This window comes from Lactuca serriola, chromosome 1, assembly GCF_051521515.1.
Source record: "Lactuca serriola cultivar US96UC23 chromosome 1, Lser_US96UC23_V15, whole genome shotgun sequence".
NCBI classification, from domain to species: Eukaryota; Viridiplantae; Streptophyta; class Magnoliopsida; order Asterales; family Asteraceae; genus Lactuca; species Lactuca serriola.
In genome coordinates, this window is record NC_136408.1 from 52,953,862 (window position 1) to 53,025,950 (window position 72,089).

At 40.7% G+C, this 72,089-nt stretch overlaps 1 protein-coding gene across 1 annotated transcript; it reads left to right on the forward strand.

The window, feature by feature from the left end:
- The first annotated feature begins 38,925 nt into the window (after positions 1 to 38,925).
- LOC145054976 (uncharacterized) lies at positions 38,926 to 51,490 on the forward strand. The gene is made up of 10 exons (XM_079003253.1): positions 38,926 to 40,728; positions 40,840 to 40,905; positions 46,075 to 47,070; positions 47,285 to 48,178; positions 48,352 to 48,501; positions 49,261 to 49,373; positions 50,040 to 50,415; positions 50,566 to 50,676; positions 50,790 to 50,905; positions 51,082 to 51,490. Exons 1-10 carry the CDS (start codon positions 38,926 to 38,928, stop codon positions 51,488 to 51,490), a joined length of 5,034 nt encoding a protein of 1,677 aa, XP_078859379.1.
- Positions 51,491 to 72,089: the final 20,599 nt, after the last annotated feature.

Sequence of the window (72,089 nt, forward strand, 5' to 3'; positions counted from 1 at the left end):
AATCGTCATTGCGTTCGTCATCAGTCCACTTGCTCTAGAAGGCTTCAGAAGGCGTCAGAGTTCACGTCGTGAACACTGTTTTCACGTCGTGAACTCTGACACATTGTTGGGGTTCGCGCCCCGAACTTCAGAAATTCATAACTTTCGCATATGAACTCCGTTTTCGACGTTACTTATATGCACGCGTAGCTAAAAACATGATCTACAACTTTCATTTAGACTCCATTGGCTAATTTTGACTTTATTTTTATTATATTATTTTTAGTAGGCCGGGACAGGAAAACTCCATTAGAAAATCATAACTCCTTCGTCTCACGTCTGTTTTCATCTGTCTTTCCGTCGTTGCACTACTATCGATGAGATCTTCAATTATCATTTATATTGTTTTGGATAAATATCGCTCTAACATAAATTCACTATTTACGTCACGCTGTGTCGTGCCGGTTCTGTCGCGAAACTTCGACAGGTCATAACTTCTTCGTTATAACTCGGATTTCGACGTTCTTTATATATTCGGAAACCTCGTAACATAAACTACATCTTAGTTAAGATTACTCCTTCTAAATAATCTTTCCCAAAAAAGTCATTTTTGACGCTTATCGTCTCTAAATTGACTAGCCTGATCTACGGGTGTTACACACTCTAACTAAATGGTTGTGGGCTAGGGCATTCCAATCGAAAGGTTGTGGGCCGGGGGTAATCCAAACAGGAGGTTATGGACCCATTATGTATAGGGCAATCCAACCAAAAGGTTGTGGGCCAGGGCATTCCAACCAAAAGGTTATGGGCTAGGGGTAATCCAACCAGGAGGTTGTGGACCCGTTATTTGTTTGATTATATGTTTGTGTGGTGGTACTCTGGGGGATCTCACTAAGCTTTGGCTTACAATTTTAGTTTATGGTTTCAGGTATTTCAGAGGATCGTGTGAAAAGTGAAGGTGTAGTCGTACATAGCTTCCTGTTTTATGTCACTAGGTCTTGGGAAAATCCTAATTTTGAATAATGTTTTTGAAACAATGAATTATTTTGTAAACAATGTTGTTAAATGGTTTATTTTGAAAATTTTAAATTTCCTTGATTTTTGGAGTGTTAGAAGTTGGCATCAGAGCCTTGGTTTGAGAGAATTGGATGAAAATTTATGTGAATCCAGACTCCAACTAGGGAACTGCAAAAGTTTTTAAATGGTTTTCAGAATTGTTTTCAAAAACAACCAACGAAGGATGCGATGTGTACGATTAACCAGAGCAAGAAAGTATACCCCAAGTTACCCACACTATTATTTGATATCAAGTTTTTGTTAGAATAGTATGCTAGTTGTAGGATAAGGATCTTTAGGAATTTCATGATACATGATGCCTTATTTCCGATAGAGTTTTCTTGCTAATTGTTGTATGACTCTTTTGGGTGTGAACTAACTATTAATTGAAGTCACATGTTGCATGGGTTAAATAATTTTAGGGTAAAGGATTTGGTCCTACTACGCAACTCTTGTCTAAGTCCAACCGTTGTAGGTTTGAATCTTTTAATCTAAAATTATTTAAGTTATGTTGCATGTGATTGTATTGATGCAGTAGTTAAGTGGAACCAATGAGGATCGTTTGGCAGTTGATGGTAGGGTGAGGTGTGGATCCTAGGAGAGCCTAGGAAGTGCTTTAGTGCAGTTACTACGCTGTTTAGCGGGTTTTGGAAGTACTATTATGAGTAGGTAACTTAGAGGACTCAGGATGATTCTTGAGGAAAGTAAGGACATGTGTGGAAGGTAGTATTGGGCCCGTACTATGGAAGCACATGATCCATACTCAAATCAAGGAAGTCATGAGGATTCTAAGGAGCTGGTTGAGGGTAGATAGCATGGTTGGGTAACCATGACTGGTGGCAGTGGTTCTGTATCTGTCAATCTTTTGGTTATGGTTGTTCAGGTTGATGATGAGTCTGGTGATTATTGTGCTTTAGTGGCCATGTCAGTTTGGGTTTGAATGGTGCAAACCTAAGAGAGTTAGTTGATTTTGAGGTCTCTAGAGCCTTGCTCAAGTAATGCCAGTTGGGCCGTAGGACTCAAGAAGAAAGTGATTGTCAGGAGTGGAACGAGAACTTCGACTGGAGGACGTGTGATTGGTAAATGGATTGGAATACCACTATCTATGGAAAAGGTTATGACCTTCCAGTTTTCCAAGTTCGGAGAAGGAGTGGGAAGACTTGTGACTTTTAGAGTTGGGATGTAAACTCAACATTGGGCTAGTTGGCTACGGTGTTTGGCGGTTGTATGACAGTGTAGGAGTGCGTAAAAGGATTACTATCGTATGGATGCCTAGTGATGAGACCAAGGGTCTGCTTCCTGGGATATAGGCAGGTCAGGCGTTAGTTGAGGGTTTTAGGTGAATCGGGAGCGACAACTTTTCTTGTCTCTGATGTATCACGACTATGAGAATGTTGCCTGTTGGTATTTATGAACGATTTTATGAAGAATTGATGGTTGGGATTGTAGGTGAGGAGTGTATGTTTTTGGATGGCAAGTTAGTGTTTTGCTTAAGCATTTTCATGAAATACTTAATGTTAAAGGTGGTTATGATTGGAAATATCTGAGGTCTTCATCTGAGATTTAGAATCTTTTAGGGTTTGCTTGGTCCTTATCTGGAAGATCATCCTACATGTATTATACATTCCAAGAGTCAGGGATGGATTGTACATGGTTGATCCGGTTTGAGATATGGTTTGGTTGCAACACCAGTGGGTGGTAGTTTGAACCCTAAGTGGGGGAGAACTAGGCATTTTGCTTGAAGGATCATTGATCTGTTCAAGCTTGTGGTGCCCGAAGAATGGTTCATAGGGATCTGCGATGTGGGTATGCGGGATTTCTATTCGAGATTTGGTCAACTCAGGGGTGTAGAGCAAGTGGCTATCGGGTGTATGTGTTCAGGAAATACACGAGCTGTCTCGTAGAAGGAACTAGTTGGTCAAGGAGCTTTTTTTAACTCCGCATGTGTCTTGGTTCACTGGATTAGGTGTCAATTCATTCTTGATCATTGGTCATTTCATGCATCATCAAAGTGGAGATTTTTCAAAAGCTTTGAGCTATATCAGTTGAAGTCCAATGGATTCATCAACCTATCTTCAATTTCGGTTCAAGTTGGAAGATGCCCATGGTTATTGTGAGTCTAGAATTTGGGATAGTGATGCTCAGTTTTCCAGACGGGACATTAGATCTGCGTGTAATCTAATTTTGGCATGTCATGCTGGCAGAGTTAGTATTTGGATGGATCCGACTAGAGTCTTAGCAACATTTCTGGATAACCATAAAAGTTTTATCAAAATAGTTATGTATTGATGGGGTCTGTTCAGTCTCAATCAAGGTATGGGGTTTCATTGCGATCATTCATGAGGATGTATTATGTCAATGACCGAGGTTCATCATTTCGTTAGAACTTTGGTAGCTCGCCCCTTTTGGGTCAGGTTATGGGTTCCCTAAGGGTGTGTATTATGGTGAGTTCATTAGATATTTTCGTGAGGGTGTATGAGGGCTGGGCAAGATAGCAATGGAGCACTTGGTTTGAATTATATGCATATTTGGGTTATAGCCTTTGAATTGGAATAAGAGTGCGACTGTCTATCCCATTTTCAGTTCGTGTGAGACCATGTTTTCATCAGATTTTGCGTTGGTAGCGGCTTGTAAAATGAAAGGAATTATGCATGGTAAAAGAGTAAGGCATTTTTGTGCTCGGTTACCATTGTGAGGGATGTTGATCGGGTTCCTGCAAGACGGTGGATTGTGGTTGAGTATCTTTAGGCCCCGCGTCGTTGGTCGTGAGTTTTCAGGCGAGAGATGGAATGTTTATGAGACCGACATGATACTGGGAGCATTTCAGACATAGGGTGTAAACCTAGTAATCATGATTGTTTATTTCTTCTGCCTATGGTACTTTCAATGTTGGTGCATTTTTGGAAGTCGGGAGACTCACAAACCAGCTGGTTTGGATAAAGTGAGCAGTTAAAGGTTGTTGGGAGTATCAATCATGACTTAAAAGGTCTATTGCAGAGTGTTTGCAATAGAAATACCGTTTGTTTGTGAGTTGTTATTAGGGGATTGGTTACCAAGGTTAGGTATCAGTTATGGAGTCTCGAGTCATGAAGTTCACTGTGAATGCCTCCAGTGATTTTCTAGGTTGGGAGTACACCCGAACTGATAAGGTTTGGGTGCAATGTGAGAATTCTTGGATTGATTATCTTTGATTGTAGGAGCAGTGGTTGGTAATGGCATGTTAGGGAGTCAAGGGTTTATTTAAGGTTTTTGGTACATCTTTTGGACTTGGAATTGGTTGAAATTTGTGATCGATATGTTTTGAGTACTTCATTATGCGTGTTTTGTGGTGTTATTAGTCATAGAAAAGGGGTGGGTTCAACGAATGGATTAATATCAATCATGGAATATGGGTTCTGAAGTGTAGATCTGATGGGTTTCCGGTCTCGAGAAGCATATTGATAGTGTTCATTCGGTGATTGTAGTTTTAAGAGTCCCCAACTCTGTGGTTCTCGCTAGAAGTTAGGTCTTATACCAAAGAAGTTGTGGAATATGCTGGCGTTGTATGTATTTTTCTACAATGGTTATCTAGCTGAGGCTTGAGTTGGGTGTCGCCTTGTTTTCGGATGGTTCAACAACAGTGAATGGTCAGGAGTCCTGTTTCCCAGTGGCATTAGCAAGGTAATTCAGGGTCGGAAGGATTATGTATGATTCTAATTATAAATAGAAGTCATAATAACTACGTTCCGAGATAGTTTTGTCTTCTTGAGATTCAGTCGAGGTATTAGATTTCCAAAGGTTGGGAGAATTGTGATGGGTTTCTTTATTGGTGAGAGTTAGCGGCTCAAGGATTCATTATTGGTCGGGGTGCATGAGTTTCATTAAGATTGGGTTAAGGATAGTACAAGAATGTAGTAGCTTGAATGAGCCGACTTTTAGTTCAGATCAGGTTCCGGGGAGGACCGTCTGAGTGGACCGAGGTGTAGATGTGTGAACACCTTTGGGTTCGTTGCATCAGTGGACTTCGAGGACGAAGTTTGATTTAAATGGGGGAGAATTATAACACCTTGTTTCGAATCATTTCCTAATTCAGGGATGTGACCCGATGAACAATTATCATAAGGCTTAGGGCCATTGTGGATGAGAGTCTTAGACCCCCCTTTGGGTGTGGGAAATGTAGATTGGATGACCCGGGAGTTCGGTTTGTGTTTCGAAGCCCAAGGGTATATCGGTAAAGTGACAGTTCGGCCATTTTATGAATTTTGGGTTCAAGTCATGAAGTTTTAAGGCAACAGAGAGTTGGTAAAAGTGTAGAGCTTCCCATTACCTTTCCGTGGATATAAGGATCGTCGAAAACAGACTTAGAATGAAGATGTTACAACCTTCAGAATCTTGGTCGTTTACGGCTATGCCTAGTACGCGGGGCGTACTAGACAGGATGATCGTGGATGCCCTCTTGAGTACGCTGGGCATACCAGGAGTACACAGGGCGTCCAGTCAGATGCAACCCCTAATTTAGGGTCTTAGACCCTATTTAATGTCCTTAACTTAAATCCAAACCTTCCTACCTTCGTACTCCATCCCATTAAACCCTAGCCCATATTTGAGTGGTTCTTAAGTTCTTGGGGTGATTTCTTGTGTTTTGGTGCTTATTCAAGAAGAAGGAGCTTCTTCAAGGAGTATTGGATGGCTTGAAGCTTTTGGATCTAGACTTTATGCATCTTGATTTGTCCTATGGAGGTATAAAGTCTCAATCTTGGTAGCTTATTTGTATAGATCTAGTTTTGGGTGGTATTTTATCGTGTTTTGGTACCAAGGTTGTGGTTCATGTGAGTAGAAGCTACTCCAAAACCTTTAAGCCCCATATTTGGCCTTTGTTGAGGTTATTAAGTTACAAAGATGTCATCTTGAAGGTTTTTGTTGCAGCATGCTAAAGTTGGTGATTCTTAGTTTGGATAAAAACTAGTTTGGGTCCCATTAAGGCATGCAAAGGAGTAAAGCTACCAACTTTACATGTTAAGACTTTTATTAGGATCAGATTTGAGAAGTGAACTTAGTGGCTTAACCATTTAAGAACTTAATAAAGTCTATACATTGGTAAACTTTTCATTAGATCTTTATGGTTGATGTTTATGAACTTTTTCCCCCTAGATTAGACCTTTATGAGTTTGGAGCGCTCCAAGAAATTGTAGCGGTCCTTTCATGCATTTTAGGACCTATAGATTCATAAAAATGGTTGCTTGATCATTCCCTTTGGCTCATGCATGAATAAAGTAGCTTAAATTGTGTTAGAAGCTATTTTTTTTTTTTTTTTTTTTTTTGCATTGGGTTCTTCTTAGCCATGAAAAGGCTTAAAGCAAACGATTTTATTGTAACATCCATAAAATTCATGCCAAATTTAAACTTTCAAAACATTTCAAATACTCAAAGTTATTGCAAAAAGGTTTCCAAAATAGTTTATATCAGAGTATCCCAGAAATCCAAATCAAAATTTGAAGAAGCGTATGGGTACGCCTTCACCTTCCCACGATCATCAGAAGTACCTGAAACAAAGTCAACAATTGTAAGCCCGAAGCTTAGTGAGTTTCCCCCAAAATACCAACCCCATAAAATCATAATCATATCATATAAACAAACAGAACAACCATGCATCTTCATTCTACAATGTAACTGGTCCGCCCGCACTGGGCCTTCAGTCCACCTGGTGCACTCTCTGAGTCTACAGTCTGACTGGACCACCCGCGCCGGGCCTTCAGTATATCTGGCCCACTCTCCGAGCCTCAGCACGCCTGAACCGCCCTCTCAGGACCTTCAGCCTATCCGGACCACTCGCCGCGCCTTCGACCTAACTGTGTGCCCTCCCGGGTCTGCAGTCTATCCGACCCGCCCTTGGTAGGTTGGCCTACAACACAAAGCAGTACCCACCTCAACTAAACCCCAATCAACCAACCATGTACACATATAACAGATAGTCACATAATAGTCCATGGACAAACAAACCGATCTAGCAGATCATATAGCATAACAACATCCTAACCAGGATACCGACCTAACTGGTCACCAACATAGCATCATCCTATATACCAGGATACTGACCTAAACCAGGTCACTAAACATAATATCGTCCTAATTACCATGACGCCAATCTAACAGATCAATAAGCATATCAAACAAATACCAGTATACAATCCGAGAAAGGGCCGGCCTTGGTGCCTTAGACCCTGTTGATATAGTGAGGATAACTCACCTCGCAAGTAGTGTTGCTGCATCGAAACCTCTGATCTTTGTCTCATCGGAAAAACCCGAACTATCACATAATTAATGTCGAGTCAATACACAACATAACAGTCTTGGCTAAGGGTCCATTCTGTCCATCATGTCCATTCTCTTTTATTGGGCCAAGGCCCAATTCCAAGTCCATAACCTTGAAAGTCTTTATATATGTAACACCGTGATTTCCAAAAAACAAAATTTTCATTTAAATAATCAATTTAATATTAAAACACTTGTTTAAAATCTTATTCACATTCGAATTACAAAACATAGTTACATTTTCGTTATAATAGAAGACCAGGATCCTCCAAAACACAACTCTTTCCTCGGTGTGTACAATCGAACCGTTGCCATCCCACATTACTGTAAAAACCTGAAACAACATAACATAAACAACGTAAGCACGAAGCTTAGTGAGTTCCCCAATATACCTTACGCACATACGCCTTTCCAGGCCCGACCTTTCGGTCCATGTGTCTCAGGGGACTTCCGTCCCTGCTGGGTAAACCTTCCGGCCTTACCCACGCCGACCTTCCGGTCCATCACACATCATATCGCCTTCCGGCCCATAATATAATCGCCTTCCGGCCCAAAACATACATAGCACACATAACAGATAACTTACCACATATAGCATACATATCACATATCATATCCGACCTTCCGGTCACACAGTCAAACCCTTCCGGGTACAGTATAGTGAGAAGACTCACCTCGCGAACACTGGAAGATAGCAACTCCTAAAGTCCCTTGCACTTGATCCTCCGAGCTACAAGCTCCCTGAAACATCATATATCCCTTATTAATACTTCTATCTTCCACGTTAACTGACCCTAAGAAATCACACCAGTCAACTCTGGTCAACAGTCTATTGTCAGCTCGACTGGACTCGGCGAGTTCCCTGGCGACTCGGCGAGTCTGGTCGTCCTTCAATCCTCTAAGAGTCCCCTTCTACTCGTCGAGTATCCTATTTGACTCGACGAGTTACTCCTGGAGGAATCGCGGGGCCACCCCGACTCTACTCGCCGAGTCTGAAGAACCAACTCGGCGAGTCCCAGTAAATCTTCAAGCTACTCGCCGAGTCTGCTCATCCGACTCGGCGAGTCCACGCCATGCAGTCGATCGAACTGCTTCCTGAGATACATATATTCCCGAATATACAAACATGGGACCTTCTGGACCTCTAAGGGTCCTAATACAAGGTTATGAACATTGGGTAACGACACAACAATCCATCAAATCTCCAAATGGGTTTCATAAACCCTAAATTCGTGTACACATCAAAATAACAGGAATGATCCGAAACATAACCTGAAAACGTACTCTCTGCGTCTCCAAACCTCAGAACTCGATCCCCTTGATCTTCCTTTGGCCAAAATCCTTCCTCTTCTTGCACCACAATTCCTTCAAAGTCAATAATGGCCTTCAAGCTTGCTCTAGATGCCACAGTCGTCTAGGGTTCTTCCCAATCGATCCAAAGTCGTGAAATGACGGCATAATAACCCTTATATACGACCCCATACTGAACGGCTGGGGTTTTCCACTGAACAGCGTCGACTCGCCGAGTCCATACCTGGACTCGTCGAGTCCAGTCGCGAACCCGCGACCCAAGCTGCGACCCCACTCGGCGAGTCTGGCTCCAACTCGCCGAGTCTCCCCTTTAAAACACCCCAAAATGCAATTAGATAATACTTGAGATTTTGGGCTGTTACAATTCTCCCCCACTAGAATTAGACTTCGCCCTCGAAGTCTCACTCTGAAAATAGTTCTGGCTGCTGCTCCCGCATCTCACGATTCGGCTTCCCTAGACACAACCGATCTCTCCCGAGGCCGCTACTGAACCAATACCAGAGGTACCTCCTTGTTCCTCAGAACCTTGATCTTCCGATCTCCGACGGCCACTGGCCTCTCGACGTAACACATGCTCGCATCCACCTAATCGTTCTCAAGTAGAACCACTGCTGACTCATCCGCTATACACCTCTTCAATTGCGACACATACAAGTGTCATGGATCCGTCCCAATTCCGTTGACAGCTCCAACGATAGGTCACCCTTCCTACCTTCGTACCTTCACGAAAAGATCCAACATACCGGGGCCCCCCATTTACCCCTCTTCCTAAATTGAAACACCCCGACAGAAATGCGAGGTCGCCGACCGGAATCACATGCTCGTAACGGCGTCTGACTGCATAACCTTCCTGTTAACTCTAGACGATCACTAACTCTCTTTAACCTGCTGAGTCTGCTTGTCAACTAAAGTACGAACTCTAAACTGCTCATCACTCTCTGTAATCGGAAATTACCCAAGATGCACTCTGCTCCAAATCTCAACGATCACTCAACCCATAAGGGTTAGGAAATCCTGAACCACCGGATCCCCTATCCAAAGCCCACTTTGCCCATTCCGGACCGACTGAGAGATCCATTCTCCCTCTCAGATCAACTCTCACAAGTTCCCTCTTGCCATCACATACACATACTGAACTAGTCCCAACACCCGCAGGTTGAAAAACCCGGTACACTGATGATATCCTCGAACATCTCCCAAGGCGAACCACTAATATCCGTCCTATACCCTGATCAGAATCACACTGAGAATTCAAGATTCTCTATTCTCTTGCATCCTTTCTGAGTCTCGTCAGTCATCCCAACCCGGATGGTTCCTACTTCATTGCCGCATACACGATGCTCGAAACCATACTTGAAATACTCTAACCATAACCCTGCTCTGCAGATTTCACTTTCGTGAACTTGCACCCCTTCGGAGTTACACACCTTCCTCTTTTCCTTTTTCCAAGGAACCCTCTTGGCCATAATGCCACTCCAACCGGTGCCACGGTGCTCGCCCCAAGCGACACCACCCTTTTTGCATAACCGCTAACCACATACTCTGGTTCTCATTGCAGGGGCTCTCAATCTCATGCACTCCCTCCACTCATCCAGATCACTGCCTCAGCTAAACAAGATCACTAACCCGGGGCCAGACCTTCCAATGCAATCACACTGCAACATACACAATCCGCAATCTCAAACTGATCCAGCAATACCAACAGAGTCTCCAGCATGACTGGACCGACTCTCATAACACATACTAGCCACTCGAGGCTATGTCTCTGTGGGTCCGTACACCCAACTCTGCGAACCCTCAGGTTCTAACTCTGGAACCTTCCGGTTCCAGCTCTAGAAACATGCACAACATAATCTCGGTTACTTACTCAAGCTGGATCCCGGCCTGCTCTCAGGCCTCCACAATCGAATGCCCTAGGTCTGTACCCCGCCCCGCATACCCGGCACTCGCTCTCGTCGGCCTATACTCTGCGCTGACAAACACTGTTGAATCCCAACAGCTAAGCACCCTCACATACTCATCGATCTCCCGGAGAATTTTCTAATTCTCCCCCACTAAAACACTGACTAACTGCCACCGATCATCATTAACGACCTTACCGAACAATCCTGTACAAAGAGAACATTTACACACTGACTGCTTCCCACAAGCACAAGCAACCCTCGGCAAAACACACTTCCTCCCTGATCAACCCACTCACAAGAATCTAGTCCTTCAATCATCCACTCCACGACTGTAGATGCTACCCGACAATCAACCCAGTGCCGCATCTCCCCTAACAACCCCCACGGACGATAACCAAAGGAATCCGCGACAATAACCCATAACCAAACCCACAATCTGCCCAAAGGATGAACACCACATCGAAAACCGCACAAGACTACTGACACTAAAACACCAATTATAACCATACTCAACCATCAGGGAACAACGAATGCCAAAGCGAAAACCTGAAACACCAATCCATCACCATGCCAGACCCGCGAAACAACGAATACCGCATCGAAATCCATACAAGATACCAGCACAACCAATACGTCAAATCAATGCAAGACAATTAAGACATCATGAAAACATCATACCCGCAGCTGCCTCCGGCACTGCTCCGTCTCCCTCTGTCGTACGCAGATAAACACGACCCTGAGTCCTCTGGGGCTCCGCTCCATCCTGTCCTCCTCAAGTCCCGAATTGGCACTGACTGCCAACAATCCCGTGCACAGTGCCCCTCCTTTCCGCACTTGCGGCATGCACCATCGGACCCGCAAGCTCCGATGTAACCCCTTTTTACTCGATCATCGACACCTATGGTCTCATGCTTTCCTACTGCATCTCTATACTCCACTTATTACTACTCCTGACAATTCTTGCTTTCTTACATACTGCACCCGGTTCTCCCCCACTAGGGTTCAAACCAACACCAATTAGTATACAATCAACCCACGACTATCTTTCACCAGCGAAGTCGTATCTGCTCCAGAAAAAGTGCTGTGCAACACCCGATAGTCCCTCCCCTTATGGAGTCAATCAATCCCTTATACTCTGAACCTCTAGCTAATTCTCCAAGAACTTCTCATCACGGCTGCCTCTAGTCGTTCCAAATCCCATACTGGTCTAATACTAAGCACCTGCACTGCTCGATAACATATCTGGCCAGAAGAATGCACCGCAGCATCATCGTTCCTCTCATCTCAACTCATCAATCCGTATCCAACGCCGGATTTGTCCCAAGAACAGGGACTTACTCTCAACATAGACGACAACTCTCCGCACTGCAAAACTCGTCTGAACTCTTCACTGCTACCACTATAACCCAACCTATTATTCTCAATTAGGTGTGGTGTGGTTCTCGACTACCTCAGCCCCAACTGACTGTCTGTTCACGGTAAATCTCTGTCTCGCGGTACACCCGCTACCTGATGCTCTGAGGGAAGTCATTATCGATAACTACCTGCAGGGTGTACTCCCAAATCCAGAACTGAAACACCAGACCTCTCGCGTCTTGCACACGAGCAAGCATAAATGACACTACCCACCCAAAAGGTGACCTCTCCTCTGTCGTCTGATTGCTCAACTCGACTGAAATTTTCCTCTGTCTTTGACTCTTACCCAAATTACTCTGGTAAGCACTCGCCTTTCCCCTCGAGGAACGCCTCTCCGTACTCAATCATGGTCTACAGGCTTGAAACCCATAGCGTCCAATCTCCACCTCATCGGTCATAACCGGATAACAAGATAGCCACAAGCATCATCCACTACGAACCATGGTACTCATCCCATGACATCCCTCCTCAACATGCTTCGGTGTATGGTACCTGAACCATAGCACCACTCCCCAATCTGCTCCAACGTATAGCACTCGGACCACAACATCTATCTCAATCTGTTCCGATGTATGGTGCCCGGACCATAACATCACTCTGTATCCGCTCCGATGTATGGTATCCGAACCATAACATCACCCCTCAATCTGTTCCTTAGGACCTTTAGGATGCCCCCTGTATCAAGTATGGGTCCTCTGCTTTCAGTAGTACGGGCCCATACTACCTGCCACATCTACCCATACTTTCCACACGGACCATCCCAGAGTTCCTAAATAGCTGATCGACCTGCTCTTTTCCACCAATCCCATCTTGCATGCTCGCTCCCTAGCGAAATCCTCTACTCTACCCGCGCACCCATCTTGGCTAGGTTTAATCTCTAGCCCATTCCGCCGTCCTCCCACTTCTTTGCTATCAGCTGCTGAAGAGCTCCTGATGATGCCAAACATCTACCTCCTGAGTATCGTCATACTCACTTAGTAGCTGTCTCCCATCATCGAGAACTCCACAAAGCACGAAGCAAGCAGCATTCGAGCATCGAAGCATACATAGGACTCCTTAGCTGTGATAGCTCCACCTTCTCGGCTCATCCTCGGAAGTACCACTGTACCCCGTAGCTTTACCCCTTGTGTGTTCTAACTAGATACTCTCACTCATCACATACACACAAAAGCATAACGCACATATAACAGCAAACCCTAGACTAAGGCATCACAAATCAGGCCACTCTAGTCCTAAGATGTGAAATACCTAGCCTGTCTCTAGCATGCAATAATGTCTCATAAAGTACATAATAGATATTTCATAATACAAAAGTAAGGGTATTTTGGGAAATCACCGTTTGGCTCTGGCTGATTGTACACACTGCTCTTTCTTGCTTTCTCTTTGAACTCTTATTCACTTTTAGGAAACTATTTATTTGAAAACTTTTTCTTAATTCCTCAGTTTGAGTCCAGACTCACCTGTAGGCGCGTCCGAATCCCTCAAACCAAGGCTCTGATACCAATTTGTAACACCGTGATTTCCAAAAAACAAAATTTTCATTTAAATAATCAATTTAATATTAAAACACTTGTTTAAAATCTTATTCACATTCGAATTACAAAACATAGTTACATTTTCGTTATAATAGAAGACCAGGATCCTCCAAAACACAACTCTTTCCTCGGTGTGTACAATCGAACCGTTGCCATCCCACATTACTGTAAAAACCTGAAACAACATAACATAAACAACGTAAGCACGAAGCTTAGTGAGTTCCCCAATATACCTTACGCACATACGCCTTTCCAGGCCCGACCTTTCGGTCCATGTGTCTCAGGGGACTTCCGTCCCTGCTGGGTAAACCTTCCGGCCTTACCCACGCCGACCTTCCGGTCCATCACACATCATATCGCCTTCCGGCCCATAATATAATCGCCTTCCGGCCCAAAACATACATAGCACACATAACAGATAACTTACCACATATAGCATACATATCACATATCATATCCGACCTTCCGGTCACACAGTCAAACCCTTCCGGGTACAGTATAGTGAGAAGACTCACCTCGCGAACACTGGAAGATAGCAACTCCTAAAGTCCCTTGCACTTGATCCTCCGAGCTACAAGCTCCCTGAAACATCATATATCCCTTATTAATACTTCTATCTTCCACGTTAACTGACCCTAAGAAATCACACCAGTCAACTCTGGTCAACAGTCCATTGTCAGCTCGACTGGACTCGGCGAGTTCCCTGGCGACTCGGCGAGTCTGGTCGTCCTTCAATCCTCTAAGAGTCCCCTTCTACTCGTCGAGTATCCTATTTGACTCGACGAGTTACTCCTGGAGGAATCGCGGGGCCACCCCGACTCTACTCGCCGAGTCTGAAGAACCAACTCGGCGAGTCCCAGTAAATCTTCAAGCTACTCGCCGAGTCTGCTCATCCGACTCGGCGAGTCCACGCCATGCAGTCGATCGAACTGCTTCCTGAGATACATATATTCCCGAATATACAAACATGGGACCTTCTGGACCTCTAAGGGTCCTAATACAAGGTTATGAACATTGGGTAACGACACAACAATCCATCAAATCTCCAAATGGGTTTCATAAACCCTAAATTCGTGTACACATCAAAATAACAGGAATGATCCGAAACATAACCTGAAAACGTACTCTCTGCGTCCCCAAACCTCAGAACTCGATCCCCTTGATCTTCCTTTGGCCAAAATCCTTCCTCTTCTTGCACCACAATTCCTTCAAAGTCAATAATGGCCTTCAAGCTTGCTCTAGATGCCACAGTCGTCTAGGGTTCTTCCCAATCGATCCAAAGTCGTGAAATGACGGCATAATAACCCTTATATACGACCCCATACTGAACGGCTGGGGTTTTCCACTGAACAGCGTCGACTCGCCGAGTCCATACCTGGACTCGTCGAGTCCAGTCGCGAACCCGCGACCCAAGCTGCGACCCCACTCGGCGAGTCTGGCTCCAACTCGCCGAGTCTCCCCTTTAAAACACCCCAAAATGCAATTAGATAATACTTGAGATTTTGGGCTGTTACAATATAAGGCCCATTATTGGCCCAATTTACTAAATTGGGCCCAACTTTCTTATTCGGCTTAACCCCATGATCCACTATCACCAAAACTGGTTCGAAACATATCTACTCATAAAGTCCAGCAAGGCCCAAACCCTACTAACCCAAAAAGTAGCCCAAACCTAAAGCCCAAAACACCAAAAGTCCACAGAAGGCGTATGCTGAGCGTACACCAAGGCTACGCGGGGCATACACGAGTCCCACATTGACTGAAAAATGGGGTCATTGACTCAGTACGCTGGGCGTACAGAACCTTATGTTGGGCATATGCAGGGTTTCACCAAAACCCTAATAAGTGCTTAATGGCTTAAGCACTTAAGCCCAAACTCCAGATCTAGTGACCAAATGTGCCCAGGACTCATAAAGTCTCGAACTTTATCACTTTGGACATCCATAAAGCTCTTAATCGAAGGTCTTAATCCATTAAGACCCTTCTACTACATGCATGAGATATCTTAAGCCATTGGGACCTCATTTTTATCACTTAAGACCTCTTCAAGGTCCAGAAAGGACAACTTATCTCATCCAAAATGCATCATGCACCATATTGGGGTTTTTGGGACATGAAATGGTTCCATAATTCTAGAAAGGCTATATCTATGACCTACAAGTATAAAGTTTGAAGCTTTTTACCTTCTAGAGCTTCTAGGTCACGACACAACTTTAGATCTACAAGCCAATCTCCTTCTTCAGCTATTTTTTGCAATGGATTCACCTTTAAGAGCTCAAATAACCACCAACTCACTCTCACACATAAGAACTAGGGTTTGGGGACGTTTTTGGAAGATGGAGGCTGAGAAGGAGGAGAGAAAATGATCCATAAGGATGTTTATATAGCCCCCAACCCGAGATATTAGGGTTTTCCTTTTGTTATGAGTACGCCCAGCGTACACAAGTGTATGCCCATCGTACTAGGGCGCGCCCTAGTGCGCTTAGCGTACCCTTATGTACGCGCAATGTACTCCTCTTGGTCCCAAAATTACAATTTAGCCCTTAGGCTCTTCATGGCTTTACCCTTCCATCCACAGGGACTATGAATGACAAAACTTGGGATGTCACAACTCTCCCCCACTTAAATTTGATTTCGTCCTCGAAATCATTCCTTACCATCCCTGGTAACCCGACATCCTGAGGGGCACCACCACAACCATGACATCCGACGACTTTCGAAGGAGACTAAACCCAATGGGAATTTTTCCTTCCAGAGAAAACGAATCCATAAACCCATGCGGCACACAACCCACCTCCTCCTAAAATCCGCCATCTGGAAACTTGAACTCGGTCCGTCTCCCTAACAGACCACACATACCAACCCTCGCTAGTTCCCTTCCGATTACTACTAACGAACTACTCATCCCTGGGAACCTGAGATTTCTAACCATATATAGAACAATGTGTTATATTCTGCTGACCCTATGTGCCTACAACTTACCGTTTGCCCGCATCGGGTATCTTGGCCTACTGCATAGAGCAGGACCGCCTCAGCCCAATCAAGCACAACTTGCCATCTAATAGACCATCAAGATAAGATGTTCAGATTATACCGACAATAATCCACCATGCCACCCCTCGTCTCCCACCACTTCCATAGAATATAGTCCCGCAAGCGGTTACCACCAAAAACATACCTACCTTTACCGGTCAACCAATACAACACTCAAACTAGTCCATATCACCCCTTCGGGTTGGAATACCAATATGCCAAGTAAATTCAACCATCAAGTTGAAATTCTCATGGTTTGTTGGCCTACCGCCTCAACCTTACCACTCCCCTTGAGCCTCCGTGCCTACGACTTTTAGTCGGCCCACACCGGGTATCTTAGCCTACTATATAGAGCAGGACCGCCTCAACCATAACCACATGCAATGTGTCCATAGACGATCAGGAGAAAGATCTTACCCGGTTCCCAGAACCTGATTGACAGGACATTCTAATTCCAAGCCTTCCTAAAGGTGATGAATACCCATCCGAATCTACTCCCAGTCCCCAACTGGAGTATTACCTGATCTAAGAAGATGAAACCTCGGAGACACTCCGAACTGATGAGATCACCAAGATCCTTTGTACTCCATCTGATCTCTAATAACAACTTCCGATCAAACCAAAAATACACCGGAGTCTTCAGTCCACTCCAGCAGCATGCTCAATACCTGAGACAACCCTACTGATTGCTATAGCATAACAACCTACTCAATACCCGCATACCTGTGATGAAAGTACTGTCTAACCCTGGCAGCTAACAGAAACCTCAATGTCCGATGCTTCATCTAAGAATTTCCAATTATCCCCCACCTAGGACACTAGCTACTACCTGATGGCGGCGAAACCAACATAGCTTAACCATCCCTACTACGTATTATCATCCTTAACTATGGATCGATTAACCCTGGAGTGAACAACCTCCGTAGAACAACCCTTCCGTCATGGTGCAACTGAACTTCAAAAGAAACCTGAATCCCAGCTGAACACTTCTGCATCTCCGATTCACAGCTACTAGTCCTGGAACAGAGATCCTATATCCTAAATTCTGATCACCAACACCCCTAGATACTAACCGTCTACAACCCCTCGATACTAAATTCCTCAAACTCTCCTATGTCCCTATGACACATGCAGAAAGGGATGGAAAAATTAACTATATAATCATAAACAATAAGATAAAAGATAGAAACATACCAGCAGCTGCATCTGGCGCTGCCCTGACCTCCTCTGATGTAAGCTGGAAGGCACGTCCCTGAGCCCTCGGAGGCTCTGCTCTACCCTGACCCGCGACAGTAGTCCTCAAGGTAGTAAGCTGTGGAAAGTTGGCCTTCACGTGACCAACCTGATGGCAGTGATAACAAATCCTCACATCCTGAACCGGGGCCAACTGGAGGCAATCCCTCGTATAGTGCCCCTCCTTTCCGCACTTGTGGCACACACCACCAGTCTTACAAACTCTAGTATGACCCTTCCCACACTTCTCACAAGTGCGACCGCTCTGACCTCCAACCCTAGAATCAACAGTCTTGGACCGCTTCGGCGCCGGCTGCGACTACACCGGGGCCTGTCTCTAATCTCGCAACTGTAACTCAATCTCCATCTCACGCTACCTAGCGGCATCCTGTAAGTCCAGCAATGTATCACATCGTTGGGTAGCAACAAACTGTCTAATGTCAGTCTTGATCATGATCAGGTAGCACGTCATCTGAGCTTTCTCAGAAGCAAACTCCAGGTAGAACATCACCCTCTCAGTGAACATACGGGCGATCTCTGTCACCGACTCTGAATCATGCTTCAACTCCAGGAACTCCTAAGCTAGCCGCTCACGCTCGATCCACAGAATGTAGTGGGAGCAAAACATCTCCCTAAACTGATCCCAAGAAACTACAACTCTCTGCTCATCCGAATAAGACCCCATTATCAAGCTCCACCAGTCCTTCACCCCGGACCTCAGCATGTTCAGGGCACACCTGACCCGGGAAGGAACATGTGAAAAAGCATCCCTCGATGTCCGACAGCCAACTCATGGCTATGATAGGGTCCTGAATTCCATCGAAGGTCAGGGGCTTTGTATTATCGAAGTCTTGGTACTGGAAGCCTTGACTGGCTCCCAACCTTGCCGCCGATACAACTGCTGTGGCTGCGGAGGCAGCCGCCTCAGTGAGGGCTGCATAATGATCATCGAAATACTCTACCATAGCGGTCTTGATAAACCCAAACATCTCTGGAAACTGAGCCTAGAACATAACATCAACCTCATCTTCCAGGATCTCCCGGATCCTGTCATCCATCTTATCTGGCCTCATCTGGCCGATAGTCTCGGGTGCTGTCAGCGCCTCCTGTCCACCCTTTCCTGATCCTGACCCGGATCCAGTCACGAATCGTCGTGTAACCACCATGCTGAAAAACATTACGAAAATATATCAGATTCTCCTCATAACAATCCAGGAACCAACTCCCAACCAAAAACCCTAGGGGTTGTGACTTCCTTGTCACGTGTATGGGTCTTGTGCTTTTAGTAGTATGGGCCCATACTACCTTCCACACCTACCCATATTTTTCCCAAGTATCATCACAACGCCCTAGAACTATACATAAACATAGCGAGCGCTCAATCCTCACTCCTAGAGGAATGCTAAGTATCTCCTGTCTGACCTCCCAGCCTCTCATAACCCACCCTACCACCAACTGTCACACGACCTTCCATTGGTGCTAGTTAACTATATTGCATGAAAAAAAATCACATGCCACACAGCTTAAACAATCTTAGGCTAAAAGATTTAATCCCACAACGGTTGGACTCAGACAAGAGCTGCGCAGCAGGACCAAATCCCTCACCCTAAGACCATTTAACCCCTGCAGCATGTGACTTGGAGTATTCATCCAATAGTTAGTTCACACATGAAAGAGCCACATACAATCAATGAGGTACTCTACATAAGATAAGGCATCAAAGATCAGGCAATTCTATCATACGTTTCCTGAGGATCCCTATCTTAGTACTAGCATGTTGTTCTAACATATCACATAATATCAAATAACTTGTATGGTATTTTGGGTTCTACTTACTGGCTCCGACTGATCGTACACTTGCATCCTCCTTTATTATTTTGAAAACCATTTGAAAATCATTTTAAAATCTTTTCCTTGATTTGAGACTGGAGTCACACGAGTGTTCCTACAATTCACTCAAACCAAGGCTCTGATACCAACTTGTAACATCCATAAAGTTCATGCCAAATTGAAACTTTCAAATACTCAAAGTTATTACACAAAGGTTTCCAAAATAATTTATATCAAAGTATCCCAGAAATCCAAATCAAAATATGAGAAAGTGTATGGTCACGCCTTCGCCTTCCCACGATCATCAGAAGTACCTGAACCAAAGTCAACAACTGTAAGCCCGAAGCTTAGTGAGTTTCCCCCAAAATACCAACGCCATAAAATCATAATCATATCATATAAACAAACAAAACAACCATGCATCTCGAGTCTACAATGTGACTGGTCCGCCCGTACTGGGCCGTCAGTCCACCTGGTCCACTCTATGAGTTTACAGTCTGACTGGACGGCCCACGCCGGGCCTTCAATCTATCTGGCCCACTCTCCGAGCCTCGGCACATCTGGACCGCCCTCTGGGGGCCTTCAGCCTATCCGGACCGCTCGTCGGGCCTTTGGCCTGACTATGTGCCCTCCTGGGTCTGCAGTCTATCTGGTCCGCCCTGGGTATGTTGCCTACAACACAAAGCAGGACCCACCTCAACCCAATCCCAATCAACCAACCATGTACACATATTACAGATAATCACATAACAGTCCATAGACAAACAAACCAATCTAGCAGATCATATATCATAGCAACATCCTAACCAGGATACCGACCTAACTGGTCACCAACATAGCATCATCCTATATACCAGGATACCGACCTAAACCAGGTCACTAAACATAATACCGTCCTAATTACCAGGACGCCGATCTAACAGATCAATAAGCATATCAAACAAATACCAGTATACAATCCGAGAAAGGGCCGGCCTTGGTTCCTTAGACTCTGTTGATATAGTAAGGAAAACTCACCTCGAAAGTAGTGTTGCTGCACCAAAACCTCTGATCGTTGTCTCATACCAAAAAACCTGATTGATATAGTGATGAAAACTCACCTCACAAGTGTACGCCCAGCGTACTAGGGCGCGCCCTAGTGCTCTCAGCATACCCTTATGTACGCGCAACATACTTTCTCTTGGTCACAAAATTACAATTTAGCCCTTAGGCTCTCAATGGCTTTACCCTTCCATCCGCAGGGACTACGAATGAAAAAACTTGGGATGTTACATCATGCATAAATGAGCCTTCAGCCTGACTTGACCGCTTCGCAGGGCTTTCAGCCTATCTGGATTGCTTTCGAGCCTTCGGCATGACTGGACCGCCTCGAAGGGCCTACAAATTATCCAGACCGCTCGTCGGGCCTTCGGCCTAGCTAGACCGCCTTGTAGGCCTTCAGTTTATCCGAGCCACCCTGGGTTTGTTGGCCTTCAGCACAAAGCAGGATCGCCTCAACCTAACCACACCCATACATGTTGATATATACATAACTCATAAACACATAATCAATCAACAGGCAAGCACAAATCATACATATCAATAAGCATAACATCATCCTATCTACCAGGATACCGATCTAACAAATCATAAAAACATAGCAACATCTTATCTACCAGGATACTGATCTAACAGATCATAACAACATTCAATCCTATGATAACCAATATAAAAATCAAAAGGGGCCGACATTGGTGCCTTCGAACCATAAGTATAGTGAGGAAAACTCACGTCACAAGTAGCACTGAACCAATAAAATCCAACTCCGAAACTCAGCTCTAGACTCTAAAGCCTACAAACAGCATGCGACCATTTCTAGCAAAACCCCTACATACCCAAAATGCCCTCAAAGTCAAACTTGATCAACCATGGTCAAGGTCAAAGTCAACAGTCCATGTTGACCAAACTCGTTGAGTGCACATACCAACTCGTTGCGTTACTGCAGTACTCAGAGAAGTGGTAAAAACCCGAGCAAACTCGCCGAGTTGTCAGGAAAACTCGTCAAGTTCCTATAGTATCCAGAGAAATGGAAAACCCAAGCGAACTTGCCAAGTTGTCAGGAAAACTTGTCGAGTTTTCCCAGCTTAACTCATTCAGTCCTTTTTCATCCCTTCTAATGCTTAAGAATGTAGATCTAATACCCAAGAGCTGGAAAACCACGTAAAGTTGCTAACTTTACGTCCATACATGTCACCAAGAGGCTTCAAAGCTCAAAGAAGGCTTAATAAGGGACCTAAAGCATGAAGGGGGCTTAGAACTTGATAAAGCTTGAAACTTTAAGCCCAAAGAGGCCACCAAACATCCAAATCTAAAGTAATAACTTCATGAAATGCCCAAACCCAAGAATGATCCCAAAATGAGCCAAAAATGACAATGATCTTCCAAGGAAGAGATCTAAGCAATAGATGAGCAAGTTTTTGACTTTTTACCTCAAAAGAGTAGCTAAACTCAAGAAGATTTTGGATCTAAAACTCCCCCCTTCAAGCCATGCACCACCAACTTCAAGCTCATCAAAAGAACACCATGAAAACACTCTTCAAACTCACACATACACACACACACACTCAAATATGGGAGAGAAAACATGAGACTAGGGTTTCTGGACAGGGGAGACGGGTAAGGAGGCCACCTAAAGGGTATAAGGTCTTTAAATAGGGTGCAACACCCTAAAAATTAGGGTTTATTAATCAGCCACCAACTCGTCGAGTTTTCCTCTCCAACTCGTCGAGTTGGTCTAAAAAGATCCGTGACCCAAAGACTTTCAACACGTCAAGTTGAGGTCGTCAACTCGACGAGTTCCACGGAAAGTTGCCTATTTTTTTAATAAAAATTCTCATACCTAAGAATCGGGATGTTACATATACAAAAGACAACATAAAGGTAATATGATCATTTTCCATCATTCACCACCACACTAACTCAGTTAGCATCTATCAAACGACCCCTAAATTGGATTACTTAATTATTAAAATCCATTTTCTTTGCAAGCAACTAGAAGCTATAAATACCTTCTCATAGACACTCATAATTTTCTCCCATTCTATTGATTTTAGAGTTTCTCTTCTCTCTCGATTAACTCCTTAGTCGATATCTATTGTTCTGATGTGTCTTTTATACTAGTTTTATACTTATAAAAATGGACTTAATCACAACTAGGGACTACTATACTAGGAAAGTGTACATATTTGTTTGACAGTATAAAGATGGTAAGAACAAGTTGTCAAACACTTGGGGAACATATATGATTCAACTAAAAATGTCTACTACTAATTAAACTAAAAAAAATCTATAAAAATAAGGTTTTTTTTTTTCCTGATTTTAACGTTCAGAAACTTCTAACATTCACTTAAAACAACTTATAGCAAACAATTATATTAAACTAAGCAGAACAAAACAAATGACGTTTTTAAAACAATATAATAAAGTGTATTTCTGTTAAAATTTGATTCACTTCTCTCCTATGGTTGATTTCGTTAATAGTGAAATGGATTCAAGTTCGTTGGTTATAGATTTCTAATATGACTAGTATCATGATAAGTTAACTAATCCTTTGATTTTAACAGATTATTAATTGTAGTGGTCAAGTAAACTAATATTCCTGAAAATCAGTGTTCGGTTCAAATTATGCAATATTTGAATATTAAATTTACACCAATGATAATGATTACCAAGTATCTATAAATGAATGATCATCATATACATTCTCACACAATAAAGTTACTGACTTTTCTATTTTAACCATAGGTTTTTGGTCAAACCCTTGTTAAAATTTTCTATAGTTCATAAAATCATAAAGTGTATAATGCAGTATACATGAGAGTTTTCCTGTGAGGAGGTATCTCATTTACAATCTTCCTTAATTGAGGTTCAAAACCCATACACCACCCAAAAAAGGTTCTGAATCAGCTTTTTACTCATTTATCCGCTACGTCTTTGTAAAACTTTTATGACATATGCTTCTTAATTACCAAATCGAATAAATTCGGCAAAATTATTTATTTAACCATTGCCCAAAAAAAGTTTACATACGTTGTGAGTTTTCCCAATCCTAAATTTGGCTGAGATGTCTCCTCATTGTAACGCCCCAAATTCTGGTGTGTTATTTAATTATGTTTTTAGTCAGTTTTCAAGAGGAACTCGACGAGTCAGTAGTCCGACTCATCGATTAGAGACGGGTTTCCGAGCACGTGTAGTTAGGCGACTCGACGAGTCCATATTCGGGACTCAGCGAGTCCGCTAGTCTGGAAGAAACCCTAAATCCATGGGTTTGTACCCTATTTAAACAACTTTTTGGGCATTCATTAGCCCCCCTCACCCACAGAAAAGCCTCACACGAAAACCCTAGCCTCCCTTATCAGTTTGGTGTGATTTTTAACACTTTGTGAAGTTGTGATTCATTGGTGATTAGAAGAAGAGAAGAGAAGAGGAGGAATCAAGGGAGAAGCAAGTGGATCTGAGTTCTTGGTGATATCATAGTCTTCATTGAGGTATTAGCCCCAAACCCTTATCCTTCTTCAAGTAGATCCCATAAGTAGCTTGTTTTTTCCATTTTGGCTTAATAGTGTTATGGAGAGCATGTGGTGTCGAATAGCCTTCAGATCTACCAAGATTGGAGCTCTAGAAGCTCAGATCTATTGCCTTTATGGAACCATTTTGCATGAGGACCCTAGATCTACCCCTTTTAGTGCATTTTGAGCCTTTAAACCTTTATGGATGCCTATGTACACATAAAGTTGGAAACTTTACGTGTTAATCAAGCCTTAGGAACCTAGATCTATAAGTTGGATGCACAGGATTCGAACATAATCGATTGTATAGAAGTTGCATGCAACCGACTTGGCGAGTCGTTCTTCGGACTCGACAAGTCGAGTCGCAAGTCCCTGATGTTTCTCTTTGTGAGTTATGCCGAGTGGAACCAATGGATTGTAGATGGACTCAGTGAGTCGGAGACCAGACTCATTCATGGAGGGACTCGGCGAGTCAATGCCCTGACTAGGGGAGTCTAAGACAATCTTCATATCTCAAGAACAGACTCGGCGAGTTGTTCATACAACTCGACGAGTCACAGCCAGAGTGTCCATCTGATGAAGGAGAACTCGACGAGTTGTTCATACAACTCGGTGAGTCTGATGCAGATTGAATGAATGTTAGTATCGAAGAGGAACTCGTCGAGTCTATGCCCAACTCGACGAGTAGTAGCGGGCAGGATTGAGAGTAGAGAATAGGGACTCGATGAGTTGGCGGCCCAACTCGACGAGTCAGGACAACTGTATGTTGACTTAGACCAGAGGGTTGACTTTGACTAGGGGTAAAATAGTCATTTTACCCTCAGTATGGTTATCAGTAATTGATTAAGTGTACTTATGGAAATTGTAGCCGGGGTGAAACCGGAGCCGCATCAGACAGATTCCAGAGCAGTTCATTCAGCAGCTAGACTACGAGGTGAGTCTTCCTTCTAGTAGGAACGGGTCTACGGCCACAATGCCGACCCGTTTAGTTAGCAGTAGTTCCGGACCTCGGTCCGATGCAGTAGTTAGATTGCTTGATGTCTTTGTGATTCAAGCATGTTTTGTGTTATGTGTTCCGGACCCTGGTCTGATGCAGTATGCAATATATGTGTTCATGCTAGTTGATATGTTTATGCTATGTTATATGCAGTCAGCTCCGGACTTCGGTCCGATGTGTAACAGCACAAAATCCAGGTTAGCTTTATAACCTTTCTATTTTGGAGAATTGGCTAGTTAGTCCGTTAAAGTTATGATGTAATGGGTGAGTACGTTGGGCGTACTGGGGTGTACGCCGCGCGTAGTCGCACGCTTAATTTGTACGTGGGTCATCCGGGTACGTTGGGCGTACCCAAGGTTACGCTGGGCATAACCGGCCCAGATGCAAAACCCTAATTTGTGGCCTTGCGCTATAAAAGGAACATGTAGTCCTTTGCCCTAGCCACCATACACCCTTGAGAGAGCCCTTGAAGAGATGAGATTCATGCTTTAGCTTGTGTGTGAGTTTTTGAGCTTGAAGTTGTCTTTTCAAGGTGAAGAAGGAGAAGAAGGAGCCATTGTTGGAGCTAGAAGTTGAAGAACAAGTGTAGATCCGAGTTCTACAGTGGTTGGAGATCCTTCCTAAGGTAAAAAGCTCAAAGCTTTCCTTGTTCTTCATAAGTTTTGCTTGTTGGACCATTTTTAGGGTTTTTGGTTCAAAGTTGGAGACTTTATGTGCAAAGAGTCTCCATAAGCTTAGATCTGACCTTTTTCTAGTGTAATATGTGTTGAGGAGTCATAAAAATCGAGTCTTGGACATGGATCTTGTGGCATGCATCAGTTATAGTCTCATTATGGAAAGAGGAAAGGTGTTTTGAGCACAATGTGACCTTTACAGCCATGCAAAGGCTTAAAGGTTCCAAATTTATGGTTTAAGACATATTAGAGGAGTCAGATCTGAAGTTTGGATGCAAGTCTTAACCGTTTAAGAGCTGAATGTGCTGAACAAGGAAACTGGGCATTACACCGGGCGTAATCCCAGTACGCGCCGCGTAAGGGGTTGCGTACCCCGTTTCTGGAATGCAAGAGTACGCCCCGCGTACAGGAGCTGGTACGCCCCGCGTACTGCTTGCTGTTGACTTTTTTGACTTTTAGGGTTTTAGTCAACATGTGGACTATTGGGTCAGGGAGGGGTAAAAAGGTCTTTTACCCTTCTGTGGAATTTTAGAAGGAATATAGTATAGCCTTGCGAGCCGTTAATGATTTAGAATGATTATTTGATGTGATTAGGTGAGGCTAGGTCGAGGTTACGAGATTCAGAGATATCGAGAACGTGAGACTTAGACATCATACGAGGTGAGTTTTCTCACTATACTGTACCTGGAAGGGTACCTATGTGTAACTGGAAGGTCTGGTATGCTATGTGATATATGCATCGTATGAGTTGCCTTTTTCATATGCTCTATGTATGTGATTTGTATGCTATGTTGATATGGGCCGGAAGGCATTATGATGTGGACCGGATGGTCAGAGAGTTATGGACCGGAAGGTCGACACGGGTAAGACCGGAAGGTTTACCGGGTTGGGACGGAAGTCACCTGAGACACATGGACCGGAAGGTCATGGCCTGGAAGGGTGTATGTGTGTAAGTGGTATATTGGGGAACTCACTAAGCATTTATGCTTACAGTTGTTGTGTTATGTGTTTCAGGTACTAGCGAGGACCGTGGGAAGGCGCCAGAATGACTCGTACACACTCCCACAGGCGGATTTGGATTTAGTTGATCTTGGGATTTGACATGTTTTGTATCATGACTATGTTACATTGGATTTTTATGGTTGGTTTGGAATGAAATCATGTTTTAAAGAAATCAAAAATTTGTATTGAAAATTTCGTTGTTACACGATGTAGTTAGTTCCGGACTTCGGTCCGATGCAGTTTCCGGACTTCGGCCCGATGCAGAGGGCAAGTCCCTGGTTAGTTCCGGACTTTGGTCCGATGCAGTTTCCGGGCTTCGGTCCGATGCAGTGGGCAGGGCCCTAGTTAGTTTCCAGACTCCGGTCCGATGCAGTTTCCGGACTTCCGTCCGATGTACTAGGCAAGGCCCAATATGTGCTTTATATGTTATTTTATGGTATGTGGTAGTTTGGGGGAGCTCACTAAGCTTCGTGCTTACAGTTTCAGTTTTGGTGTCAGGTACTTCTGAAAGTAAAGGGAAGAGTTTAGGATGATGGCATCGCACACACCACAACTACAATTTTTGTCCTGGGAGTTGATTAGATTTCCATTGACATGATTTGATACAGTCTTGATACAGTTTTCTTGTGATACTTTGTTATGGTTTTGGATACATTGACTTATGGGTTTTATTTTATGGGATTGATCTAATGATTTTAGTAATGATTAAAGAAAATTTTTTGGGTCATATTTTGAGATGTTACAAGTTGGTATCAGAGCCTTGGTTTGAAGGATTCGGGCACACTTTCGGGTGTGTCTGAACTCAAACTAAGGAAGTGGTAAAACATTTTCAAAAGAAAAGAGTTTTAGAAAAGTGAAAAGAATTTTTTGAAAGAAAAGGAACTTTGAAACGAGAAAAGGGTGTAGTGCATGCGATCAGTCGAGCTCAAGTAAGTACTCCCAAATTACCCATACAAGTTTATGTTATCAGTTTCAGTTCAGTTTCAATTTTAGTAGAACAGCATGCTAGTATAGGACTAAGGATCTAGGAGGATGCCTTATGTGCCTGCTTTATGTGTTTCAGCTTTATGAGAATTGCATGCTATTATTAAGTAGACAGTAGTAAGATAGCCTGGGTAGGTTATGCCTGATAGTATGAGCTTAGCATTGTATGCTAGTGTAGATTAGTCAGTATGATAGCCAGAGTGGTATATGCTTGATTATGTACTCAATGCCCGAATGCTGCTTGCTTTGTGCTTTTAGGGGTTCTAGTTGTCTTTCACTAACTAGTAAATGAATATGTTAAGTTACATATTGCAAGGACTAAATAATTTTAGAAGGTTAGGTCTAGCTCTATTTCGCAGCTCTCGTTTGAGTCCAACCGTTATAGGGTAGGATCTCTCATTCGAAGAATTATCTAGTCTGAGTGATATGTAATAGTATTCGCGAGCTAGTTAGGGGAAGAAAGCAGGACTTCTTATGCAACTGATGGCGGAGAATGGGATGGTGATTACCCTAAGGCAAGCCTAGAATGAGAGTAGCAGATATCAGTAGCAGTAGAGTGACTAGGTGGAGTCAAGGTAGCTCTTGAGGAAAGTACGGATAGATGTGGAAGGTAGTATGGGCCCGTACTACGAAAAGCAGAGGATCCGTACTCGAATCAAGGAAGGATGAGATGAGACCGGGAAACTTGTAGTAGTAGTGATCCCTTGAGATGTTTCAGTGTTATGACGTTTGCCATGATGTGTTTTCAGAATGGTGGTTTTGTGACCTAGACTAGTAGCCGGCAGTTCAGGTGCCGGAGAGGGATCGGGATCAGGCTTGGGAGCCGAGCATCTAGATGAGCAGACTAGGGAGTTTCTTTCTTCAGAGATCACTCGTATCATACTTGAGCAGACTCTTGTGATCTTCGGTTCGATCAAGGAGGGGATCTTAGAGTTGATGGATGAGAGGTTGGGCACTTTCCGTGCCGAGGTGGCGGCCATGATGGGGTCGCGCACGCTTACGTTCAGGGAGTTTCGGGCATGTGGAGATCCAGATTATCACGGGGCGCGGGACCCCATAGCGAGCACTATATGGTTGGCAGACGTGGCCAACGCTTTCCGCACTAGCAGGTGCCCCGAGGGGGACAAGGTCAAATTGGCATCCTATCTCCTGAAGGTCAGGGCACGAGATTGGTGGGAGGAGGTCGGACATGTCATCGGGGATGACGTAGCTTTGGATACCATGACCTGGGCTGATTTTACTACCAGGTTCAGGGCTGAGTTTGCACCGGTTATTGAGGTGCAATAGTTAGCCAGGGAGTTTCAGGACCTCACCTAGACGACAGAGACAGTGGCGGAGATCACCGCCAAGTTCAGGGAGAGGGCACTTCTCGTTCCTCAGTACGCAGCTGATGAGGAAATAAAGAAGGCCCGTTATCATGAGATGCTGCGGAGTGATATCTGCCAGTTTATGAGCCGGTCCAGCTGTAAAACGCTGGATGACATGATTTCTAGGGCGAGAGAGAGAGAGAGAGAGAGAGAGAGAGAGAGAGATTGACCTTGAGATGGAGAGAAAGAGGAAGTTGGAGGCGGCTTTAGGTACAGGGAGTTTGGGCAAAAAGCCCAAGGTTTCAAATCATAGAGCTAGGAGTCAGCAGAGCCATTGTCAGTGTGGCAAGTGTGGGAGATTGCACGATGGGGCATGCAAGGCAGGGAGTGCCGGCTGCTACAAGTGCAGCCGGACTGGGCATATGAGTAGAGATTGTACAGCCACTAATACCGCCATTGCGACATCAGATCTGATTTGCTTCCAGTGCAATCAGATGGGACATAAAAAGTCCCGGTGTTCGGGTTTAGCTGCAGCAGGGAAGGTGGCAGCACCTCCCCCTGCTACTTTGAGGATTACAATCGGCCGTCAGGGCCGGGGTGAGACGTCGGTGGCGAAGAGTAGGGCTTTTCAGCTGACAGCAGAGGAGGCACGGGCGACTCCTAATGTGGTGACGGGTATGTATTTTTCCCTTATCTCTGCTTTTATTATTGATTGTTACTTATGGTTATATGTTTTGTATAGGGTCGTTCTCAGTGAACGGCATTTCAGCTACAGTATTGTTTGATTCGAGGGCTACCCGATCGTTTGTTTCACTTGCGCTTAGCAAGAGGTTTAGTAGAGCTCCGGGGGAGCTGGATTGTCCACTTGAGGTCGAGATAGCAGATGACAGGACCGTCAGGGTCGCGAGAGTACACAGAGGATGTTCTCTACAGTTATTCGATGAGCAGTTTTTAGTGGACTTGGTCCCTATTCCCCTGCGAGGGAATAAAGTCATAATAGGCATGGATTGGCTGAGCCCCAATGGGGCGATGATAGATTGTGAGCTGCAGTTAGTGAGGGTTCGCACTCCCAGTGGGGGAGAGTTAGTGATTCAGGGCGAGAGGCCACAGCGCGGACCAGTTCTTTGTTCAGCAGCGAGAGCGAGGCGTTACTTCCAGCATGGTTGCGCAGGTTATATAGCCTATGTTTTAGATGCCCGGGAGAAGGGCAAGACGATAGTTGATGATGTTCTGGTGGTGCGAGACTACCCGGATGTAATTCCAGAGGGTTTTCCTGGAATACCTCCCGAGAGACAGGTCGAGTTCAAGATTGACCTAATTCTTGGTGCGACTTAGATAGCCAAGACAACGTATCGGTTGGTTCCCCCAGAGATGCAGGAGTTGTCTACGCAGCTGCAGGAGCTGCTAGACAAGGGTTTTATCAGGCCAAGCAGTTTGCCCTGGGGAGCGCCGATTTTGTTTGTGAGGAAGAAGGACAGGTCGCACCGTATGTGTATAGATTACCGGGAGTTGAATAAGGTAACGGTGAAGAATCGTTACCCACTTCCGAGGATATATGATTTGTTTGATCAGCTGCAGGGAGCGTCTTGGTTTTCCAAGATCGATTTACGCTCCGGGTATCATCAGATGCGAGTCATAGATGAGGATGTGCAGAAGACTGCTTTCAGGACCCGGTATGGTCATTATGAGTTTGTGGTGATGCCGTTTGGACTCACCAACGCTCCAGCCGCGTTCATGGACCTCATGAACCGCGTATGCAGGCTGATCCTGGATTGATCTGTGATACTATTCATAGATGATATCTTGGTGTACTCCAAGACTCAGGAGCAGCACGAGGAGCACCTGAGAGAGGTGCTAGAGATTTTGAGGAGGGAGAGACTTTTCGCGAAGTTCTCCAAGTGCGAGTTCTGGTTGCGTGAGGTGCAGTTCCTTGGGCACCTCGTCAACCAGAAGGGAATTCGGGTAGATCTGGCCAAGATAGAGGCCATGATGCAGTGGGAGGTCCCGAGGTCTCCATCTGAGATTCAGAGCTTCCTAGGTTTGGCAGGGTACTAGAGGAGATTCATTCAGGATTTCTCCAAGATAGAAGTACCGCTCACTCGACTGACTAAGAAGTCGGTGGTGTTTCGCTAGGGGTCTGAGCAGCAGGTAGCATTTGAGACCCTTAGGCAGAGATTATGCGAGGCACCGATCCTTACCCTGCCAGAAGGGGTAGAGGATTTTGTAGTCTACTGTGATGCTTCGATCACATGTATGGGAGCAGTGTTGATGCAGCGAGGCCGTGTGATAGCTTACGCCTCGAGATAGTTGAAGCCTCATGAGGCTAACTATCCTACACATGATTTAGAGCTGGGGGCAGTGGTGTTTGGCCTCAAGATTTGGAGACATTACCTCTATGGGGCCGATGTACAATTTACATGGATCACAAGAGCTTGAGGTACCTCATTGATCAGCCGAATCTGAACATGAGGCAGAGGCGATGGTTAGATGTGTTGAAGGATTACGACTGTGAGATCCTTTATCATCCAGGAAAGGCCAACGTAGTGGCCGACGCCCTGAGCCGCTAGGCGGAAACGGCCCCGATCAGAGATATTTGTTTGAGGATGACAGTGATTACTCCATTGTTGGAGCAGATCAGGGAGGCATAGGTCGAAGGCCTCAAGGAGGAGAGGCAAAAGTGTGAGAGGATTGTGGGCCGAGTAGCTTCCTTTGACTATGACAGTCGAGGATTGTTGACCCTTCATGGGAGGGTTTGGGTACCGTACTGGGGCGGAGTACAACAAGTGCTGATGGACGAGGCTCATAAGTCTCGATTTTTCATCCACCTTGGGGCGAAGAAGATGTATAGAGATCTTCGACCCGATTACTGGTGGCCCTGCATGAAGCGGGATGTCGCCTGGTATGTAGAGAGATGCCTGACCTGCAGGAAGGTCAAGGCAGAGCACCAGAGGCCCCACGGCAAGATGCAGCCGTTAGACATTCCAGTGTGGAAATGGGAGGATATCACCATGGATTTCATCACTAAGCTTCCTAGGACCACACATGGAGTGGATTCTATATGGGTTATAGTGGATTGGTTGACAAAGAGTGCTCATTTTATACCGATCTAGGAGAGCATATCAGATGAGAAGCTAGCCGATATTTACGTGCGAGAGGTGGTGGCACGGCATGGAGTGCCTGTTTCAGTAGTGTCAGACCGAGATGTCCATTTTACTTCCAGATTCTGGAAGCGGTTTCATGACGAGATGGGTACTCGTCTCCATTTAAGCACCTCTTTCCACCCTCAGACAGACGGGCAAAGCGAGAGAACGATTCAGACTCTCGAGGACATGCTTCGGGCATGTGTCCTAGACTTCGGTGGCAGTTGGGATACGTATCTCCCGTTAGCGGAATTTTCGTATAACAACAGTTACCGTGTGAGTATTGATCGACCTCCCTTCGAGATGCTCTACGGGAGGAAGTGCAGGACCCCGATTTGTTGGGGTGAGGTCGGTCAGCGTGTCATTAGGAGCACCGAAGTGGTGCTCAAGACGACTGAGTTGATCCAGCAGGTTCGTAGTAGACTGCAGACTGCGTAGAGTCGGCAGAAGAGTTACGCCGACAGGAGGCGTTCAGACTTGGAGTTTCAGGTGGGCGACATGGTCCTCCTGAAGGTATCACCCTGGAAGGGTGTCATCAGGTTTCGGAAAAGGGGCAAGCTGGGCGCCAGGTTCATTGGACCTTTTAGGGTTTTGGCCCGGGTGGGTCGGGTTGCTTATCGATTGGATCTCCTGACAGAACTCAGTCAGATCCACAACACTTTCCATGTTTCTCAGTTGCGGAAGTTTTTGGTGGACGAGTCAGCAGTTGTACCCTTAGAGGACATTCAGGTTGATAACAACCTGAATTATATTGAGAGACCCATAGCGATCTTAGATTGGAAGACGAAGACCTTGAGGAACAAGGTGGTTCAGTTGGTGAAGGTGCAGTGGTAGCACCGGAAGGGGTCTGAGAGGACGTGGAAGGCAGAGGAGGAGATGAGGGAGCACTACCCAGAGTTGTTTCCAGATGCAGCAGCAGCAGTCTTCGAGGACGAAGTCTGAGACAAGTGGGGGAGAGTTGTAACGCCCCAAATTCTGATATGTTATTTAATTATGTTTTTAGTCAATTTTCAAGAGGAACTCGACGAGTCAGTAGTTTGACTCGTCGAGTAGAGACGGGTTTCCGAGCACGTGTAGTTAGGCGACTCGACGAGTCCATATTCGGGACTCGGTGAGTCCGCCAATCTGGAAGAAACCCTAAATCCACGGGTTTGTACCCTATTTAAACAACTTTTTGGGCATTCATTAGCCCCCCTCTGTGACATCACCAATTTCACGGCCAGAAAAGACCGATTTGTTTATGCTTTGTTTTTAAAATCAGAGTAATCGTTTAACGAAAACGGTTGCGGAATTTGTTCCCAAAACAAGATATGATAAAAACTTATCAAAACATTTCTCAAAGAGAATGTATTTTCATTAAATAATAAAACCTCGAGATGTGATATTCCGATACAGACACATAAACATAAACAGAACATACATTTATTTACTCTAGGGATTTACATCTCCTTTAATCTCTCAGTGCAAAGCAGCTTCGTATCGATACCTGTGATACAATTAAACTGAGTGGGTCAGGCTTCGGAGCCTGGTGAGCATATAGGGTTTTCAACCCACAATAATATAATTATTATATTTAATTATCAAACAATCAACCCAATTACCCATCCCCATTATCTTCCTTACTCTTAAGGGTCTACCCTAAGAATCATCTATTCGTTCACTCCGTATTAGGCACTAAGTCAATAGCTGCCAGGATTCTTTATTAGGCACTAAGACAATAGCTGCCAAGGTTCCTTCGTAAAGCACTAATTCCATAGCTACTATGGTTCATTCATCGGGTACTAAATCCATAGCTACCAGTGTAGGTACTAAGTCCATAGCTACCAACGTTTATCTAACAGTACTAAATCCATAGCTACTGGTATAGGTACTAAGTCCATAGCTACCAATGTTTATCTAACAGTACTAAATCTATAGCTACCATCGTCTATCTAACAATACTAAATCCATAGCTACCAACGTTTGTCTATACGGTACTAAATCCATAACTACCAAGGTTCATCTATACAGTACTAAATCCATAGCTACCAAGGTTCATCTATACAGTACTAAATCCATAGCTACCAAGGTTCATCATTCGTCTCATACTCAAACTCATCCGTCATCACACACCAACTAATTCGTCTACCCATGTTCTACCTAACATATTTGTAGACATAACATACATATACAATTTAACTCATTTAAAACCTATATAAAACATCCATTTTACACTTATCTCAAATAAACGACAATATATATACACATAACATGTATATCGTAGCAAATACTTAATATTTATGTGTTAGAAGAAAGTAACTATACACTCACACATATAAACAACACTATATGTACACATAGCACGTAGTTTATAAAATACTTCATATCTATGTGTAAGATGAAAGTGACTATACACTCACTTGATTAGAAGATGATCGGACAGCACTACGACTTGCAGAAGTAGTATTCTTCGGTAGATCTGGAAGATCTTCACAAAAACCGGGCTCCTCGCGGGCAGAGCTTCGGCTCGTGAATTGCACTTCTCGGGATCTTCGGGCTTCAGGACTCGATTCGGGTCTCGGGATGATACTAGGGCTTCAGGGTTACTTCTTTGCATGTAAATCGAGGTAATATGGGTGAGAGATGAGAGAATGAGCAACCAAACTCGGCTGGCCCTTCAAACCTATTTATAGGGCAAAATTGGCCCTTGCCATGTCGTGACACCTTTTTCCACGTCGTGGGCTTGGTCATCACTGCATGCGTCATCGCAAGTTGCATCTGGGGGACTCCCGAAGGTGTCAGAAGACTGGCCACATCATGGCACTGCTTGCCACACCGTGGTATCTGACAATTTTGGGGTTTCGCGCCCCGAACTTTAGAAATTCATAACTTTCACATACGAACTCCGTTTTCGACGTTCTTTATATCGACGCAAAGGTGAGATTATGCTCTACAACTCTCGTTTAGAATCCGTTGGCTAATTTTGACTTTATTTTTAATATATTACAAATATATTACTTATATATTATATTTAGTAAGCCAGGACAGGAAAAGTCCTTTCGAAATTCATAACTCCTTCATCTGAACTCCGTTTTCATTTGTCTTTTTATCGTTGGACTACTATCGATGAGATTTTCAATTCTCATTTAGATTCTTTCGTCTAAATATCGCTCTAACGTAAATTCACTATTTACGTCGCGCTGGGTCGTGCCGGTTCTGTCGCGAAACTTCGACAGGTCATAACTTCTTCGTTATAACTCGGATTTTGGCGTTCTTTATATGTATGGAATCCTTGTAACATATACTACAACTTAGTTAAGATTAATCCTTCTAAATAATATCCCATCAAAAAGTCATTTTTGATGCTTATCGTCTCTAAATTGACTAGCCCTGATCTACGGGCGTTACACCCTCACCCACAGAAAAGCCTCACACAAAAACCCTAGCCTCCCTTATCATTTTGGTGTGATTTTTCTCACTTTGTGAAGTTGTGATTGATTGGTGGATTATAAGAAGAGAAAAGAAGAGGAGGAATCAAGGGAGAAGCAAGTAGATCTGAGTTCTTGGTGATATCATAGTCTTCATTGAGGTATTAGCCCTAAACCCTTATCCTTCTTCAAGTAGATCCCATAAGTAGCTTGTTTTTTCCATTTTGGCTTAATAGTGTTATGGAGAGCATGTGGTGTCGAACAGCCTTCAGATCTACCCAGATTGGAGCTCTAGAAGCTCAGATCTATTGCCTTTATGGAACCATTTTGCATGAGGACCCTAGATCTACCCCTTTTAGTGCATTTTGAGCCTTTAAACCTTTATGGATGCCTATGTACACATAAAGTTGGAAACTTTACGTGTTAATCAAGCCTTAGGAACCCAGATCTATAAGTTGGATGCACAGGATTCGAACAGAATCGATTGTATAAAAGTTGCATGCAACCGACTCGGCGAGTCGTTCTTCGGACTCGGCAAGTCGAGTCGCAAGTCCCTGATGTTTCTCTTTGTGAGTTATGCCGAGTGGAACCAGTGGATTGTAGATGGACTCAGTGAGTCGGAGACCAGACTCATTCATGGAGGGACTCGGCGAGTCAATGCCCTGACTCGAGGAGTCTAAGACAATCTTCATATCTCAAGAACAGACTCGGCGAGTTGTTCATACAACTCGACGAGTCACAGCCAGAGTGTCCATCTGATGAAGGAGAACTCGACGAGTTGTTCATACAACTCGGCGAGTTGGATGCAGATTGACTGAATGTTAGTATCGAAGAGGAACTCGTCGATTCTATGCCCAACTCGACGAGTAGTAGCGGGCAGGATTAAGAGTAGAGAATAGGGACTCGACGAGTTGGCGGCCCAACTCGACGAGTCAGGACAACTGTATGTTGACTTAGACCAGAGGGTTGACTTTGACTAGGGGTAAAATAGTCATTTTACCCTCAGTATGGTTATCAGTAATTGATTAAGTGTACTTATGGAAATTGTAGCCGGGGTGAAACCGGAGCCGCATCAGACAGATTCCAGAGCAGTTCATTCAGCAGCTAGACTACGAGGTGAGTCTTCCTTCCAGTAGGAACGGGTCTACGGCCACAATGCCGACCCGTTTAGTTAGCAGTAGTTCCGGACCTCAGTCCGATGCAGTAGTTAGATTGCTTGATGTCTTTGTGATTCAAGCATGTTTTGTGTTATGTGTTCCGGACCCTGGTCCGATGCAGTATGCAGTATATGTGTTCATGCTAGTTGATATGTTTATGCTATGTTATGTGCAGTCAGCTTCGGACTTCGGTCCGATGCAGTTTCCGGACTTCGGTCCGATGCAGAGGGCAAGGCCCTGATTAGTTCCGGACTTCAGTCCGATGCAGTTTCCGGGCTTCGGTCCGATGCAGTGGGCAGGGCCCTGGTTAGTTTCCGGACTCCGGTCCGATGCAGTTTCCGGACTTCGGTCCGATGCAATGGGCAAGGCCCAGTATGTGCTTTATATGTTATTGTATGGTATGTGGTAGTTTGGGGGAGCTCACTAAGCTTCGTGCTTACAGTTTCAGTTTTGGTTTCAGGTACTTCCGCAAGTAAAGGGAAGAGCTCGGGATGATGACATTGCACACATCACAGCTACAGTTTTTGTCCTGGGAGTTGATTAGATTTCCATTGACATGATTTGATACAGTTTTCTTGTGATACTTTGTTATGGTTTTGGATACATTGACTTATGGGTTTTATTTTATGGGATTGATCTAATGATTTTAGTAATGATTAAACAAAATTTTTTGGGTCGTATTTTGAGATGTTACACTCATGATCCCTCAAAAAGCCATTAATTGAGATTAAATCAAGAAATGGAAAAGAAGCCCTAATACCAACCAATAAGTACTATTGTTCCAATGTCTCATGCCTTAAATAATCTAACGACCTAAGAACCCAAAATCCACACACAAATATTGTTAGTAACTAAATCAACAACCTTCAGAAAGCCCTAAATAGAAATAGTCATTGTTTATAGGCTTTTATGGCTAACTATTAAAAAAACTATGTTGCTGTCGGGAGAAAATTAAAATACATGTCTTCCATATTTGAAGAATAGGGTTTTTTTGGAGATGAAGATTTCATGGAATCAAGATTCAAAGGTGAACATGACTTACTTCGAATTATGAAGTTTCAAGAATTCTTTTCTTTTCTTAGACACAGTTTTGCGTGATATGGTAGTATGCATGTGGTGGCGTTGATGGCTGATGAAGATGAGAGTTGATGATAGGAGAGAGTCATGTGTTTTAAGAGAGAAAAGGATTAGGAGACCGGCCACCATTTTAAGGAAAACATGGTTATCATAAAAAGGCTGTGATTTTGCCAAGATTTATACAGATCAAATTGAATGAAATTTAAAATAATTATTTTTTCAATAACAATATTTTTTTTTTCAAATTTCATAATACATCGTGAAAATGAATATAAATATTACCCTGAGAAAAATCTGAAAGTATCTTAAAAACGGAAATGATATTTTGGAAGTGTGGAATTTCGTAAAACATTTTAGTGGGAAATGAATGGTCAACTTTATACAACCCTAGATGGAGGTCATTTTTGGGCAATAGATTTGAACATTAAGAATCAATGTTAGTTAATAGTTTATTTTTTTTAGTTAATAGTTTATTAATATTCAAAATTGTTTGTATAAGAGTATAAGTTGACGTGTCAAACTTCACATTGGTACGTAGTAGCAGCCAGCAGGTACCAGGCCATAGTCATCCTAACCTAATTCAGCATATATTTATATTTGATTCGATCTATTTAATGATTTAAAGATCGATGTATACTAATAAATAGTATAAACAACATCTAATCTAAGATGAGGGAATATAATAAAACAAAGTCTACTAAATTTGGTTTATTAACGTTTGTTATTTGTTAATAGTTGTTGACTTGTTTGTATTTGTGATAGGTAGAAGATGTCAGAGTTGAATAAGCAACTTTCAAGTATCTTAATCGCATGCCCTGCTTGCATTTATACTTTTAGTTTTTAATCTTGTTTTATAGACTGATAATTTATATTTTTTACAGTATACTGCAACTTGTGGATCTACTATTTGGACTAAAATACAAAAACTAGGGATGGATTAGGTTCGCTGGACTTAATATATATACACATCGAAAGTGGTCTTCCCCTTCACATAATGCATTTGTTGCCCTCTCTCCTTTTTACTTGATGATAACACACAAACATCATGTCTTCTTCATCTTCCAAAATAAACGGTGACTTAAAAATCCCATTTGAAGATATAGAATCCGCCACCAACAACTTTTCTGATGAAAATCTCATCAGACGAGGTGGATTCGGAAAGGCTTACAAAGGACAACTCCTTCGATCCGGTCAACCAATCGACATTGTTGCACGAAGGTTAGATCCAGAGTACAGGCAAGGAAAGAAAGAGTTTTTAATGGAGGTTACATTGCTTTCTGCTCTCAAGCATGACAATCTTGTCTCTCTCATTGGGTATTGTGATGAGAAGGGTGAGAAGATCATAATAAACAAGTATGAGACCCATGGAAGTCTCGACAGATATCTGGCAGACCCGACCTTGACATGGATGCGCAGACTGGAGATATGTGTTGGTGTTGCGTGTGCATTGAAGTACGTCCATTACGATGAGCAACGCGATTTTAGCGTGATACATCGCAATATCAAGAGTTCAAAAATCTTACTAGATGAGAACTGGAAGCCCAAGTTATCTGGTTTTGAACTATCCATGAAAAATACAACAGCTCGAAGACACCGGCTCCTCCTTGATCGTCTGAGTGGCACAATAGGGTATATCGACCCAAGATATGAAAAGACCGGAGGCGTCACACACAAGTCCGACGTCTACTCTTTAGGGGTTGTATTATTTGAAGTCCTGTGTGGGAGAAGAGCATTCAATAATCCGGAGTGGTTTTCAGCTCAATTGGAAAAACAAGATTTGCAAGAAGCATCAGCTGATGTCGTGGTGGATCATGAGAGACACTCTCCTAAATTGGCCAAACAACGTTCCAGAGAGGGCTCCCCGGATGTAGCTGGAAACATTACCGGACAAAAGGTCTCATCCTCATCAGAGGGCAGGGAGCCCACACCAAAGGACAGCTCATTTGTAAGAAAACTAAACATCAGTTCATCAACATTTGAAAAGCGGCCTCCATCAAAAAGTCAAATACAAATGCCATCAACTAGGGATTTATCGGTACCAATGCCAGCGTCACCATCCAGAAACTTGTCAGTAGCATCACACACAAAATCATCTGTCAACTTAGCTGATGGAACAGCATCTAGCAACTTCGATGATAAAATTCCGTTAAGCAACTTTTCAGGACGAATTCGAACGACATCAACCAGGAATTTATCAGGACATATACCGCCGCCGTTATATTCCGAAACATTTAAACAAACGGGGACACTGAGGCCGCTAGGAATCAAGAATTTATCAGTACCAGATGCGCCACCATCCCTGACCGACGTTATAAGGAACTTTTCAGTAGCATCACGCACCACATCATTCGTCGACTTAGCACCTGGAAACCGATCAAATACAAATGAATCATCAAACAGCTTTCCAGACCAAATGGAGTTTGCAGGAATGAGTCTGGTGGGAAAGAAGTTCAAGAAGTTTAACGACCCTGATGCATACTACCGAGAGAAAGAATCTGATTCTAACGTCCATACGCAACAACGACGTCCTTCACTAAATCCCCTTGACATGTGCATGTTTACCTTAGCTCCGTCTGCCAGATTCCATTATGAACAGAGGCTTGGGCACCTGTGTATTCCAGAAGAACATTTATTAGCTCCATTGGCCATATCTCTTTATAAACAGAAAAAACTACATGATCTCATCGATCCTGATCTACGGAAAAACATGGACCCACTATCACTTGAAGTCTTTTCAAAAATAGCATATGACTGCTTGAAGGATCAACGGTCAGATCGCCCAGATATAGATCATATTCTCATTAGACTTCGACAAGCGCTGGATCTTCAATCGAAACATGAAAATCCTGTAAGCCCATTATTCTAATTATATTCTTTCCCTTCCCCGCTTTTTGTTTTGTTTTCTTTCATCTGTCGATATAGTTATATATCGAATTCCCATTAATTGGATCGGTTGCAGGGTATACTGAATCAACACTCTCAAGCTGCTGGTGAAGTTGAAGGGACATCAACCAATCGATTGGAGGTAATTAACTGATTCATTTTCAGGTTATTTTGTTATCGTACACTAATTTTAAAACATATGATATATGATTCATGTCAAATTCTCAATGCCTTTGCTAATGAAGACCGGAAATATAAATTATTTATTACAGAAAAAGCATCTTCTCAAACTATGCGATAGTAAGAGAAAATGCATAAAACATCCATTTCAATTAATTACTTTTTTAAAAATAGCTAACATAGGATAACTTAAAAAGGATGTTGCTATAAAAAAAAAAAAAAACAAAACAAAACATTAATGATGGGATATGTGTAAATGACGCAAAACCATCCATTTTGGTTCTATATATAACCCCACACTTATATTCACACACTAGGGGTAAAATCCGTGTATTACACGAGTTTATTAAAAATAAAATTTTAATATAAATATGAAATATTTTATAATGTAATACTTTACATAACACAATGTAATAAATCTGCAAAAGAAACTAAATTGTTTGAATTATTTATGATAATTTATTACCGAATTAATAAGATGATTTTATTTCCTTATAGAACTCATTACAATTTTATGGAATTTTGTTTTTAAGAAAATGGAAATCCCTAAAAAATGACAAATGGAAAATAAAATTTCTAAAATTCTCACAAAATGACAAGTGTCAAAATGAAAAAGAAGATAATATGTGGCAAAAAAATCTTCATTTATTCATTTACTAGGTGTGAGACCCATGTATTACATGGGTTTAATTAAAAAAAAATAAATATAAAATTTTAACAATTTGAAAAGTTTGAATTTATAAGAAAAATAAGAAAAATGTGAATTATTAAAATTAATGAGACTTTAATGTATTGAATACATTACATATATAGACTTTTTCTAATAAATATTTTACATATATATTACCTTACACATTAAATGTGAAATTTTAATTTAATAAAATGAAAATTACAATAAAATGACAAGTGGAAAATAAAAAATTTAAAAATTCTAGAAAATGTCATGTGTCCAAATGAATGAAAAAAGGACATGTGGCAAAAAAGACCTTCATTTATTATAATAGATATTAAAAAGATATCCCATTAAACAGATTTTTCTTTAAAAATAGCCTTTTCAAGTTTTAAACCCCTCACGGCCTCACCTAGCCTCCAAGTTGGGTTTCTCTTTGTGGTGTTAATGGGCTGTGGTTTCGGCCCAAAGCTCATGCCAATATATATATATATATATATATATATATATATATATATATATATATATATATATATATATATATATATATATATATATATATATATATAATATTTAAAGCATTTTTTCTGAAATTTTTTTTTTATCTAAACGGTTTTTAGTTAACTGTAGATGGAGAAATGCATATACAGTTTCCTCTTCATATATAGTTTTCTGTTCAGTTTCGTTTTTTTTTAGTTTTTTAATTATTTATTTGTTTGTAGGAAACTTATATAGCAAAATGATGTTTTGAGATGGTTAAATAAATGTGTACAAAAACTACTATGACACATTTTATGATATTTAATTTTTTTTATTAAAGTTTAAATATATTTTACTTTTCGGGACATTATATTTTGAAAAAAACTTATTTGTTTTTATACCAGTAAATTAAAACTGTTTTATTTTAGGATTGCGTTAATTATAATAAATCATTCTTTCCAAATACATTCTAATGAAAATAAAACAAAGTAAAATTTATGTAATAAACAAATCATTGAATCAATAAAGGTAAATTGTACGTGTTGTTTGTTCAATTTAATACAAACAAATAAATAATTAAAAAAAAAACTTGAATTTATTTTTTATTAAATCCAAAAATTGAAGAACAAACCATAGATGAGAGAGGAAACCGTGGATATGTTTAGGGATGGCAATGGGTACGGGTATACCGGGTTTCGTGTTCCTCATCCCCATACCTGAATCCCGATCCCCATCCCATACCCGACCCCATCCCCATCAGGGATTAGAAATCTATCCCCATCCCCATCCCTAATGGGTATCGGAGATCCCCAATGGGTAATCGGGGATTTTTCTCCATTACAAATTTTTGAAATTTTATGAAAAATAACTTATAATTATATATTAACCAACAAAACAAAAACTATCAGACCTAATATAAAACGCTATAATCACTGATTGTCTTCAAACACGAATAATAACATTCAAGGTTATAAATTAAAGCATTTTTTGCAAAAAAAGACATTAAAAGTCTTCCCAAAACTATACGTTTGATTATTAAAAAAGCTTACTTTGTATACTGAACATTTGCTTATACATTATTAAAAATAAAAACATAAGTAACACTATATATATATATATATATATATATATATATATATATATATATATATAATATCGGGTACCCATCGGGGCCGGTTTCGGGTACGGGTATGGGTACCCGACATGTAGAACAATCCCCATCTCCATCCCTGCCTTTTGTATTCGGGTAATACCCATCCCCGTCCCCATCCCCGGTCAACTCGGGTTAGGGTTTTGGGTACCCATCAGGTACGGGTTTTTTTGCCATCTCTAGATATGTTTCTCGATCTACGCTTTGCTCAACAAAAAATCCGTTTAAATAAAAAGTTATAAATTTTTTTTTGACTTAAATACTTCACATTTGGCCTGGTAATTGAGCCGAAACTACATCCCATTAACACTACAAAACAAGAAACCTCTATTGGCAGGTAAGTTTCAATGATTTATCTAAAGTAGCTAAAAAACCTATGCATTACATAAGTTTATTAAAAATAAAAATTTAATATCAATATTTAAACATTAAATATTTTATAAAATAATACTTTTATATAAGATAATGTAATCTCTTGGAACATTTATAAAAGAAATCAAAAATTCTTTGAAGCATTTACGAAACTTTATTATCAAATTAATAGAATGATTCTCTTTCCTTATAAACTCTTTAGAATTTTATGGAATTTTATTTTAAAAAAATTCAAATTCCCAAAAAATGACAAGTGGAAAATAATAATTCTAAAACTCTTACAAAATGACATGTGTCAAAATAAAGAAGAACAAGACATATGGCAAAAAAAGCCTCATTTATTATAGTAGACGAGACGATTACCTTGTTTTTGGCTATTTTTTAAAAAATATATTAAAGAAAATTGCTATTTTATACATTTTCTCTTGTATTAACTGTAAGACTGTAAGTAAGTTGTTTTCAATTCTACACAAGGTTATGAGGTGAGGATTTTTATCTAAAATTTGTCTTATTTTTACTTAAAGACACGTAACATTTTTTTATATGTACTTTATAAATATATGAGTTAATTACATTTTTGTTTCCCATTTAATTTATATTAATTGCAGTGGTTCATATTAATATAAGATATTTACAGTAATAGACTCGGTGTAATACAAAATATACAAAAAAAAATTGTCTATGTGTAAGAGATCATTAGTTAAATGAAGGGGATAATGACTTAAAAGGGTAATATATTTTTCGATTTGTACACATTTGGTCACTGAGTTTTTTTTCGTCCACATTTACCCCTTTAACTTGTTAAACTGTACACATCCAGTCCTTATGACCGGTTACTCCAGGTTAGCCGGGAAAAATGTCTTATTAGGGTAATATATTTCTCATTTTGTACACATTTAGTCTTTAATATTTTTGTACACATTTAGTCCTTAATATTTTTTTTTTGTTTCAAAATAAGTCATTTTTTGTTTTTGTACAAATTCAGTACTTATGAATGATTTATTTAGGGTTTTTCTCACGACATCTAACATGATACTATCATTGATGATAGAGACGGTTCTCTTTGGGTGCCCACAGTAGCACCGACAACCCCTGCTTTCTCTATACGCAGTGTAAATTTTTCAATATTTTTCGATATTTTTTTCTTTTTTCTACTTACCGGCAACACCTACTACGGACCGGCAACACCTACTACCAAATCTTGCGCCCGTCCCTGATTGATGAGGTGTTTGAGGCTGTTGATGCTTATGTTCATTCCAGTCTCGACTGATTGGTTGTATAGGTCTTGTGGTTTGGCTTAGGTTTTGTATTCCGAGCGTTGTAGCTTCTTCATACGATATCTGATTTTAACGATTTTTATATCTACGTGTTCGTTTTTTAAGTCTGCTATAACTTTCGTTCAGATTACTCGCGTTAAAATATAATATGTTTTTACTTACGATTTTATGAAAAAAAAACATCCATACATGCATTCATAAAAAACGTATGGATATAAAGATCGTAATTAAAAATATATTACTTTTTAACAGGAGTAACATAAACGAAAGTTGTAGTAGACTGAAATACAAACGCATAGATATAAAGATCGTTAAAATCCGAGATAGTATGAAAAAGTTATGACGTTCAAAACACATGACCTAAGCAACCAAGTAGTCAAGATCGCGATTGACATAAGCATCAAAAGCCTAAAACACCTCGTTAATGATTGTTTCATGTAAGATGTGAGAAAAACTTAAAAAAAACATTCATAAGTATTGAATGAGTACAAAAACAAAAATAAATTATTTTGCAACAAAAAACATTAAGGACTAAATGTGTACAAAAATATTAAGGACTAAATGTGTACAAAATGAGAAATATATTACCTTATTAAGACATTTTTACTGGCTAACCTGAAATAACCGGTCATAAGAACTGAATGTGTACAATTTAACAAGTTGAAGGGGTAAATGTGAACAAAAAATAAACCCAGTGACCAAATGTGTACAAATCGAAGAATATATTACCCTTTTAAGTCATTATCCCTTAAATGAAGTTATGTATGATTAATAAATTAACACCAACGCATGGGAATCCGATATAGTTTGCGTCAAAACTGAAATCCGCAAGCAAGTTTGAGTATCTACACAGGTCTTCAATATCCTTTAATTTGCAAATATTGAAAGCCTTACTCCCACTATTTTATTAACTTATTATATGAAAGTACACTCCTATTTTATTTTATTCAATCAATTTACTTTTTTTTTTCAGCTATTGATATATTAGTAGGAAGCATTTTCGATTTTTTTTTGAAATTGGATTGATGTATAAGATTCATTGCAAAAATGATTTGACAAAATTGAATGAGAGTTGATATTTCAACTTTTTGGAAATAAATCAAGATTAAATAAAAAAAAAAAAGAATAATCATAGTCGGTGACACAATATATCCATTAATAACACACAATGTTGTCTTGCAGTGGAAAAACTTGGAACACTTGAAGATCAGCTCTCATGATATAGGGGTGGCCACCGATAATTTTTCTCAGACACAATGCATTGGGGAAGGTGGATATGGTAAAGTGTACAAAGCAGAACTCGAACATTTTGATGGCAAAAATTCCTTGGAGATAGATGGGAATAATAAGTGTGATCTGCCAAAGATACGCAGCACCGTAGCTATAAAATGCCTCTTCAAAAGAAACGACACACAAGCAGAAGAAGGGTTCTCTGCAGAGATTCACACACTTACGAGTTGTAAGCATCCCAACATAGTCTCTCTTCTTGGCTTTTGTGATGAAGAAGGTTCTGACCTGATCCTTGTCTATGAGTATGTCTCTAATGGAAGCCTTGATGACCATTTAAGAAGTTATGATAAAATGAATAGTCTTAAATGGGAGCAACGTCTACAGATTTGTCTTGATATTGCACAAGGACTAAATTACCTTCACACCGAACAAAGCATAATACACCGAGACATAAAGAGTGGCAACATTCTGTTGGATGATAATCTTGTGGCAAAGATTGCTGACTTTGGGCTCTCCAAAATCAGTCCCTTGTCTCAACAGGCTAGTTATCTCGAGACAAATGTTGCAGGTACAAATGTGTACTTGGATCCAGAATATGAGAAGACGTGTAAGCTGAAAAAAGCATCAGATATCTATTCATTGGGGGTAGTTTTCTTTGAGGTCTTGTCTGGGAGTTTGGCATATGCTCAAGCTTACACGAATAAAAATGACAAGGGGCTCGCACCCTTTGTCCGACAACACTTTCAGAAAGGAACACAAAAGGATATGCTAGATTCTAAAATAATGGAAGAATTTGATGAAAACATTTTTACTTTAAGTAAAGGGCCGAATCAAGATTCTCTGGAGACATTTCTAGATATCGCATATCGATGTTTGGCAGAAACTCATAAAAAGCGTCCAAAAATTGGAATTGTCGTCGAGAAACTCAAGAATGCATTACAACTTCAAGTAAGTCAATTTTCTCTTCATATATACTTAATCCTTCATGCATTGTTAGAAAAAAAAATTAACTTGGACATTTCAACGGTCATTGAACACGTCGATAGACACAAAATTGAGAACCTAAAATTCAAGATAGCTAATCAAATCAGTTTTAGATAAGAATTACTTTCACTTTATCTTTGAGTTTTTCATATTGATTGGGGTGTCTCATGATTCACAGAAAAACCAAAAGGATAACCTCCAAATTTCACTTGAAGACATTAAATTGTCCACAAATGACTTCAGTAATAACAATCGCATTGGAAGAGGAGGATTCGGGAGGGTTTACAGAGGAGAAGTTACAAGCATTGATGGACGTCAAACCAATATAGCTGCAAAGCGATTGGATACAGCTGGTGGTCAAGGAGAAACTGAATTTTTAACAGAACTTGAAATTCTTTTAGAGTACAAACATAGAAATGTGATTGGTCTTGTAGGTTATTGCAACCAACCTGGTGAAAAAATCATTGTTTATGAGTATGCGTCAAAAGGAAGTCTCGACTGGCATTTGGGCAACAAGGATCTTACATGGAGGAAACGGCTTGAAATATGCATTGATATTGCATGTGGTTTGGATTTCCTTCATGGGGGTGGTGCAACACAAGAGGTGGTGATGCATAGGGATATCAAGAGTCCAAACATTCTATTAGGTGAGGATTGGAAAGCAAAAATTTCTGATTTTGGGCTTTCCTCAATAACTTCAGTAAATGAGGATGTGATCGACAATGCTTGTGGCACAAAAGGCTATTGTGACCCACAATACCTTGCAGATGGTGTCTTTAAGAAAGCATCTGATATATACTCATTCGGAGTGCTTTTATTTGAGATCTTGTGTGGGAGATTGATGTTCGAAGACATCAATGGCCAAATTAAAATCCTAATAGATACGTTTAAACGCCATTATAGAAAAGGAAAACTTGATGATATGGTGTTTAAGTATATAAAGGAACAAATTGCGCCAGAATCATTGACTGCATTCCAAAAACTGGCCAATGAATGTGTGGATGATCTACGACAAAACCGACCTACTACAGGTGACGTGCTCCTACGACTTGAGGAAGCATTGAAATTACAGGTAAGTTTTCATATTCTAATTAGGAAAATGTCATTATTTCAGAATTTACTTCAAGTGTATCAAAACATAACTAAATGAAAAGTTAGTACTCATCTAAACATCTTAAACTGTAGTTTTTCATGAATAAGAAAAAGAAAAATATTATTTTCTTTTAATGTTTAACTGATATACAGGATGATTATGAAATATGGAGCCCCAAATTGCCTCATGACTATGAAGAAATATTCAAGATGTCAAAAGAATCTGAGAACTACTTGAGTAAAAAGAAAAAGGACCTTCATGACATGCTTTCCGAAGGAATCCTCCTTCAAAAGGGCAAAGTGGTAATTCGCTCCTTCTTTATATGATATGTCCAATCCATTTGGTGCTCCGTACATTCCTTGCATTTGCTTAGGCCATCTGGTATACCAAGGACGAGCCCTTTCATGGTCTAAATGGCCACTAACCACTATAATGCACACCATCCCATTACTTAGTGGTAGTGGTAGATTGTGGTGCACACAACGGAAGCCAACGTCCAATACATTTCTTTCTTTCTCTCTCTCTATCTCTCTCTAACTTTCTCTCTATCTCTCTACAATAATATATATATATATATATATATATATATATATATATATATATATATATATATATTTACAAATCAATTAATAAGATGGTTATAGTGGTGGGTATACCAACCTTTTAGTGGTTGTGTGTGGTGATGATGTGTCACCCACCATTAAAGTGGTTAGTAGTGGGTATAACGGATGGTCTTAGAATATATAAGATTCAGTAGTATACTCTTGGTTTAAGTAACTTCATCACTTGATTTTCAAAATTTAAAATATTTTGAATTAACCAAAAACCTCCAACTTTAGAACCCAATTACTATTCTTGCTCATGCATGATCTACTTCAAGCTAAATATTAGTTTTCATTGATTTATACTTTATGTGGATCCTTTTTGCCTGAATGGATCTCTTTATTACAGAATAGATATACAACAACTATTGGTAGGGAGATTATAGCAAATCATATATACAGGTGTTCAAACATAACATAACTTGGGTTTGATTTATTTTGTTTTGTTTTGCATAACAGTTGTTTTCATTAGACGATAATGGAGATCGAAATGAAATGATATCAGCAAGAAAGCTCCTATACAAGCACCGTCGGTCACATAAGTGGCCATCTGGAATTGTTCCAAAATCAAGGTGTGTGCGTGTGTGTGTGTGTTTGTTTTATGCACGTTCAAACATTTACCATTGTTAGATTTATATATTGCTCTGTTTTGTTAATGTTACATTCAATTGCCTTTCCATTTCGATTATGTTGAGTGTTTATTACATTGCATTTTTTAACTTCCAGAATAATGAGGGTCTCATTTTTTTCTAAAAAGTTCCTGATTTTTTACATAACAAGTTATGAAACAGAAAATAATTTACATTTACGCCTTACTATTAAATAGAAAGAAGTATAGAATATCTACAATTCATTAAAGAGAAAGAAGTATGTAGTGTAACAAATACATTTAGCAAGTGTACGTTTTGGCACAATGTTACAGATACGTTTTTTCAACATTTAGGTAACAAAGCATATAATTCAAAGTGGGTGGTTCACAGATTTACTATAAAAATGACCAATCTACAATGAAACAATAGAGAATATTATGACACAAGAATCTATGTTATTTATAATCTAAATGTTTATTGATACAATGTTAATTAATAAATGTAAATTTTAACTCTTGTTCAAAAGATTGAAAGGTATCCATTTATTTGGGGAAAAAGACATCAATCCAAAAATAAAAGTGTCTATTGTGTGGGCATAGAGATTAGAGGCTATGACTAATTTAGATACCTTATAATATGTATATGCAGGTTTCATGAAGTAGCAGAGATATCAAATATTTCAAATCTAAGTCTCCAGATAAAGTCAAAAGCTCAATTTTTATCTCCAGGTGTCAATTATGGTGTTCATCTGGTATTTAGATTTTGTGGTCCAAGAAGATCTTTAGCTAAACGGATGTATGTGAACCTCAAATATAAAAAGGGAAGTGAAACCTTACATACACATTTCGCAACATGGAGAGAAGACGGGTGGATGAAAATCGAATTGTGTCGATTCTCAAATTGCAAAGAAGATACTAAATTTGAGTTTCTACTAGAGAGCTTTTCACGATGCTATTGTGGAAGTCGTGATGTTTATGTTGAAGGCATTCAGTTTCAAGCCATTAATAATGCAAGTTTGAGTATTGTATTTGACCATATTTTGATCATGTTATATATATATATATATATATATATATATATATATATATATATATATATATATATATATATATATATATATATATATATATATATATATATATATATATAACATTACTTTACACATTTTATACAGGTGAAACATGAAGAAATCAAGGTATTAAAGGAAAGCCAACAAGGCTGTAAATCAGACTTGAACGCGGACCAGGTGCAACAGTTGCCTCCTACTTCAGAGGAAGTTGAAAAGGTCCTTTCGACTTCTATCATCTTTTATGTGTAGTAGAATTTAAAAAAAAATATATAAATAAAAATAAGTAAATCTTGAGATTTTGGTAATAAATTATATTGACTTTATGACAGTTAAGCACGCTAAAGGAAGAGAACAAAAAGAAGCATTATATGCTTTTGGCAAAGGAGGCTCTTTACGAATCTTCTAATGTGAAGCTTTTTAATTCCATAAACTCAACCCAGTCCAGGTGTGTTTATTTCATTTTTTGACTAATTCTGCTTAATTTGTTCTCAACAATTCTGACTTAAATAGTTGGAGCTTACTCATTTATATATAAATAGTTTTTATATATTTGTAATCATATTCTTGTGTATTGCTTGATCCTTCTCCAAAAAGTATCTAATCATGCTACCATACATCCAGATCCCAAGAAGAGGTGCTTGAGCTTGCAAGACAACAAGTATTTCATATCAAGTGCAAGATTGAAAGTCAAAGGTTGTCACCAGATACAGAATATACATGTTACCTTGTGTTCAAGCTTTCAGAACAGTGTCATGGCTTGCGTTGCCCGGTTATAGTACGAGAATTATCTAACCGAAAAAAGAAAAACACAAGAATTATTTATTTTAGATCCCCAAGCCCATGTAATGTCAATCATACTGATTGGGTTCCAGAAGAGAGGGAAGACGGATGGATGGAGGTGAATGTGTGGCAATTTAACTCAAGTAATAAGCTTCGAGATGATTGTGTTTCTATCAATTTGAAGCTCATAAGTTATCAAGGAACTATGTCCGGCCTCGTTATAAGCAGCCTCGAGTTTCGACCGATATAAGAAGATATATGAGGCAATGATGCAAGCAGATATAAGAAAGCATATATAGTTATTAGTGAACATTACATATATTTGTCTTACAAAGATTCTATACTTGTGTTAGGAGTAGTATGATATATGTCATACCACCGCATGAACGAACTATCACATCCTTAATCATAAAAATGAATGGTCATGTTTGTAGCCATTGTTATGTGGTAATTTGTGCTTAAAAAATGCAACTTATTATCGACTATTAGTGCATTGTTTTAGGATAACATGTTGGCTACAACATAGCTGATGTCAGTCAAACAGTTTCCCGTGAATTATCTCATTGGGGGGATTTTTCCTTATATACTTGCACTTTCTTATTATACTTCAAAGCATGTTTTCATCAGTGTCACATATAGACTCAATTAAGTGTAGTATGTGCTTACATAATACACAATACTACATACAATAGTATTAGGGTCAAAGTAAAATCGAGGATACTATATGAGTTGGTCATACCACAATATCAACATACCATACAACAATGTGGCATTCCATTCATGAAAAATATTTCAGTCAGACATTTCATCAAACGCTTGATGTGCATGGGAGATTTATCGGAAAAAAAGATCAGGCTCGTGCAAGTGAAGTTAAAACATATGAAATGTTTGAAATCTATAGACAAAAGTTAGGAAAGACGCACCTTTTAGTTGGTATCCGGTTCAGCTGCTTTTGTATACATTTTGAACTAGTCCTCTTATACTATTGAAATCGGTTCATAATATTGAAATCAATTATCAATTTAAATTAAATAGATAATTTGGGTGCATTAAGGGATGTTTGGCTTAGCTTTTCACAGCTAAAAGTCCTTTTTGGAAAAGTTACAAAAAGTCAGGATTTCCTGACTTTTCCAAAAAGTTCATTTTTTCTTGTATAAAAACTCCAAAAATAGCTTTTAAAACTAGTTTTGCCAAACATATTTTGATTTTTTTTCTTTTCCAAAAAGGATTTTTGGCTGTGAAAAGGTAAGTCAAACACCCCATAAGATGGATTCTTTTATATGATCGATAATGGGTAAATCGGGTAATCTCAATCTTTCGCATGAAGGATTGGAAAAAAGGTAAGTGTTAGTTAGACCGGACGAAGCGGGCACAGGGAAAGGAGGCGGGAGCATTCCCGCCCGGTGGAACACCGCACCGTCGGTGCGGGGAAGGTACGTGCGGGAAACGGAGAGGGGAGCCTCTCCCGCTCTCTCTCTCCTACTGTGATTAGTCGGTTTCATTTTTTTTTTTTTTGAAAAAATACTGTTACACAACGGTAGAAAAGGTAAAAAAAAAATTTCTTTTTTTTTTGGCTGGTAACGACTAGTTTTTGTTTATTTAATTTTTTTTTAATCTTTTTACAACTACTATAAATACATATACATAACTTTTAAACACATCAAATACTCTCTATACTCTCTACTTCATATCAACTAAAAAAAATGAATCCCGACAAACAAATCCCAAGTTCCGATCGACGGAAAAAAAGTCATGGTTCGAGTATAAACATCCCTCCTCGCAACATTTTTGCTATCGATTCATCCCCGCAAGGAGTTTACCGCCCCCAACTCGATGCTCCCATTCAATCCCCACTACAATTCCAATACCAAAATGTTGGCCAATATTACCCGATGCAAGTTCCAAATGTTCCGTCACAAATGTTTTCAAACTTTGTTGTGTTTCCGGATCAACAATCGCCAAATCAACCTCAACCCCAAACTGAAACTGAAACTCAAACCCAAACCCAACACCACCACCAACTTGTCGATGAATTGGATGATGCGGAAGAAGAAGACATGGTTCCCGAAACTCAACCAACACCACCACCACAAAGACGTAAAGGGAAAAAAACAAGTGCATGAGGGTGTCGCATAACCGGGAAGACAAAAGCCGACAATATGGGTTCCACACGAAGAGCTAGTTTTGGTCAAAGCTTGGGTTGATATTTCTAAAGATTCGATTCAGGGAAACGCACAACCGGGAGAACATTTTTGGTTTCGCATTTTAGAACGATTTCGAGAGGAGCTAGGAAAAAGTGACGACTACCGTACTAAACATCAACTTAACTCAAAGTTTCGAGAAATAGCAAGGGGGGTTTCAAAAATTAACGGGTTGTACAACAACCTAAAAACCCAACGGAAAAGCGGCCAAAGCGACGAAGAAATACTTCAAGTAGCGTTGCAAATTTACCTTGAGGAAGTTGGAAAACCATTCAAGTGGCACGATTGTTGGAAATTATTGGTCCGAAGTCCTGGTGGATAACATACGAGCGGGATTTTATTTTTGGAGTTCAACAATCAAAGCGAACGAAAATGGGCTCTAGTGGTTACACAACCTCCTCCGATGCTCGGGTCGGTGTAGATTTAAATCAGGACGACGAACTCGAGCTAGAAGAAATTGTCCCACCAATGGGTAGGGACAAAGCGAAGAGAAAGGGAAAAGGGATTTCTTCGAGTGCATCTGATTTCAGCGTGGACGTTGAGGAAATGCGGAAGATAACATCGTCGTTTGATCGATATAATCTTAATTTCTCCGAACGTTTGGCTTTCGACAAAGAAAAAGAAGAAACAAGGAAAAAGGAGCGGGCGGAGAGACAAGAAATGGAAAACATGAAGTTTTTGATGGAAAACGTCGATCATCTCTCGGGACCGGCTCTCGAGCTCGTTATGAAGAAGAGGGAAAAAATTCTGAAAAAATATTTTCCGTAGGTCGTTGGTGATTTGTTTGATTTTTAGTTTAAGTGTGTTTTTTTTAATTGTCTACTTTTTTACATTTTAGGTTTAATGTAAGTTTTAATTTAATTAATGAAATGCTTTTGATTTTTAATTAAGTTTTATGTTTAATATTAATTTAAAAATTATAATTTAAAATTTTAATTAAGTTAATTTTATTTATATAAAAAAAAGGATGAGGGAAGGGCTTCCCACCCACTCCTTCGCTTTTAGGTGAGGGAAATGATAGTGAGGGAAGGAAGGGTATGGCCCACCAAAAGTGAGGAAACCATCCCTCCCACTCCTTCCAGTCTTATTACAGATGAAACACACACTTAATCAATTTCACTTAATCAATTTATATAATTCACACGATCAAGTGATCAATTTTTATTGATTTCTGATCAATTTTTATTGATTTCTGTCTAAATGGTTTGTTACACGTGGTTAAATAAATAAGAGATATTTCACCACATTCATTTGAAACTCCCATTTATTTTTTCTTTCACCATATTCATTTAAAACTCTCATGACTTTTCAATTTCTTTATAATAATAAATATAATTTGGTTAATAAGGTTAAATAAATATCAAACCTAAAGTGTAATCATATATAAACTAAATTTCAATATTAAAATAATATCTTTACTTCTACTTATAAAGTTATGTTTTTTTAACTTTTAATATATTATACTTAATTTATTAGTTTTAATATATTGTTGGATGTAATCCATTATCATTTTAAAGCTACAACTTTTGAAGAATTTGTATAAAATACTTAAATTATTAGCTTAAATATATCATTATAGGGTCAAGTTAAACATAAATTTTAGTTGAACTTAAACAACCCAAAAAATATTTTGTAAATAGTTAAAAGTGATAGAGTCTTTCTAATAATGATTATAAGTTGGTTAATAAGATTAAATAAATATCAAACCTAAAATATAATCATAAATAAACTAAATTTCAATATTAAAATAATATATTTACTTCTATTTATAAAGTTATGTCTTTAACTTTTAACATATTATACTTAATTTATTAGATTTAATATGTTGTTGTATATAAACTATTATCAGTTTAAAGCAACAACTTTTGAATAATTTGGACAAAATACTTTAACTCTTAATTTAAATATAACATTACAGTGTCAACTTAAATATAAGTTTCATTCCACTTAAAAAACCCAAATAATATTTGTGAATAGTTAAAAGTGATAAATTATAGTGCTAAATGCAAAAACTAAATTGTAATCTCAATTTAACTAAAATATTTCCTAAATATATTTTTTTAATCATTAAAAGTTTTCAAATAAGTAACTTAAAGTAAATTATAATAACAACAGTTAAAAATAACTATATATAAATGATTATATTATTACCTTTAAAATCAAAAAACAATGTTTGATGTTTTAAATAATTATAATGATAGAAATTAAAACGTTAAACAAATAAATTTAAAAAAATTAATTAACAATAACAACAACTATAAATAACATTAAATCATATATTATATTTAATTTTATTCATGAGTAACGCGCGGGTAGAAGTCATTCAAACGATTGAGATTATACAGTTATAATCGATGCATATATTATCATATAATTCAAAATAATAAATATATTATATCAATTTAGCATACAAATTATTATATCAAATTTAACAATAACGCTATTGTTATATTTTAAAAAACATATATTTATAAAGATTTTAACTATATAGGTGTTTCTGCGCAACGCACGGGCATTCGTCTACTATATTTATAATAGCAACTGCCAATAACGAATCTGGCCTATGCCTGAATTTAGTGTCATATCTTATATAAGAACTAGCTCACAAAAACTTTTTCTCGGGGCTTTGCTCCTGCCTCTGCAAGGAGCGGCATGAAAGTTTTATGATCTATTTGATTTGGTTGAAGGAAGACTAAACAAGGCCTTCTATATGTGACATTATAAATAATGATCCTACTTTGGAAAAGTCTTATAAGAATTTGCTATGTATGTGAAATGATATCCATAGATAATTTAAATATTAAAAACGATATTTAATTGTCATATATGTCATTGTTAGTCGTGAATCACACATACCTTTAATTGAAATAAAAGGTTTATACATTTAAACAATATATATTGTTTAATTTAAAGAATGGCTGCTTGATTTTAGTCATGATATTAGTTCAAATAGTAGGCTTAGTCATGATATTAGTTCAAATACTAGACTTTTTAGTTTTCCACCCTCACTAAAAATTCTTTGGTGTCCCTGCTTGTATCTTCATTTGATTCCTTGTAGAATGTTCTATGTAACATCCTGATGATGAAATATTTTCAATTTTAACCTTATATATAAAAGAATATTGCGTTTTGGCCCTTGGGCTTAAGAAGATTGCAAGAATGGCCCCTAGTGGCATTTTGGTAATTTTGGCCAAGAGATTAGTACACTGAGTGTATGTTGTGTACGCTAGGCGTACCGGGGTGGACCCTAGTACGTTGGACGTACACAGTATACACATGGCGTACGTGGTAAATCCTCAAACACTAATTTTTAGGGTTTGGTCCATATATAAGCATCATTATCCCCTCATTTCTCATTCCCTCATCAGTCTCCATCTGAGAAAATGACCCTCTAGCTAACCCTAAGTGAGAAGAGTGCATCTTGAAGAAGAAGAAGTTGGTGAGAAGAACTTGGATCTTGGAAGCAATTGGATTCGAGATTAACTCCTTGCTAGCAACCTCCAGGAGGTAAAAAGCTCATAACGTGATCATCTTATCTTGTAGATTTAGCCATTTCTTCATTTACGACATTTTTTGTCCCAAATAGGATGATTCTTGAGCATGACATGCTCTTAGTTGAATAATTTGTCCTTTCAGACCTAATGAGGGGTCTCGAGTCATATAAATGTGGTCTTGATGCTTAGTTTTTCTCCATGCATGCTTTAGAAGGTCTTAATCAAGGTGTTAAGAAGTTAGGATTTTAGGTATTAATTAAGCACTTAATGGACATGTAAAGTCATAAAGTTGGAAACTCTTTTAGTGGTTTTTTGGCCTTGGAATTGAAATTTAGACGTGAGATCTTAATGCATTAAGATCTTATTGAGAAAAGAAGATTTTGAGCGTACGTCGTGCGTACGCCATGCGTACACCACACATACGTGGTCAAACTCCCAACTCCGGTCAAAGCAGGATTATGCCTAGTGTAGGAGCTGAGTACTCCCCGCGTACTCTGTTGAGTGGACCAAGTTGACTCCTTGACCCGTTGACTTGGACCAAGGTTGACCAAGTTTGACTAAAGGGTATTTTGAGCTATAGTTGAACCTTGGTCTCTATTTGTTGAATATATGACCTATAGAGGCGGTATTTGGAGCAGTGTATTGTTCAGCTATTCGTCATATTGTGAGGTGAGTTTCCTCACTGTTCTTATGGGTCGAAGGCACCAATGCCGACCCCTTTAGTTATGTATCCTGGTATATAGGATGTTGTTATACATTAGTAATTTGTAAATCTATCTGCTAATATGTTAACTGGCTATAAGATTATCTGTTTTTGGACATATGTTATTTGTTGTGTACATGTTGACATGGTATGATGGAGTTGAGACTGTACTGCTTTGTGCTGTAAGTCAACAGACCGGGGCATTCCAACCGAAAGGTTGTGGGCCAGGGTATTCGAACCGAGAGGTTGTGGGTCAGGGGTAATCCAACAAGGAGGTTGTGGACCCGTTATCTGTTTGATTATATATTTATGTGGCAATACTTTGGGGGAATTCACTAAGCTTTGACTTACAGTTTCTAGTTGATGATTTCAGGTACTTTAGAGGATCGTGGAAAGGCGAAGGCGTGATTGTACATAACTTCTTGTTTTGTCACGAGATCTTGGGGAAAAACTCAGATTTGAAATAATACTTTTGAAACAATGACTAGTTTTGTAAACAATGATGATGAATGGTTGGTTTTTGAAAATTTTAAATTATTGTGATTTTTGAGTGTTACAAGTTGGTATCAGAGCCTTATTTTGAGAGAATTGGATGAGCATTCTTGTGAATCCAAACTCAAACTAAGTAACTGCAAAAGTTTTTAAACTGATTTTCAAAAAAAAATTGTTTTCAAAAGTAAACAAGGAAGGATGCGATGTGTACGATCAACCGGAGCAAGAAAGTATACCCCAAATTATCCACACTGTTATTTGCTATTATGGTTATGATAGAACAACATGTTAGTGATAGGATAGTGATCTTCAGGAATTGCATGATAGAATTGCCTGATAATTGATGCTTAATAGCGTAGGGTTTCTTTCTTATATGGAATTGACAAAATTACTGTAGTTTCTTAGTGTATGCATCATAGTTGTATATAACTAAGATTCTATAGCCTGATAATGTTTGGTTTTGCCTTATTTCCTGTTCTTGTTTGATGAAGGGCTTAAGGTAGAATCATGGATTGTCTATTGGATCCAATGTTATGTATGATTATTATACACGCGTGTTGCAGGGTTGGTGGAAGTTTCATGGATGAGTTATGAGGGGTTAGGCGACCAGTTAAAGAATGTCTTGCCTTTATTTAGGAAGTGATAATAGGATATATATATATATATATATATATATATATATATATATATATATATATATATATATATGCGTATTCTAGTGTGTGCTGTTAGGGTTGTTGTGATGATCTTTTGAGACAAATACGGGTAGGTGCGGAAGATAGTATGGGCCTATACTACTGGAAGCACAGGACCCGTATGCATAGCAGGGAAGTCACAAAAACTAGGGTTTTTTTGTTAGAATAGCTCATATGGTATGATATGAGCCTCATCTGATTTTTTCTGGTTTATTTTCAATATGGTGGTTACGAGGCGATTCGAGTCAGGAGCTAGATCGAGTTGCCAGGATAGGCCGGGGTTGACTGAGGACTAGGTTAGGGAGATGATTCATGCTGAGGTTGTTTCTATTGTCCGGGTCAGATACCAGAGTTGTTTGGGTCTATCAATACCACCATGATGGAATTCTTTGATGACTGATACGCTACAATTTCTGAGGCTACTGCTGTTGCAGCTACCGTGACCCTTGTTGTTGTGGGGATTGATGCATGGAGAGCCTTCCAGTACCGGGACTTCGACAATACAAAGCCCCCGGTATTTGATGAGGTTTAGGATACGATTATTGCTATTAGTTGGCTGTTAGATGTTGAGGGATGTTTCTTTACTTTTTCCTGCTTAGATGACCAAAAGGTCAAGTGCGCTCTGAACCTTCTTCGGTCTGGAGCGAAGGATTGGTGGAGATTGGTGAGAAGCTCGTACACTTCGAAGCAAATGGATACTATGACTTGGGAGCAGTTCTCTGAGATGTTCCGCTCGAGATAATTTCCATTGGTGGAGTAGGAGAGGCCGGCTCACGAGTATTTGGATCTGATGCAGGGGACTGAGTATGTGACTGAGATCACCAGGATGCTTACAGGGAGAGCCATGTTTTATCCTAAGTTTGTTGCTTCTGAGAACATTCAGATGACCCTATACTTGAGCATGCTCAAGATGGATATCCGCCAGTTTGTATCCACACAGTTCTATGGTACAATTTTGGAGTTACAGGAGGCCACTAGGAGGTAGGAGATTGAGATGGAGTTCTAGGTGAGAGAGCGGAGGCAGGCTCCAGTTCAGATACAACCTGCATGAAAGCAGTTTAAGCTCGCTTATTTGAGGTCTGTAGGGTAGAGAGGTCGCACTTGTGGTAAGTGCGGCAAGGTTCACGAGGGTATTTTCCAACTTCATCTGGTTGCAACAAATGTGACAAGGAGAGGCATTACGCCAAGGACTACCGTCAGCAGGCTCCAGTACGGAGCACCGGGATTTGCTATCACTATGACCAGGTGGGCCATGTGAAGGCTTAGTGCCCATTGCTTACTGCTATACCGCCATAGGATCCAGCTTCAGCTACTTTGAGGATCACTTATGGGAACCACGGCAGGGCGGAGCCCCCAAGGGCTCGAGGTTGTGCCTTTCAGCTCACGACGGAGGAGGTGAGGGAGGCGCCAAACATCGTTACTGGTATGTTTCCATTTATCATTCTGTTGATTTTTTTTATGGTATGCTTATGTTTATGTTTCTAATAGGTACATTCTTAGTGAATTCTTTGCATGCCCTTGTGTTATTCCACTCGGGAATGAGTCGGTCCTTTGTGTCTCGATCTTTTAGTAGGTATTTTGATATGACCCTTAGCGAGTTAGAGTGTCCATTGCGGGTTTTAATTGCCAACGAACATGGGATTTTTGCATCCAGAGTGTATCAGGGTTGTGTCTTGGAGATTTTCAGGGTGCATTATTTGATTGATTTGATTCCTATTCCTATGGGGGATGTATGCGTGATAGTGGGGATGGATTGGTTGAGCAGGTTTGGTGCTATGATTGACTACAAGGGTCAACGAGTAGTAGCTCGAACTGCAAGTGGGAGAGAATTGGTCATCTATGGAGAGGGTACCAGGGTTGGATCAGGGTTTTGTTAAGCTGTCGGGGCTTGACAATATATTCAACATGGGTGTGTGTGTGTTATCTTGCCTATGTGGTTGATACTCAAGTTAGGGAGTAGGTCTCAGTTTCATATGTGTCAGTTGTTAGGGAGTTTTCTTATGTGTTTCCGAAGGAGTTACCCGGGTATGCCTCCCGAGTGGCACGTTGAGTTCAGGATTGACCTAGTGTTAGGTGCGGCTCTGATTGCCAAGCATCAGACTGAGCAGTTCACCGTAGGGAGCACCGATATTGTTCATCAAGAATAACGATGGTTCACACCGGATGTGCATTTGTTGTCGGGAGTTTAACAAGTTGACGGTGAAGAACCGTTATCCCCTTCCACAGATTGACGACCTCTTTGATCAGTTGCGATGTACATTTTGGTTCTCCAAGATTGATATGAGGTATGAGTATTATTAGGTGATGGTGAGAGAGGAGGATGTGGAGAAGACAACATTTCAAACTCGTTATGGGCATTATGAGTTCATGGTGATGCCATTTGGGCTCACCAATGCGCTTGCGGTGTTTACAAATTTGACGAATCGGGTATGCAGACCGATTCTCGATCAATTAGTTATTGTTTTTATTAATGATATCTTGGTGTATTCCAAGACCAGAGAGCAGCATGAGGAGCACCTCCGAGAGCTTTTGGGAATGTTGAGGCAAGAACTGTTGTATGCCAAGTTCTCGAAGTGTGAGTTTTGGTTACGAGAGGTCCAGTTCCTGGGGCATCTCGTTAACCAAAACGAGATTTTGGTTGATCCGGCCAAGATTGAGGTTGTGATGCAGTGGGAGGTTCCGAAATCTCCCTAAGAAAGGGTTTGACAGGATATTATCATAGTTTTATCCAACATTTCTCCAAGATTGTTGTACCCCTCACTCGTCTGACGAGGAAGCGAGTGGATTTCCAATGGGGCTCTGAGCAGCAAATGACATTTGAGACATTGCGATAGAGGTTATGTAAGACCCCGGTGTTAACCCTTCCGGAGGGTTTCGAGGATTTCATGGTATTTTGTGATGCATCCATCACTGGTTTGGGTGCGGTTATTATTTAGATGGGACGAGTGATTGTGTATGCTTTCTCAGCAGCTGAAGCCGAATGAGGCACGGTATCCTACTCATGACCTAGAGTTGGTGGAAGTGGTGTTTGCCCTCAAGATTTGAAGACATTATCTATATGGGGTCCGTTGTACTGTTTACACGGATCACAAGCGTTTGCGATATCTTATGGACAACCGAACCTGGAGATGAGGCTGTGCAGGTGGCTTGACGTGGTCAAGGATTACGAGTGTGATATCCTTTACCATCCGTGTAAAGCGATTGTGGTCGTGGATGCTTTGAGCCGCAAGTCGGTGGGATCTTCAGCTGGGGATATGTGTATGAGGATATCTATTGATTCTCCACTTTTGGATTTGATCAGAGGGGCACAGGCAGAAGTAAACAAGAAGGAGAATTGGAAACAGGAAAGATCAGGGGAGAGATCGACAAATTTGTCACCAATTTTCGGGGATTGTTGACTCGATGTGGTCGGGTATGGGTTCCGATTTCTGGCGGGATCAGAAAGATAGTTATGGAGGAGGCACATAAGTCTCGCTTTTCGATACACCCGTGAGCCACCAAGATGTATTGAGATTTTAGACTAAGTTACTGGTGGGTGTGTATGAAGAGGGAGATAACCTAGTATGTTGAGAAGTTCTTGACATGTAGGATGTTAATGCCGAGCATAAGAGGCTGCATGGCAAGTTGTAGCCTTTGGAGATTCCCATATGTAAGTGGAAACAAATCACCATGGATTTTATCACCAAGTTACCGAAGATCGCCAAGGGATTCAATGCTATATGGGTCATCGTGGATCGATTGACCAAGGGTGCCCACTTTTGGCCATTCGGGAGAGTTCCTCGATCGATAAATTGGAAAATGTGTATGTTTGGGAGATTATTGCTCATCATGGAGTTCCACTTTCCATTGTGTCAGCCTGAAATGTCAAGTTCACTTCCAGATTCTGGAAGAAGTTCCACGAGGAACTGGGTACGAGGCTATATTTCAGCCTTGTTTATCATCTGTAGACCGACGACCATAGTGAGCGGACCATCCAGAGAATTGAGGATATGTTGCAGGATTGTGTCATAGTTTTTGGTGGGATTTGGGAGTCCTATCTACCTCTTGCATAGTTTTCCTACAACAACAACTAACACTCCAACATTGGCTCCCCGCTTTTTGAGCTCCTGTATGGTTGGAGATGTCGTACCCCGGTTTGTTGGGGGGAGGTTGGTCACAGAGTCATGGGAAGGACTGAAGTAGTCCTCCATACCACAAAACTTATCCAACAGATCAGCTAGAGATTGCACATCCCTCAAAGTCGGTAGAAGAGTTATGCCGACCGACACTGATCAGAGTTGGAGTTTCAGGTTGGTGATATGGTACTACTGAAGGTTTCACCTAGGAAAGGTGTGATACACTTCAGGAAGAGGGGAAAATTGGGCACCGATAGATTGGACCATTCCATGTGATCGCCAGGGTAGGTAGGGTGGCCTATCGGTTGGATTTTTCGAGTGAGCTCAGTCAGATCCACAATGTTTTCCATATCTTGTAGTTGTGGAAGTGTGTGATGGACGATGAGGCAGTGGTTCCCTTGGATGATATTCAGGTCGATGAGTGTCTGGATTATATTGAGAGGTCGACAACAATAGTGGAGATCTGAGAGGCTTCAAGTGGACCTAGGAGCCGGAGTCGGAGGCGGAGATCCGAGAGCATTATCTTGAGTTATTCGCGATAGCCGACTTTGAGGACGAATACTAGTTCAAGTGGGAGAAAATTTTAACATCCTGATGATGAGGTTGAAACATCCAAAAATATGGCCCCAAAAATTTCAATTTAATAATAGATAAAATAGTATTTTTCCCATAACTTCCAAATATTTGAATAAAACCAATGTATCAATTTGTCATATAAATCACGGAAACATCATAGCAGAATCTCAATAGTGTGTGCGATGCAATCATCCCGAGCTCTTCCCGTTGGAACCGGAAGTACCTGAAACATAAACTGAAAATCGTAAGCACAAAGCTTAGTGCGTTCTCCCAAAATACCACATACCATACATATCATGCAATAATGAGATACGAGCACTACCCACACTAAGATAATAGTGTGATACGAGCCCCACCCACACTCGAATGATGGTGCGATACGGGCCCTGCCCACACTCAGATATGAATGAGATACGGGCCTCACCCACATTCATATAATGGGCCTCGCCCAATAGACATACATATACAAGCACATACAAGTATCACACAGACAACAAGTATAATAACATAATCAAACGAGGGTCGGCCTTGGTGCCTTAGACCCACTGAATCAAGATTTGAAAGCTCGGGATGTGAAAGCTCCTACTTGAATCACCACCTTGCATCAAGATTTTCTTCCTTCAATGAGCTTCAAACACACCAAAACACACCCATAATGAGCTCACAACACTCAAGGAGGATCTAGCGTTTTGAGATTAGGGTTAGGGGCTATGGAGGATAGGAATGAGGCCAACACCTGGGACTTCAACTGCTTAAATAGGGTGAAAAACCCTAAAATTAGGGTTTCCTTCCCAGATGCCAACTTGCCGAGTTGAGGCACCTCAACTCGTCGATTTGACTCATTAAACTTCGCGACCAAAACAACTTCAACACGTCGAGTTGAGGATTCCAACTCGACGAGTCCTCCAAGAAAAGTGCAAATAATTGGAAATAAATTCATACCAGAAACCAGGCGTTACAATTCTTCCCTACTTGAATCAGACTTCGTCCTCGAAGTCTGCTGTCTCAAATAATCCTGGGCAATGCTCCCTCATCTCCTCCTTGGGCTCCCAAGTCCACTCCGACCCCTTGCGTTGCGGCCACTACACCTTCACTAGCTCCATTACCTTATTCAATAAGGTTTTAGTCTTCCGATCTAATATTGTTACTGGTTTCTCAACATAATTCATGATGTCATCCACTTGAATATAATCTAAGGGTACAACTGTGGAATCATCCACCAAACACTTTCGTAGCTGAGAGACATGGAATGTGCTATGAATTTGGCTGAGCTCGGTTGAAGATCTAGACGATACACAACCCGACCCACCCGAGCCAAAACCCTAAAGGGACCAATATATCCGGGGCCCAACTTGCCCTGTTTCCTGAACCGCATGACACCTTTCCAAGGTGACACCTTCAGGAGAACCATATCTCCCGCATGGAACTCTAAATCTAACCGGCGCTTGTCGATATAGCTCTTCTGCCGACTCTGAGTTGTCTGGAGCCTGCTCCGAACCCACTAAATCATCTCGGTAGTCTTGAGTACCACCTCGGTACTCCCCATGACTCATTGACCGACCTCTCCCCAACAAATAGTGGTACCGCATTTCCTCCTGTAGAACATCTCGAAAGGAGGTCGATCAATGTTAGCATGCTAATTATTGTTATACGAAAATTCTGCTAATGAAGATACGTATCCTAACTCCCACTGAAATCTAATACTCATACACGCAACATATCCTCAAGAGTCTGAATCGTCCGCTCACTCTGTCCATTGGTCTGTGGATGAAAAGCTGTACTGAAATAGAGATTAGTACCCATCTCGTCATGAAATCGCTTCTAAAACCTGGAAGTAAAACGAACATCCCGGTCAGAAACCACTTGCACCGGTTTCGGGTTTAAAAATTGGCTTTATCCGGGTTTCGGGTAATCCGAGTTTGGGTCTATTGGGTCTGGGAAAACCGGGTCTAAGAACCAGACATGGTGTTAGGAACCAGAACCACTTTTAGGGGCCGGAACCGGTTTTTGTGAAACGTTTAAAACATGCATATCTCATTCGTTTCAAGTCAAATTGACATATAGGTTTTTTCCAATGTGTACTTTAGAGTTTGTACATGATTTTGGACTATAAATTTGTCATTTTTTTGTTTTATATTCGTTTATTTACCGTCCCCCAAAGTCGAGATATCAAAGCTGGAAGTTTTTAGTTTTTCAGCTTTTTTGTATTCTGTGAAAGTTTTAAAACATACATATCTAATTCGTTTGATGTCGGGTTGACATGCGGTTTTCTCCAACTTGTATTTTAGAGTTTGTACATGATTTTAGACTATAATTTTTTCATTTTTGGGTTAATATTCAATGACTTATAGCCCCCCGAAGTCGGGATATCAAAGCTGAAAATTTGCAAATTTTCAGCTATTTGTTTTTGTACTTTGAATTCTGTGAAAATTTTAACACATGCATATCTCATACGTTTAAAGTCGGATTGACATGTGGTTTTTTTCCAAGGTGTAGTTTAGAGTTTGTACATGATTTTTGATTATAATTTTTTCAATTTTGGTTTCATATTCAATGACTTACGGTCCCCTGAAGTCGGGATATCAATATGAAAATTTTTAAAGTTCAACCCACTAAGTAGTAAGTAATTACCAAAAAATTCTAGTTTTTTCGGGTTTTCCGGTTCTAAACCCACTTTATCATGTTCCAAATTGCCTACTTTGATGTTTACGGGTTTTTCGGTTCTAGACCCACTTTACCCGTGGGAAGCTTCATGATAAAATCCATCGTGATGTCTTCCCATTTCCATACGAGAATCTCCAACGGATGCATCTTGTCGTGAGGTCACTGATGCTCGACCTTGACTTTCCAGCAAGTCAAGCACCACTCCACAAACCATGCTATATACCGCTTCATGCAGGGCCACTAGTAAGCAGGGTGAAGATCCCTATACATATTCGTCGCCTCAAGATGAATGGAGAACCTCGGCTTGTACGACTCCTCCATCTGAACTTTACGCACCCTGCCACAATACAAAACCCAGACCCTCCTATGCAAGGTCAACAGTTCTCGACTTTCATAATCAAAGGAAGCCACCTGACCCACTATCCACTCACACTTTCGACGCTCTTCCTTCATAGCCTCAACCTGTGTCTCCCGAATCCGTTCCAACAACGGAGTAATCACTGTCATCCTCAAGCATATATCTTGAATCGGAGCCGAGACCGCCTTGCGGCTAAGAGCAACAACCACCACATTGGCCTTCCCTGGGTGGTATAGGATCTCACAATCATAATCATTCACCACATCCAACCAACGCTGATGTCTCATATTCAAGTTCGACTAATACATCAAATACCTTAGGCTCTTGTGGTTCGTGTAAATAGTACAACGAACCCCATAGAGGTAATGCCGCCAAATCTTGAGGGCGAAAACTACAACCCCCAACTCTAAATCATGCGCCGGATAATTTGTCTCATGAGGCTTCAACTACCTCGAAGCGTATGCTATCACGCGACCCTGCTGCATCAATACTGCACCCAAACCCATGATCGATGCATCACAATAGACCACAAAATCATCGACACCCTCTGGCAAGGTCAGAATCGGCGCCTCACACAGTCGCTGTCTAATAGTCTCGAAGGCTACCTACTGCTCAGGCCCCCAACAAAATGTCACCGACTTCTTGGTCAGTCGGGTCAATGGAACAACATTCTTGGAGAAATCTTGGATGAATCTCCGATAATAACCAGCCAAACAAAGAAAACTCTGAATCTAAGATGGAGACCTCGGAACCTCGCACTGCATCATGGCCTCGACCTTGGCCAAATCGACCAAAATACCCTTCTAATTGACAATGTGCCCTAGGAACTGCACCTCGCGCAACCAGAACTCGCACTTGGCGAACTTTGCAAAAAGTCTCTCCCTCCTCAATATCTCCAGCACCTCCCACAAGTGCTCCTCGTGCTGCTCCTGTGTCTTGGAATAGACCAATATATCATCAATAAAGACTATCACAGACCAATCCAGCATTGGTATGCACATGCGGTTCATGAGATCCATGAACATGACAGGAGCATTGGTGAGCCCAAATGGCATCACCACGAACTCATAATGGTCATAGCGAGTACAGGAAGTTGTCTTCTACACATCCTCATCCTTGACTCGCATCTGATGATAACCCGATCGCAGATCAATCTAGGAGAACCAAGATGCACCTTGAAGTTGGTCGAAAAAATCATCAATCCTCAGGAGGGGATACCGGTTCTTCACTGTTACCTTATTCAACTCCTGATAGTCGATACACATCCGTTGGGATTCGTCCTTCTTCTTCACAAATAGAATGGGGGCTCCCCAAGGTGAACTGCTCAGTCTGATAAATCACTTGTCTAACAGCTTCTGCAGTTGTGTAGACAACTCCTGCATCTCAGGAGGAGCCAATCGATACGGTGCTTTGGCTATCAGAGCTGCACCTTGAATCAAATCAATCCTATACTCCACCCACCTCTCTGGAGGTACCCCAGGAAAATCCTCTGGAAATACGTCCGGATACACCCACACAATTGGCACATCATTCAAGGTCGCCTTTTCCAAATCTTGGGTATCCATGACATAAGCGACAAAACCCGAACATCCCTGATAAAGATAACGTCTGAATCTCGCTGCTGAACACAAAATCGGCCCACACGGCGGTCTCTCACTGTGACATCCCCAAAATCTCGGCCAGAAAAGACCGATTTGTTTATGCTTTGTTTTATAAATCAGAGTGATCGTTTAAAGAAAACGGTTGCGGAATTTGTTCCCAAAATAAAATATGATAACCTTTTATCAAAACATTTCTCAAAGAGAATGCATTTTCATTAAATAATAAAACCTCGGGATGTCATGTTCGTTACAGACCAAAAGCATAAACAATATAAAATAGACCTTACAATAGTTATTCAACTACTGATCTATAATCCAAAACCTCTCGTCAAGTCCACCAACTTATACTCTTGTGTCATTACCTGTAATGCAAAGAAAACTGAGTGGGTCAGGCTTGGGAGCCTGATGAGCATATAGGATTTTCAACCCACAATAATATAATTATTATATTCGACCATCAAATAATCAACCCAATTACCCATCCCCATTATCTCCTTTATTTCTTAGGATTTTACCCTAAGAATTCAACTACCCGTCATTCATCCATTCCTAGTATTGACCTAAGGAATTAGCACAAATCTATTGCTACATAAGGCCCATCTACCAACATCATCCTTTAAGCGCCTCTACCATGATTCCGTCATACCCTATGAGGCGCGACTACCGGGTTTATGACATTCTCTTTTAGGCGCATCTGCCGACATTATCTTATAAGCGCATCTGCCAAGATTACCCTATAAGCGCATCTGCTATTATTATGACAATCTCTATTTGGCGCATCTGCCGACATTATCCTATAAGCGCATCTGCCAGGATTACGACATTCACTACTTGGTGCATCTACCGATATTATTCTCCAGCACATCTGCTAGTTTTATGACATTCTTTAATTAGTGCATCTACCAATATCATTCTTAATCATCTTTCATACCTCATCATTTCATCATATACCAACTATCTCATCTACCCATGTTCTACCCAACATATTTGTAGATATAGAATACATATACAGTTTAACTCATTTAAAAACTATATAAAACATTTATTCCATACTCATCTCAAATAAACAACAATATATAAACACATAGCACGTATTTTTATACCAAATACTTCATATTTATGTGTTTAGAAGAAAGTAACCACACACTCTCCCAAACATATAATTAATACATTCAAACAATACTTGTATTATACCCGTGTTTATGAAAGGGACTATACACCCACACATATAAACAACTTTATATTATACACGTAGCACGTATTTCATAGAAAATACTTAATAATTATGCGTTAGAAGAAAGTAACTACACACTCACACATATAAACAACAATATACTTAATACACTCAAACCATACTTGTATTATTATTGTGTTTATGAAAGGTAGTATACACTCACTTGATCAGAAGATGATCGGGCAGCACTACGACTTGCAGAAGTAGTAATCCTCAGCAGATCTGGAAGATCTCTTCAAAAATCGAACTTCTCGTGGGCAGAGCTTCGGCTCGGGAACCGCACTTCTCGGGATCTTCGGGATCTCGGGACTTGCCTTGGGGCTCGAGAATAATACCGGGGCTTTGGGATATTTCTGGCACGCAAAACTATGCAAAACGGGAGAGAGAAGAGAGAAAATTGGCAATTGGGTCGGCTGCCCTCGCATCCTATTTATAGGAGGCTGGAGCCTCGTAGTACGCGGGGCGTACGCGTCTGAATTCGTCACTGCATGCGTCATCCGAAGCCACTTGCTGCGAGTGTCGACACCTTCGGAGTACGCGGGGCGTTTTTCGGATCGGATCGGTGACTCCCCTTCGGATAATGCCGAATTTTCCAATTAAAAATAAATACAAATTAATTATTAAACTTCGGAAATTCATATCTTCTTCATAAGAACTCCGTTTTCGACGTTCTTTATATCCACGCGAAGGTGAGACTACGCTCTACAACTTTCGTTTAGACTCCGTCAGCTAATTTTGACTTTATTTTTATTATTTATTTTTAATAGGCTGGGACAGAAACTTTCGTTATAAATTCATAACTTCTTCGCTTGACGTCCGTTCTCGCCTAAATTTTTATCGCTTCGATACCAACAACGAGACCTTCGATCCTTGTTTAGATTGCTAGGGCTAAATGTCGCTCTAATGTAAATTCACTTTTTACGTCGCGCTGTGTCGTGCCGGTTCTGTCGCGAAACTTCGACAGGTCATAACTTCTTCGTTATAACTCGGATTTCGGCATTCTTTATATGTACGGAATCCTTGTAACATATACTACAACTTAGTTAGGATTATTCATCCTAAATAATCTTCTATCAAAAAGTCATTTTTGACGCTTATCGTCTTCAAATTGGCTAGCCCTGATCTACGGGCGTTACAATTATCTCCCCCTTAGGATGATTACGTCGCGGAATCATCAACGAAAATAGAACTTGTATAATGATTCCATACGCTATCTCTTCATCCTAAGTATTAACCGTAAATTCTATGTTTCCCTGAAAGAGTATTTAACTCTATGGCTTTCTTGACCGCAAACGATGCCTAATCTTGCATCTGCTTATCATACTTTGTTGTACTTTCAATCGTAACCTTCAAGTTACCAAATAAGTCCTCATTGTGGACTTTTCTTCTTTTCAGGATAAATACTTTCCCTTATCTATTGTAACAAACCGGTGGGTCGTGCTCTATTGAGCTCTCATCGCATGATGCGACGCTTAGACTCGGTCTTTAATAAAGTTAAATTCCCGAATGGAATACACCTTCCTTCATATTCTAATGTGATTTAATCACATTTCAGCATGTAGCATTTCTACCTGCAAACATCTTTTAACAACGAGCGCGACACTATCAATCGCATTAACTTCAACCTTCTGACTTAAGTCAGATGTTACATCTAACTTGGTCCTCTAGACCACGTAACATACTCCTCATAGTCGAACTCAAAATTAAACATGACCACTAGGGTCGGAACAAGAACCATCTTACTAGTCATTACCGAAACAATGGTAATGACATACCAGAATAAAATGGAATCAATCACTAGCTTCTTGGTAACCTTGTGACTTTCCCTGATCCAAGTGCGAGTCATGTGCTTCCGGTAGTATATGCATCTACTACCTTTCACACCTACTCATACTCGTCCCAAGTATTGTCCCGCAGTTGACCAAGTCACCATACAAGAAAATCACACAATCATTCGACACATCAGTTAGCAAAACTAGGGTTTATATTACTTTCTTGAAACGATTACACAAAAGTTCAAGTTCACCCTATACTATGCCTCTAATAGGCTACATACATGATACTTTTCATATCACTACTTTATAACTTGATCTTTAGATATAAGATCTTTATTCCTGATTCCTTGCATTGCCATCTGCTTCATCAAGGATCATTTGAAATGCTTTTGCCTTTAGCTTTAGCGGCGCCTCTAGCCTTACTGCCTGATTTTTCCTTGGGCAGTCTTGCTTGAAGTGCCCCTCTTCTTTACATTCATAACACACCTTTTTGTTGAAAATACATTCATCGACATAGTGCCCATGCTTTCCACACTTGAAACATGTCACCTCCACGCCACATTTTCCTGAGTGCTTCTTCTTGCACTTATCGCACCACCTTGTCTCATCCCTTCCTCCTCCTCCAAACTTTGGGAATTTTCTTTTCTCATTAGAACCTGAAGTTCCTTCCAACTTTCTCTTCTCGCCAACTTCAATCTTACTGTCAGTCCTCCCCTTGATCATATTCTCAACAGACTTGGCAGCCCAAATAGCTGCCTCTAAAGTAGGTGCCTGACGCACTGGCACCGCATACTCCCAAGGGAGTCCCTTTGCGTATCGGTCGACTTTTGTCAGTTCGTCTGGGACGATGCACAAAGCAAACTCCATCTTGTCTGTGAAGGCATTAGTGTATTCATCCACTGACATGCTGCCTTTCTTCAATATCAGAAACTTATTCTCCA

Coding starts and splice junctions, on each gene's coding strand:
- LOC145054976 (XM_079003253.1), top strand. CDS start 38,926: ATGTCTTCTTCATCTTCCAAAATAAACGGTGACTTAAAAATCCCATTT. Junction 48,502..49,260: donor TCCTTCAAAAGGGCAAAGTG/GTAATTCGCTCC, acceptor TTTGCATAACAG/TTGTTTTCATTAGACGATAA. Junction 50,906..51,081: donor ATAAACTCAACCCAGTCCAG/GTGTGTTTATTT, acceptor CCATACATCCAG/ATCCCAAGAAGAGGTGCTTG.